Genomic DNA, 72,089 nt, shown 5'->3' with positions numbered 1-72,089 from the left:
CCGGGCTTCTTTCCTTCCTATATATTTCAGACTTTTCTTCCCCCCTGATAACTGAACTGATGAACTTCCAGCCGTTACACAAAGAACATGAAATCCTCAGACTTTTCACATGCAAATTGGGTATAATGGCCAATTCTTATGGGAGAGGCAATGAATTTCAGTTGGAAATGGAGCACCTTACTTTGTAGTCATTGAATCCCAGTGATTGAGTTCCCTCAATTGCATTAACAAAATAAATGGGTCTTTGATTCCCAGTACTATGGCAACTGGTTGGGATAAGATCAAAAGTCGCCATGATTCAGTGACTTTTTGGAACACACAGTACTCTGAGTCTAGGTAAAAAAAATACTTAATACCTGGCTTGTGTTACCTAGCTTCTTCTTAGTTGTTATTCTATATGTTGCTGATTATATTACACTGCAAAATAGTCATTCCTTTTTTATTTTTACTACTACTTGCAGCTTAATTTTTGGCATTTTAGACTGAAGCAAATGAAAAGGAGATTAAATCTATAGGCCCCATTGTTGAGTCGCATTGTCTTCTCTCCAGCACAGTTGCAGATCCAAATTTGGGTCAGGAATATCTTGGCGCTGTCTGCCTTCCAAAAGACTTGTGGGAAGTTTGTGAAACTTGCGGGAGGCAGAGCCTCCCTTCTTTTTCTGGTGACCCACTTTGTCTGCCCATAAGAACAACATGGAAAGAAGACAACCAGGTAGAAACCTCCAACCTCCTTTGGTTGCAAGACTAGGGTGATAAGGAAATACAGAATACAAAGTTAGGAGGCTAGGGTGGCTTATTTTTTAAGGAAGAAGAAAGCTAGAGGAAAAAAACTTGGTAGAGTGCCCTTGTTGCAAATAAACAAGCAGTACTAATTTAGGTTACAGCATTTTATGTGTGTACCATTCTTTTTAATTATAGTCATTCTGCTCTGTATGTTTTGAGACAATACCCTTAGCATGCGATTTGTTTATATATATTTACTAAATTGTTGTTGTTGTTCAGCTGTTTTTTAGTTGTGTCTGACTCTTCGTGACCCCATTTGATATTTTCTTGGCAAAGATACTGGAGTGGTTTGCCATTTCCTTCTCCAATTTATTACATATATACATAGATATATGTGTATAAATATATATATATTAGACATAAATATAAACATATTTATATTTAATGCATTTAAACTTTGTGTTTAAATGTGTATGTACATATTTTCTAAATTTATATTTACACAAATAAATATATATGTTTTTAATGTGTTGATGAACTGAATGGGTTAATGAATTTTTGAGTCCTGGCTAGTTAGACCATGGTGCTGAGTAGTTCGACGATCATGCTGCTCACTTAGCTTCCCAGAGTGAAACTGTCTCTTCCACAATCATGGTTTGTACCAGCCAGATGGATCTTGGGGCTAGTCACAATATTAGCTAATATATTTCTTTGGTAATCACCAAGATTACTGTGCACTCCCTTCACAGCGCCCCTGAGATATAGATCATCTAAATATTAAAATTCCCATTTTACAGATGAGGAAACTGAGAATGAGAAAATTTAAGTGACTTGCTGATGGTTTCATTGCTAATTGTCAGAGCCAGAATATTAACCTTGATCTGGCTTTACTCCCAATTCCATGCTCATTCTGTTATACCAAGAAAGCCTAAGATAGAAGTGTGTAGATTTCTTATCAGAAAATCATTATCACTACTGCAAAAGTACCACAAGCATCATTCCCACTGACATTAATAGTAATGTCATTTTGCACATTTATTTTGCAGTCAACACGGCAAAAAGAGAAATGGACACTTAGCAATTAGCCTATGTATTTGATTTGTATATACCGGCAAAGGACTCAGCAGAATCTATTTAAGATTAAGAAAGGACAGGGAGGGGGCAGCTAGGTGGCTCAGTGGATAGAGCACCAGCCCTGGATTCAGGAGGACCTGAGTTCAAATCCGGCCTCAGACATTTAACACTTACTGGCTGTGTGACCCTGGGCAAGTCACTTAACCCCAATTGCCTCCCTAAAAAAAAAAAGAAAAAGAAAAAGAAAGGACAGGGAATTGAAGACCTTGGCTCCTAATCTTGCTTAGGCTACCTAGGATTTATGTGACCATGGGCAAGTTCTTTATCTGTAAAATGGTGGTAGAGGAGGAGGGAGAGATGATGACCTCATTGGGATCTTCCAGTTCTAAATCTATGATCTTACAATAAAATTATTAGCACACAGACAATATATCTGCAGTTTTCTTATCAAGTACTTCTATTTCCCTTCATCTATTTCAGTACATTTCCGGACAATTGGCACAAGGGAGACTTTAGGATGTAATGAAGAGAGTTGGAGACTGGTAGGACTGCAACTTATTGGTTGTATGACGATGGGCTTAACATTCCTGAGTTTCGGTTTCCCCATCTGTGAAATGGGTATACCTTTAGTACTGACATCAGGGGATTATTTCAAGATTCAAATGAGATAATGTAGAGAAAGATCTTGGCAAACTTTAAAGCACCACAAATATTTTAATTATTCAGAACATATAAAACATGCTTTTTCAATTTTATCATATAAACCCATTTGTTATAGTTGCAGTTTATGTTCCTCTGCAAAAATGTAAATTCTAACAAAAGTATTATCATTTGACTAGCGATAGATGTATCTATGTATGTATATATCTCTCCACAAATCTATCTACGTGGACGTAAGTATTGTACAGTACATGTACCAATGGTATTTGGATGAAGGTCACTTAATTGTCCTTTGAGGTCTCTGAAAATGGAGATAACACAGAAAACTATGAACAGAGAATGTATTACCATGATCTCGATGTATTACAATGACTACTGTTGCCTACTGAGAAACTAAGTGATATTCCTCGGCAAGAGGGAAAAGAGAGTGACAGATAGTTAAGCAGGATATAAGAAAAGGACAACTGGCAAATTCTACCAAGGATCATCAGAGTTAGATAATAGAAGATGATGATTTAGATGGAGGAATTGTGTATTGGTAACCACTGGAGGGTCAAGGAAGTCAATTGAGTCCAGTCTGGCTCCCTTCAGAGAGAGAAGGAGAGGACTGAGTCAAGAAACAGCCCCTTTAAAGCCAAGTACTCCAATTGTGGAGGTTCGTGGGGAATGGAGAGCAGCCATAAAGCCTGGAGATGCTGGTCAGCCTGGGCCACCCAAGAACTCAGAAGAACACAGCAGAAGTTCTAGGCATTGAATGTCATGTCCCAAAGACATTCCCCAAAAAAGAAAAAGACCTATTTGTACAAAAATATTTTTAGCAGCTCTTTTTGTGGTGGCTAAGAGTTGGAAATCAAAGGAGTGCCCATCCATTGGGGAATGGCTAAAGAAGCTGTGGCATATGATGGTGATGGAATATTATTGAGCTATAAGAAATGACAAGCAGGATGATTTCAGAGAGGCCTGGAAAGTCTTGTATGAACTGATATATGTACAAAATAGATATCAGAGGGGCAGCTAGGTGGCGCAGTGGATAGAGCACCAGCCCTGGAGTCAGGAGTACCTGAGTTCAAATCCGGCCTCAGACACTTAACACTTACTAGCTGTGTGACCCTGGGCAAGTCACTTAACCCCAATTGCCTCGCTGAAAAAAAACCAAAACAAACAAACAAAAAAATAGATATCAGGATAGGACAGTTATTGGTTTCTGCTACTGCACACACACACAAATACTTAAAACACTAAAAACGTATAAGTACACATGAACAAATACCTAAAGCACAATACAACAAACTATTACACACCTATTATACTCTCCCAGGAGATAAAGATAACTTTCGGGGTGCTACTGAAGAGATATTACCTATACCTTAGCTCTGTACTAGCTGAGCAGCTCACCAGATCTTTCTTTAGGTTCAAGATGATCTTGGAGTGGTCATTTCCTCTTGGACTCTCAAACTCAGTAGGACTGAAAAGATACATTTCTCAGGGTCATTTGCTCAGTGACCCGGGTTTAAGGAAGGAAGCCTGAAACAGAAGAGGCAGCCAACAATTTGAGTTCTGGTCTCAGGCTCAGGTAGGCAAGCACAAGTTCTTATTGCACTATACGTGAGCTGCTGACACAATGAGCAGTCATGGAGACATGCAAGGATTGATCAGGAGTCATTGCAACATCTCATCACCAATAAAATACTGTCTTTCAGCAAGAGGCCAATGCTCATGTCCATGCCCATGGAGACAGAGTATGAGCTCCATGGGATCCCCCTGCCCTGCCCTGCCCTGTACAGAGCTCCCAGTAAAATATTTGTTGTTCCTGACAAATCAGCTGGGGTGTTTTGGTACAACATTTGCCCATATCCCCAACATATTTCTAAATTCTCATAGGTCACCACCTACTTGGTACTTGTAAAGGCAAGGTCCCCAGCCAAAATAATTAGGAATAAATATAAAAATAAACAACTAGCAGTAAAAAATAAAGGAAAGAAAAAAATAAGTTTCCCCTCACTAGAAGGAAAGTCTAATTTCAATTGATTCCCTAGAATATGTAGGGGTCTCCCATAAGGGACTGGGGACTTGGGATTAATGGGAAAACTCCAGGTGAAAATCAAATTTTTCAGGGTAAGAATTCCTCTAATGGGTCTCTTCAGCGCATAAGGCAACCCATACATTTCTGCTATGGATCTCCTGCCAATGTATAGGGAAGTCCAAATGGAAATCTGGGCAAAATCTCTCTGGGGATTCCTGGAGAGACATAACACATAGGGTAGACCCCTTTAGTGGATTGCTTGAAAAACCACAAGGCATTCCAAATCAAGGTCCAGACTCATCCAATAATAGGATAGCCGGCTAAGTCAACAAGAAAACCAATAGAGATGAGCCCTAAACTCATATGGGACTCTCAAAATGGATTATTCACTTGATATCGATAGGAATCAACCCCCTGAATTCAAGAAAAGTCCCTAGATGTGATTTGTGGCCCGAGAGGCTCCTTCCCATAGTGATATTTTGTTCTGGATTCACCTAGAATCTGTATTCATCTTGGGGGCATTTGACCCCAAAGAAGGAAATTTTCTTGTACTCCCTGGTTCATTATTTTCTCTTTCCCCTCCCTAGCACACCCTCATACTCCAGAATAGAACTCCAAGGAAAAATTTCCAAACAAAAGCACAAATATGGCTCATATCTAAGGTTGTCCCCAAATTGATTCTTCATTTGTTGAGATAACACAAACTCTTGGATCCTCAGGTGTCTCTGTGACTGTGGGTTGTGTCTGAGAATTGGTCACTAAACATCATAGATGACTCTCCCATGAGAAATCCCCAGAGAAATACCCCTCCCCTCCCTGGTAGAAGTTTAGGGAAAAGCTTCAAGGCCTCAGATCTGGCCCATGAAAGAAAAGAAGGGTGGAGTCTTTCTATAATTTTTAAAGCCTACAAAGACCTACCAGGAGCTCTGTATCTTGAAGCACCTGAGGCCAAAGACTAATGAAATTTTTTTTGGGGGGGGGGGCAATGAGGGTTAAGTGACTTGCCCAGGGTCACACAGCTAGTAAGTGTCAAGTGTTTGAGGCCAGATTTGAACTCAGGTCCTCCTGAATCCAGGGCTGGTGCTTTATCTACTGTGCCACCTAGCTGCCCTGGAGAAGTGAATTTTTTTGGAAGGGCCCTCGTTTGCAAGCTATTAAACTAATTTGTGGACTAGAAGAACCAAGAGGTGTGCTAAAAATGAATTTACTAGGCATCTCCTTGCTGTGAGGTGGTTACCACAACAATGTGAATGTAGTCAAAAGTCATTTTAAATTTATGGAATAAAACAAGCATTTCCATAACATGTTATAATAAAAAAGATGACTGTGCATGAAACTGCAAATCTATTCTATATAACTTGCTATTCCTTTTAAATATATAATAAAGTGGGGGCAGCTAACACACATGTGTGTATGTATATATATATGTATATATACATATGTAAAATTATTCCATATATCCATTTATTAAGTGCTTACTATGTGCTAGGCACTGTGACTAGGGACACAAAGAAAGGCAAAAAACCCAGTTTCTGCCCTCAAGAAGCTCACATTCTAATGAGGAAAGGAAGAAAATAAGCCAGGCATTGTGTCAAGCGCTTTTACAAATATCTTATTTTATCTTTACAACAACCCCGAGAGGAAATGCTATTATTTTCCTCACTTTAGAGTTGAGGAAACTGAGACAGCAAGGGGTTAAGTAACATGCCCAAGGTCACATAGCCAGTAAATGTCTGAGGCTGGATTTGAGACTCAGATTGTCTTGATGCCCGTCCCAGCACTCTATCCACAATGCCACCTAGACTCATGCCCAATTCTACCAGTTTCTCAGTTAGACTCATCTATAAAATGTAACCTCTTTGAGGATAGGACCTGTATTCTATTCATATTTGTACCTCCAGTGTCTATCATAATGCCTGAAACATAGCAGTTTAATAAATGCTTGTTAATTGAATTGATTGATGTAGACTTCACCAATCCTCAGCCGTTAGTAACTGACAGAAAGCAGTAGACATTTTGATAAAAACCACCGTGTGGGTTGTGGCTTTATATGGTCTAAGGTCTCCTGAGGTGGATGTTGGGAAGGGGGAGGGTTTTGAGCAGCTGTGCAAAGAGGAACAGAAAGAAACTTCTGCCTGTTAAAAGAAAATGGCTCCTTTGCTTCAGGATTCAGGTTCACTTCCCCTACATCAAACCAGGCAGGGACTGCCCCACCAAAGCCAGAACTTCTTGGGTACTCTTCCTGTTTTCTTCTCTGAAGGCAGAAATGGAACCTTGGGATTACTTCAGTAATCAAGACTTGGAAGAACAAAAAGCCAGATCATAATTGTTTCATTTTAGAGTCTCCAAAGACTTTCCTCACAACAGCAAGATGAGTTAGGTAGCTCCTTGACTGATTAACTGAGTTTTACAGATGTGAAAGCAAAGGTTCAGGTCGAATGACATGTGGGAGGTTCTCTGGTCTTGTAACTCCAAGCCCACACATCTTCCTTCCACCTCTGATTTGTTAGGTGGAGAAAGTCATTACCCCATCTTAACTCTCAAAGCTTTGGCTGATACACAGTGTTGAAGGAGAATGATTCCTGGTCAGGAGGTACAAGTAGTTGGAAGTTCTGTGCTTCTCATGGTCCAGGGAAGTCAGTGCTAGTCCACCATGCGATAGAGAACAAGACTGGGTATGTCCTATTCTTCAACTAAGGTAGAAAGAGAATGCTAAAATAGGCTGCGTAAGCATTAGTGGCCAGGGGGACACTGTCTTCTGGGTCAGAAAGTCATTGAATGCAGAGATTGCTGTCACGCAGAAGATCAGCTGCCATTTATAGCTTCCTTCTTTCCTTTTATCTATACATCTTTCAGTTTCCATTGTTTCAGATCTAACTCATTAGAAGGCAGCTCTGTAAGGTCTGGATTGATGGCAATGGGATATTTAGGTGTAGGGTAGCTATGTGGCACAGTGGATAGAACACTGGGCTGGGAATTAGGAAGATTTATCTTCATGAGTTCAAATCCAGTTTCAGACACTTTACTAGCTGTATGACCCTGGGCAAGTCACTTCACCCTGTTGGCCTCAGTTCCCTCATCTGTAAAATGAGCTGGAGAAGGAAATGGAAAACCACTCCAGTATCTCTGCCAAGAAAGCCCCAAGTGGGGTCTCAAAGAGTTGAACATGACTGAACAAGATGTAGTTACTCTTAGCTCCTGTCACAAGACCCTTTACTGGATCAGTCCCTGACCTCAGGAAGCTTACAGTGAAATAGTGAAATAAAACCTAGGAACAAATCAAGATGTAGCCAGAACCTTCACCCCCAGCATGGTCCTCTGAAAGTTCCATGCCATTTGCAATGAATTCCAGCCAGATCTTACCACAATGAATCACATGAAATCATAGCCTATAGGACATTCAATCAAAACAAGATCAGGAGAGAAATCAAGGACATTGAATTAAACTGCAAGATTCTTGGCACCCATTCCAAATGTTTCCTGGGAGTTTTAGCTTGCACCTCAATCAATCTCTAGATCCCCAGAGTCTAGCAGAGGCAAGACTCATAACTCAGGGAGAGTTTGTCAGGTACTTTCTTCTTGGGGTCCTCACCTTCCTTTCCATTCACTCCACCACGCAGCCCTCCTTCTTATAGAGAAATGCCTTTTCTTTCTGCCACCCTCTGACAGGATCATTGCCCCTTCTCCCCTCTTTCTCTTGTGGCGCTGAGCACCATAAACCAGGGACCTACCCTGTCAAGTAGGAACCGCAGGGCATCTCTCCCCATAGCTACCATATACCTCCCTAGTTAATCCCTGTCATTCTCCCTAGTCCCTTCCTTGTTCTTCACAAGACTTTCCTTAGAGCTTTTCAATACATCCTGTGTTCAGAGGTTCCTCATTCATGCACAGTCTTCTGTGGATGTAGTTCCAAAGAAAATAGAGGCCTCATATTGTTCCCTTACCAATACAATATAAATATGAATACGAGAGGTAAAGAGGGCAGTAAGAATTAAGCAGAGGAAACAATGAATTACTTTCAGTTAGGAGAATAAAGGAAGGTTTCAGGAAGGTGAGGTGACCTTGAAGACTAAAGGGGGTTAGGGGAAAGGAAAGGGAATTGAGCATTTATTAAGCACCTACTATGTGCCAGGCATTGTTCCAAGCGCTTTACAAACATCATCTCTTTTGATTGTAAATTCTTTGAGGGCAGGGACTGTCTTTTGCCTCTTTTTGTATCCCTGGGGTTTAGCACAGTCCCTGGTACATCTTATGAACTTAACAAATACATCTTAAATGGAATCGATTGGACAGGATTTCAACAGGGAGAGATATGAGAAGGCATGCCCGGCACAGAGAAACGCTTGGGCAAAGGCATACAGGCTGTGTTCACGTATCTGAATTGGAGTAGGATAAGACATGGTGAGAAAAATATATTGGTCATGAGAGACTGTAGGGGCAAGTGAATGGAAGAGATTGGAGCACATGGGGAGGAAGTGGGGAAACAGTTGCTTTAAAAAAAAAAAACAGAAGAGAGCTGTATGTTAGGAAGATTAAGACGGCACTAGAATCTGAAAGACTTATTAGGAGTTTCTTACAATCGTTCGGTAAGAGGTGGAGCCAAAGTCAGAGAAAAATGAGAAGAATTAAAAAGCCGATGAAGTTAAGAAAGCAGAACTAAGACTTTAAGATGCCCCCAATTCTCAATCTATGATCTAGGATGACAACATATGCCTCACCTTGAGGAATTATGTTCAAGGTAGGATACAGCACCCACTCCCTTATCCAGTAAGGGGCCACTCTGCTCTGGACCCATGTGTGTGGTCCAGACTAGGGTCAGTCTTGAGGAAATCTGGCCTCTAATGATAGTGTGCCTAAGCTCCCTTTTCTCACACACTTCAGTTCATTAAAATCTTCAGCCTAGTGTTCCAGGGGCAAATCACATAAGGCTCAGATTTAAATTCACTTCTCTGGTATCTCCAAAAAGGGAGACGAAAAACTATACAATGTACAATATGAATCAGGTATGGGATGGGTATTTATGTCCTGCACACAAAAGGAATGTTAAACGCTGAATCTTTAAGAGCACACTTTTGACAAAAACGACCTTAAAACAGGATTTGAGGGAACAGCTAGGTGGTGCAGTGGATAAAGCCTGGGCCCTGGATTCAGGAGGACCCGAGTTCAAATCTGGCCTCAAGACACTTGACACTAGCTGTGTGACCCTGGGCAAGTCACTGGCAACTCTCCGAGACTAAAAATTGCAGATAGGTATCAGCACCTGGGAGGTGCCATTCCTTATGGTACTGAAATCCTAGGTCCAGTCTCTGTCTCTACCAAAGGGAAAAGTCCTGGCAGTGCTGGGCCATCACATGAGCAGAAGCAGCCAGGGAGTTCATCATGTCCCAGAAGCTCAAATGTTGAGTCATTAAGTCTCTGGTGGGAAGTTTCCAAGGGAGCACTGGACGTATATTCCCTGAGATGGCCCCTGTGATCAATTCAATCTCTGCTACATATATAGTCACTCCAGTAGGGTAAACAAAAACACCCAGAGGCGGCTGAACTTTGATGAATTGTAATGACCAGTTCTAGTCCTGGAGACCAGATAATGAAATGCACTTGCCTTCTCTCATTGTGAAGGTGGAGGAATTACTTAAGGGGGATGTTGCATTCGCCATCAGATGGAGTCACTGTGTGGGCTGATTTTGTCTAACTAGTTTTTCTGTGTTACAAGAACCAATTCAATGTTGGCGTACATAAGGAAATAATCATTCAAGGCTTTTTTTAAAAAGCAGCAACGTGACTTTTTTTTTTTTTTAAAGAGAAAGACCTAGAAGGGGTGAAGAGCAACAATGGGAATAATTATTTAAAAAAAGGAGGGGAGGAAAAATTTAAAAAAAATTAAAGTAACCAACCTTTCAAAAAATAAAAGTAAAAAAAGGAGGGGAGGAGGAATTTTCTGAGGCAGAAGCAGTAGGATTTATCAAATGATTAGATGGGAACTGGAGAGAGAGAATGGAAAGGGAAGGCATAAAAATGACTTCAAGGTAATGAACCTGAGTGACTGGCAATTAACAGAAATATCAAAGTCAGAAGGAGTGGATTTGGGGGAAATGGGTAATGAATGACTTCAGATTTAGATGCCTTGCCTCTGAAAAACAAACAGGGTATTCACCTCGCTCTGGCCAGTCTCAGTTTTACAATGGAAACAGCAAGGTCATTTCTGATGATGAGAAGACCCGTTGGGATGCTGGGAAGAGTGGGACAAGTTTCAATCAGTGAAGGGGGAGATTGAAATAAGGAGTCAGAAAAGCATGTAAGGGTTGTGGGGAGGCACCGATTTTCTTTATGTTTTATGAATTTATGATGGAATCAAGGAACTGCCCTGTGTCTTTCTTCAGGGGATACAGTGGAAAGTCAAGGGGGCAAGTAATTCTTGGGGTGCTATTAATATTGATTGTTTTTGTTTTGTTTTGTTTTGGTGGGGCAATGAGGGTTAAGTGACTTGCCCAGGGTCACACAGCTAGTAAGTGTCAAGTGTCTATGGCCGGATTTGAACTCAGGTACTCCTGAATCTAGGGCCAGTGCTTTATCCACTGCGCCACCTAGATGCCCCCCGGGGTGCTATTAATATTGAGAATACCTTTGAATTGGCTGGCGAGGTCTAGGGTGGATAGGGTGGCAAATAAGCTTAGGAAAGAAAGGTTCTAGGCATTGGAAGTTCTGAGAGAGAGCCAACTTCAAGAAGAATGAGGGAGTGGTGTGAGTGGAGGGAAAGGAAATGGTGGTTTGACAAACGTGTGTGCCTTTCTATATTTGTCTCTTCCTTTCAGACATTATTTCTCCTTTTTTCTTATTTATGGCACACTGTAACTTTTACATTTCCTCTCAATATCTCTCTTCTGTTTTCTACATTTTTCCTCCTTTTCCTTTGTTTAGATCACTCTCAAAACATCTTTCCCCATTCCCTCGTTCCTTCTTTATCTGTGATCCACATTCTTCTCATCCAGTTTCCTTGTTTTTTCTGAATGTTCTACCCACACCCACTGTCTTCTATTCTGTAGACCTGGGGTTCTTAACCAGAAGTCAGTGCTTAGATTTCAGTGAGTCCTAAAAATCATTGCTATTTTTACTAACCTCCAACTGAAGTTTAGCATTTTCCTTAATGATGATTTAAAATATATAATTAGTATAATTTTAGTTTCATACCTCATTCTGAGGAGAGATCCATAGGTTTCACCAAACTCCCTGTCACTGGTTCCTGATGACACTACAAAGATTAAGAACTCCTCCAGTAGACCCTGAGTTGGTTCTTTCTTGGAATCTGGTTCTTTCTTTTTTTGTTGTTTTTCAGGTCATCCCATGGTCTAGGTTGTATTTATTTGTCAGGACAGAGTTTCAGCAAAAAATGACGTAAAGTCTAATTGTTCCAGTATTTAAAAGGATGAAACAAAAATTATGTACAATTACTGTTGCCTATAAATTAAATGGCTCATGGGGAATGCCTTTTTTGTTGTTGTTGTTGTACATTCAAAGCCCAGTTCAAAGTAGCAGGGAGATGATGGAGGACAAGGACAGCACTAGCTGTTAGCTCCTTGCACACTCCTCCCCCAGTAGGCTTTGTTCTCTCTGGCAGCTTCTGTCTGTCTGCTCAAGAGGAGAAGGTGCTCAGAGATCTATTTCTAAAATTCTTTAGCTGCTTGAGCGAGGAGGGAAAAAAAAGCCTCTTGTTGCCTGAGACTTAGAGATGTATGTGTGTGTGTACGCATGCATTCCCATATTTAGCAAAATATAAAAGTCCACTGGAATATATGCATGCATGTATGTATGTATACGCACGCACATATTTAGCAAAATATAAAAGTCCACCGGAATATATGCATGCATGCATGTATGTATATACACTCACGTATTTAGCAAAATAGAAGACCCCCAAATCTTTATCTGTATTTGTGTGTATGGATCAGAACTGAAAATGTGTTTTTTTTCGGGGGGAGGGGGAGCTGGTAAGGGGAAATGGGGGCTGGTTATACAATCTGCCGTTTCCCCAGTTGCATAATTCTTAAAGCAACCCGTGCGAAAGTTTTTTTTGCCTTAGGCCCCTCTGCCACCTCCTTTGTGTGGTGCCGTGGGAGAGAGGTGTTGCCTTGTCAAAGTCACCCTAATTATAATAAAGACAACACGGTAATTCAGGGGTGACCCATGGCCACAGGCTTCTGGGCGTCCTCCCAGGGAGGCCCTCCCATCGTAGCATCGCTGTAGGTGCTTGCATAGCCCCGCATGCAGCACAGACAGGTAAGGGGAGGGGGGCGGGTTCCCCGGCCTGAGAATTTTAAAAATCTAGCTCGGATCTAGGGGCCCTACGTTCGGAACCAATCTAGGAAATACTTTTGTGCCACCAGGCTTTTGCAAACCTGGCCGGCCGGGCTCTCGGGAAGCAAGAAGCCAGGATGGAATTCTCCCAGGACAGGTGGGGGTGGGGGAGAATAGGTAATGGAGCGATGAAAAATGCATGCATTTGAGCATGCGTACTCCAAACAATAGAGTTGCTAAGGCCCGAAGGCAGATAGAGACCTTGGGTACGGAGAGAGCCAATCCAAGAACTCAAACCCGTCTCTTCTCCACCAATCCAGAATCAGAGTTGCAGCAAGCAATCACCGCTCCGTTTACCCAACGCTAACCAATCAGAGGGCAGGCCACTTTGGGCGGACTTTTCAAAAACAGTGAAAACAAAACAAATCAGGGATCTTTAAAGGTCGTGATTCGTCTGAAGGCTCATCTCCTTCCGCCAACCCCATTTCCCCTCCCCGCCCCTGTCGGCCCCCAAGGCCCCGCAGACGATAGATTCCAGTGTCCCGACGCCCCGAGACAGAACCCGGCCCCTCCAAGTAGAATTTTTTCAATGGGGTGGGCTCTGTGGAGCCGGTTCTCACGGGAGGGTGAGCGATTGTAGAGAGGAACTCTTTTTTTCTCTCGGGCTCGCCCGGATCCCTCCGCGGGTCACGTGCCCCTCCCCCTCGGGGGCGTTGGGAGCTCAAAACAAAAACAAGGGGCGAGCTCGCGCTTCCTTCCGCGGCGGCGGCGGCGGCGGCGGAGGCCGAAGTGCGGTGGGGGAGGCCGAAGGGCTGCGGGCCGGCGGGGGGGCGTCGGGACGGGGAAGGACTGCTGCGATGAGGCCGGTGCAGTGAGGCCGGCGCTGTGAGGCCGGCGGCGGCGGCGGCGGCGGAGGGGACGCTGGGCCGCGGGTGGATGAGGGCCCCGGGGGGTCGCTGACCCGCAGGGTCCCGCAGACGGAGCAGCTGGTCGCGGAGGCCCGTCCCCATCCCCGCGCTCTCCTGGCCGGGGCGCCACGGGGACGGGAGCGGGAACCCCGGCGCGGTGAGTGGGCGGCCGCCGGGGCTTCCTTTGTTCCCCGGGGCCGGGGCGCCCCGCTCCTGCTGCCCCCGGAGCCGGCGCTGCCCCCGGCCTTTCTTTGTCCCCCTCCCCGGCGCTGAGCACTGTGCCTGGCACACAGTAGGCGCCTACTTCAGGCTTGGTGACACCCGCTTACGGCCCGGGCCCGCCGCCCCTTCCCCCCATTCCTGTCGCGGGAGGGAGGGAGAGGGAGGCGGGAGGGGGGCGTGTCCGGGGTGGGGTGCGGGAGGGGCGGGGGGGGGGGCTGGCTCGCCAGATGCCCCCTGCTGGGAGGCCGCGGAGCCCCCGGAGGGCCCGTCTGATCTCTGCCTCTCCTTGGGCCGCAGATGAAGGACTTGGGAGCCGAGGAGCTGGCCGGTCGGGAGGGGGTCCAGCTCTTCCGGCTGCTGAACCTCTACCTGGAGCAGGAGCAGAGATTCCAGCCCCGGGAGAAGGGGCTGAGCCTGATCGAAGCGGCCTCCGAGGTGAGGGGGAGGGGCGCCCGGGCTGGTGGACCCCCCCCCCAAGCAAACCTCCCGAGAGAGAGCCAGAGCCCCGTGCACCGGGAAGGCCCCCCCCCCGGGGTGGGCACCCCAAGTTTGTCCCCAGCACCCCGGGGCCGCTCCTCGCCGCCGGGTCTGCAGAGTCCCCGCTCACCAGGCCTGGCCTGGAGAGCTTTCTAGGAAAGAGGTTGAATGGGCCGAAGTCCCCGGGCTGCGTGAGCCACTCAGGACCTCGGGGACCATTAACTAAAGTCACTGACGCTGGACATTTATTAGGCGCCTGCTGTGTGCGAGCGCTGGAGAAAGGGAGCTCACGGGCTGATGGGGGGGGGGGGCATGCACGAAACTGTCCAGATAAGATATAGACAGGATAATGGGGCGGGGGGAGAGGGGGAGCGGCAGAGGGACGGGACTAAGGTTGAAAGAATGCTGGCAGACGTAGGGCTGGAGCCAAGATTCAAGGGAGGAAGTGTGCCCATCCTGCATAAAAAAGGGGGGGGTCTTTAAGGTCCCTTAGAATTCTACATCCTGTCGTCTTGCACTGTGGTGGCAGTTGCTCTGTATTAACACGCCAATTTGATGGCACGCTTTGTTTGGAAGATCTGCTAAACCTTTGTGCCATTGAGCAGCAATATGCATTAATAACTCAAACGGGTTTTATTAGAATGTGCATTAGTGATTGGGAAAGTTTGGTTTTGATTTGTCTCAGTTCCCTTTTAAGATAATGGAAGTGTTGCTGTTTGCTTAAATAATCCCATGTTTCCCAGAGTTCTTTTCAACATAAAGAGAGTTTGTCATCCTTTCATTTTTAATCACTTAAGAGCTTTAACCTTGGTTACAAGGAAGTTTTTTTTTTTTTTTAAATACTTTCATCTTTATTGTAGAATGACAACACTTTGTGTCCGAGATTGAGAAATGTTAAGGTGGAAGATCTTAGGAGTTTAGCCAACTTTTTTGGATCACGAACTGAAACATTTGTCCTGGCTGTCAACATTTTGGATCGATTCCTGGCTCTTATGAAGGTACCGACTTACCGGAGCAGAAGTACCCCCTCTGTGGGTTTGTTTTCAGTAGGATGTTGTGGTGTTTAAGACCAGCACAAGTCGATTCAAACTTTCCCCCACACAATGAGGCGTACTCAGTCAGACTATAGTCAGTCACTTATTCAAAATGATTTAACTACCTAGGTGAGGTAGAGAGTTAAAAAACAAACAAACAAACCCAAATAGACTACTCATTTTCTAGCCAGGATAGCTCAAGTTGGGGATGAAGAGGAGAGAAGGAAAGACTATGGATTAATTTTTTAAAATGGTTGAGGCTGGTGAGGATTCTTTTAATTTGTAATGAGATGGTCAAACAACAAAAATGCCCATGTGCAGAAGTTTTTAAAGTTCATAAATTTAACACCTAAACTTAGATTGTATTTGGGATTCTAGTACTTAGGGTATATAATTGCTAAACCAGAGTGAAGTGTTCAGAATGTATTTGATAATTCTGTAGAAATTCAGTGTTGACTGAACTTCCTTCCCCCCATACGTAAACATATCCAGTACATCCAACCAGTCAATCATTTTTAAGCCCCTACAGTGTACCTGGAACTGGGCATGCAAATACAATGAACGAAACCGTCCTGACCCTTAGAGCTTTCATTCCAATCCGGGAGACAGGTACATATGTAGGTAAAGAGAGTAATTTTATACACGGGTGTAACTGGGGAGAGCAGGAAAGGCTGAATGTAGAAGGTTCTGCTTAATCTGGTTTACAGACAGAAGGATTCTCTGTGATGAGGAAGATGTGCATGCTGGGTTGTTGAGCCAGTGCCAAGACACAGATAGGAGACTTGAGTGGTGTGTGTATGGGGAGTGGAGGAGAGAGAAGGTCAGTTTGACTGGACTACAAAGGGGGGAGGAGAATAATGTCTACGAGCCTGGAAAGATAAGCTGGGACCAGGCTGGAGAAGCTAAATAGAGAGTTCACATTTTATCCTAGAGGCCATAGGAAACCCCTGAAGTTGGAGTTGGGGAGTGATGTGGTCAGATCTTGGCTTTCAGAAAATTACTTTGTGTTGTGTATAGGATGGCCTGGAGTGGGAAGAGACCGGAGTGCAATTAGGAGACTGTTGGAATAATCTAGGCAAGGTGACAAGGCTTGCTTGAGCTAAAGTGGTGACTGGAATAATGCCTGTATTTTCCCTGGAGTCTGTTCTACTTACGATGAGAGCAGAGAGATAGAAGTGCAGTGTTGTTATACTTGAAGTGGTACAAAACTGGTCATGATATTCGAGTTTCCAAAATTTAATTGGGCTTCCATGGCGATGGTGACAGGGGTGCTAAGAATCAAACAGTTCTTAAACCACCAGTGAACTTTAATTTAACTGAAGGTCCTCTTAAGTGTGAAGTCCTCATCCAGTAACAATTACTGGATATATTACTGGAGGAGCTGAATTATATCACTATTGCTATAAGAAGAAAGAAGGCCCTAATGTTTATTGACTGAACTTGCAGGTGAATCGGATAGCTCGCGATCCTTCACAATAACTAGCAAAGATAGTTTATAGTAATAGTAAGGAAGAGAATTGGCTGAAAGGGTTTTTTCATATGCACAGAGGTTAAAAAAATATTGTGGGGCAGCTAGATGGTGCAGTGGATAGAGCACTGGCCCTGAATTCGGGAGTATCTGAGTTCAAATCCGGCCTCAGACACTTACTACTTACTAGTTGTGTGACCCTGGGCAAGTCGCTTAACCCCAATTGCCTCACTAAAAAAAAAAAAATTGCATAGGACATTTGGTCACTCTGTATTACAGTACTAAATAAGCAATTACAAAAAGACCGGCATGAATATAAATGCAGCTTACATATCAGCAATGGTTGCTGAGGACAGAGTAGAAGAGAACCTCTATAAGAACTTGATAAGATTTTCCAGATCAATTCTGTTAATTTTGCTACATGGAGACTTCAGTGCAGAGATGGGAAAAAGGTGGAGATGGTGAGAAATATTTGGGGGAATATGGTTCAGGAGAAAGATGGGAAGGGGGCCAAAGATTTGTAGATTATACAGAAGCCTCATGTCTCGGTTTGAAATACTTCCTTTGAAAAAAAGGGAGAGAATGGGAAGCTCTGGACATGGAATGCACCAAGTAATCACAAATAATGAAACCAATACATTTTAAGAGGGAGGAAAAGACGTATCATTGAAATAAGAGTTATCCCTGAGCTGGCTGTTTGTATGCAGTCAGACCATGAAGTCATCGGAGCTAAGATCCAGATTTCTTTAAAAAGGAGAGAGAGAATGAGAAAAGGAGGGCTATGTCTGTGTGGCGCGCACTGTGTGTACACGGACACATGTAGGTTAAAAATTTTAACTGCATTATTTGAACAAATTGTTGAAAACAAAATTGGTAATGGAAACAAGTGACATTGATACAGACTATAACGAAACCAAAATGTAAACTATTATAATGAACTGCCACAACAAGGAGGCAGGAATAGCTGAGAAAGAACCTGATGCATCAAGCCTTTGAGGGGAAAGATGGCGACACTGACTGAATCAGAACTTGCTTGCCCAGGAAGGGAGACAGACCGAGCAGCAGAAGTGAAGTCAGGTCAAGGAGAGCAGTCATCTCAGAAGCATTCAAGGCTGCAGTGACAGGACCACCAACAAAAGCACTCCGAATAAGCAGCACAGACACACTGACTCCACATAGTCCCCAAGGTAGCTCATGGAAGAGCCGGGGGAAAGAGCGCTGAGTTCAAATCCTGGCTCTGACACTTACTATGTGTCTTTGGCAAGTCACACACTTACCCTCTCGGGGCCTCAGTTTTGTTGCGTGTTTTTCCCCTCTCCATTGGCAAAATAAGGGTCCCTTCCAGCTTTAAATCTATGGGTTTATAAAATAGCACTAAGAGAATAAAGATGGGAAGAGAGGATGGGGCTGAGGGGGCGAGGAGACAAGAGGAGAGTTGTGCTTGAGGCTGTATAGTTTTGAAAGCATTGAAAGTAGTGATAAATTGTCTTGGAGAAACATACCAAGGCTTGTGTGTAGGGGGCGGGGAATTCAGGCCTTATTAATCTTGGGGGAAAAAATAACCCAAGAGAACATCAATACCTACCAGTCCATATGCCTGATCTCCCATCTATATAAAGGCTTTAAGAGTAATCTTTCTAGGAACTGGGGACATTGTCGATAAAGGCCATTCATTAGTAGTGAGCAATTATCAATGATAGATCACGTCTTTACCATTTGACTATAAATTGGAGAAAGTATGTATAAAATTGTGATCCCATCGTGCTTATATTTGATTGATTAAAAAAAATAAAGGAGCATTTGACTTAGTAGAGGAAAGTGATTCCCCACAGGCTCTTCTCAGTGCCTCCAATCCATGTATTAAGATCATTGAGGATTCCGTAGAAGACACGACAGAAGTAATCCTTCCTGTCTGATGAATTGCCAATCCCAAACAGCAGGAATGGCATAGAACAATCACACACACACACACACACACACACACACACGCATAGAACAATCACACACACACACACACATACACACACACACACTTCACCACTGTGATGGAGGAGATTGAGCAAAAGCTCCAGGTCAAGTTGGGATATGCCTGTGGTGGTGAAGACCTCTAGGTATTCCTGTTTGTAGATGACATCATACCGATTATATCAAGCCAGAGAACACTACAGAGCTTCTGGAAGACCTGTAATTAATTACTTAAAGGAGTTTTGCTTGTCTATCCACACAAGAAAGACCAAGTGGATGAAGAATTCTTATTTTCTAGATTTTAGCATGCATTTAGATAGGAAATAAATATATATTCTATATAGAGAACTTATCCAACTACATGGATATCTGGGGCAGACAAGTATGAATGGACAACAGACGTGGCCTACAGTTGAAAAGGAAGAGAGCAAGCAGACTGGATTGCTTTCTGAAAATTGCAAAGCTCTTTTACTGACCTCAGGCTTCCTATGAAACCAAAGGCCCATGTTGTCATTACTAACACTTTACTGATGCTGCAGTATGGTGGTGACATGTGGTACACCACTGACTGAAGAGGGAAAGGTCATTTACACACAGAGGGGCTCCTGGTGGGTTTGACCAAACGCTAACAATAACCAGGGTGGGACTTCAGAGAAGAACAAGAGTAAAGGATGTTATCGAGGAATTGTATAACAAGACAGAAGATGGGCTAGTCCCATGGCAAATGCAGGGGGTTCCAGGGGGACATGGAGAAAGGCCTACAGCACGGGGTGTTGGGTAAACTCTGTAGCAAACTGTGGGAGAATATGGACAAGAGTTACACAGGCTGGGCAGACAGGAATGTTGGAATCTGATCCATTGGAGTAACTGGAAAACCGAAACTAGAAGTTTGACCAGCTATTAAAGAACTTTGGATAGTTCTGACTTGAGATAGAAAGTGAAGAGCCCGTGACTTGTCTTCAGTGTTTGTTTCAAGAGCATAGTGACTGGGGGCAGCTAGGTGGCGCAGTGGATAAAGCACCAGCCTGGGATTCAGGAGGACCTGAGTTCAAATCCAGCCTCAAACACTTGACACTTACTAGCTGTGTGACCCTGGGCAAGTCACTTAACCCTCATTGCCCTGCAAAAATGAAAAACAAACAAAAAACAACAACATCAAGAGCATAGTGACCAAGAACTCCGTCTGTTTCCACGGCTGCTGAGGGCTGAGAAGGAAAGGTCTCCCAGGGCCTCTTGTTTGTTTTACAAGTGTTTGGTTCTCTTTTCCTCCTCCTGTCCTATCTCCTTTGGGGTGCATTGACACAACCTGGGGTCATGGCTTCTCTTCCCATCCCCTGCACACGCACATTTGAAGACAGCTAGCTAAGCAGATAAAAATGAGGAAGTGTTGCTTTGAGCTCTACAGCAATTGTGGTTTCAGTGTTGAAGTGTTTGCTGTATTGGGACATTGTTTGACATTGATAGCAGTCTTGGAGAAACTGAAGTATGGAAGACAGTGTAATTCTTGCTGTCAGAAGTACAGTTATCCAAGCAAATATTTTCAATTTGATCATTACTGACCATTATTCAGAACACTTTTAAAAAGTGGGACAGCTGCTTTTAAAAAATTTTATAATTTAAACTTATTGTTGCTTAAGATGCCCATTCTCTGGGAGGAATTTGGAAGTATTCTTTTTTTTTTTTAAAGGATGAGCTGTAGAATCCTTGTAGCAAGCTTCTTTTGTATCTGGACACTTTGATAGGTTTGCCTGTTTTGATACCTACTGATAGAGAAGAGCTTTTTGGGGTGGCAATATATAAATATTATTAGTGCAAAATCTGAGTTGATAAGTAGTCATCTGGCCTTCACTTAATGATTTCAAATGAGAGGGAACCCACAGTTTTCCCAGGAAGTGTTTGAATGTTTCTGTGCATCAAGCTGAAACCTGCCTTTCTTAAGTGATAGGGCCTTGTCCTTTCTCGTATGTGGGATTTGGGATTAGGAAGGCCTAGGTTCTCGTTCCAGCTCCCTCACTCAGAGGCTTCACACCACGGAAAAGTCACACGACCTCTGTGACTTACAGTTTGATCCTCCGTAAAATCTACCTTCCTCCTTGACTGGTAAAACTCAAATGCAGTCATGCGTGTAAAATGCTATAAAATGTGCTGTCAGCTGTCGTTCTCTTTTTAAAAATCATTTGCTACATTGAGAGTCTAAGGACATCTTTGTTCTTCAGGTGAAGCCCAAACATTTGTCTTGCATTGGAGTCTGTTGTTTTCTTCTGGCTGCTAGAATAATTGAAGAGGAATGCAATATTCCATCAACCCATGATGTCATCAGAATTAGTCAGTGCAAATGCACTGCTTCCGACATAAAACGGATGGAAAAGATTATTTCTGAAAAGTTGCACTATGAATTAGAAGCTACTACTGCCTTAAACTTTTTGCACTTATACCACACTATCGTACTTCGTCATACTTCAGAAAGGTGAGCGCTGCTCAATGTCACATCTCATAATTACAGCATCATTGGCCAACTTGGCGCTTAATGTATGCACTTTGTAAAATTAAGTCCAGTTCTGATGCTTCCCCTTAAATAGCTCTAAATTTTAAAAGTATATCTTGAGAGTATTTATAATCTTAATCTGAGCCATCATTATGGATCAGTGTAAAACTTCTTTCCTTTGTTATGTTTCATAGGAAAGAAGTATTGAGCCTTGATAAATTGGAGGCTCAGCTAAAAGCTTGCAACTGCCGACTAACTTTTTCAAAAGCAAAAGTAAGTATCTTTAAAAGAAATTTAGTAACAGCATAATTATGAGATTTTGATGAATATACTGAGGAAATTCACACACACCACTCTTTTTTTTTTTTTTTGCACAGCCGTCTGTATTAGCTTTGTGCCTTCTCAATCTAGAAGTGGAAACTTTGAAATCTATTGAATTATTGGAAATTCTTCTTCTTGTTCAAAAGCATTCCAAGGTAAACTATTCTGTATTATAGGGAGTTTTACTTTTAAAAGTCACACATAGGAAACCAAAACATGGGGATGAATGCTTACAAACAGAGTTCCTGTGTTTACTGGGATGTTCTTGGATCTCCAGTGTATCTGCACGTAGGGAGACTGTAGTTCTCCTCTGCCCCACCCTGGTCAGACCCCATCTGGGGCATTATTTTGTGTAGCCCTGGATGTTGGAAGGGGTGGAGGCAAAAGGAGGCAGCCAGAGGGCTGGGGGACTGGAAACCTGGCAGTGTGAGGATCAGGTGAAGAAACTAGGGACAGACAGAAGAGATGTGGGAGTGGGGCAGATGTGGGCTTCCTACACATCTGTACACACATATACATTCCTGTTGCATGGCTTCATGGGTGTGCTTGTCTGCCCTGTTAGAGACTTGTGGAGGGGGTGCCAGGCCTGAGGTCAAGAATAAGAACGATAGCCACGGGAACAGGAAGCTACCATTTCTAAAGCACTGCTCTGTGCAGGGCCCTGTGCCAAGGGCCGGACAATTATTACCTCATTGATTGTCGCAGCAGTCGTGGGAGGTAGAGCTGCTGTTGTTCTCCTCACTTGACAAGTGAGGAGACTGTCAGGTAATTCTAGCTGTGTGACCCTGGGCAAGTCCTTTAATCCACTTGCCTCAGTTTCCCCATATGTAAAATGGGGATAACAGCCCTGTCTACTGGTGTGGTTGAGGATCAAACGAGCTAAATAACCAAAGCTCTTAGCACGGTGCCTGGCCCACAGAAAGCACTATATAAATTTGGCTATCATCATTATTGTTATTAAATTAAGTAATATTTATAAAGTGTGTAGCAAAGCTTAAAAAGTGCTATATAGGGGGCAGCTAGGTGGCACAGTGGATAGAGCACCGGCCCTGGAATCAGGAGTACCTGAGTTCAAATCTGGCTTCAGACACTTAACACACACTTACTAGCTGTGTGACCCTGGGCAAGTCACTTAACCCCAATTGCCTCACTAAAAAAAAAAAAAAAGTGCTATATAAATGCTAGCTATTAGAATTCTTTTCTAGCTCTTCTTTGTGGAATGACTGAAAGTCTTTGTGGTAACGGGACCATAGTGTTGTCAAGGGAACTTAAAGGACTAGAGGTCTTCCTTAAAAGCAAGTGATATTCTCTATTGTTTGGGGAAATAACTCCTTTCTGAGAAATCTCTTAAGTCCTAAAAGGAATTTAAGAAATATCTTAGCAAATTTTCATCTACTTAATATATTCAAAGCTAGAATTCGACTTAGTAAACATTTCTTAACCACCTACGATGTGCTAGGCACCTACAAGAGGCAAAAAGCAGTCCCTGCTCTCAAGGAGCTCACAGTCTAATGGGGGAGACAAGGTGAAAACAAGTGTGTGGATAAAAAAGCTTTCAGAGTACGTAGTATAATTTCAGGGGATTGCTCAGGATTGACACTAAGTGTCCTCAGTAAATCTTGGATCACTCACCTGGGCATTTTGCTCTCTGGAGCCTGATTCAGACTGTTGTTTAAAGATTGTGTGTGTCTTCTCATTTTCTGAAATGAATAAAGTTGTCTTTTCAGATTAATGACGCTGATTTCTCTTACTGGAGGGAGTTAGTTTCAAAATGCTTAGCAGAGTACTCTTCTCCCGAGTGCTGCAAACCCGACCACAAGAAGCTCGTGTGGATTGTGTCACGACGCACGGCTCAGAATCTTCACAACAGCTATTACAGTGTCCCGGAGCTGCCCACGATTCCAGAGGGGGGCTGTTTTGAGGAGAGTCAGAGGTGAGCCCGCTGCCTGTGAGGAAAGGCCTGTCTCTGACATTTCTTTTTGCTGTTTGACATGGTGGTAGCAGAACATTGGGGCTATCTCGTCTGATTTCTTCATTTGACAGATGAGGAGACAGGCTCGGCAATGAAGTGACTCACTGGAGGTTAAACAGCTGTGTGTGTAATCCGGTTGTGGAGATGTTTTTTCCTAGGAGTGCTGAGAGGAAAGAAAATTTGAATTCTTTTGCTTCTGTCTGTGCAGCTTATGTCATCACACACCCTTGAAAGTGTTTTATTGAAAACAAAATCAGGCAGATTTAGAGGGAAAAACAGGCATTTGTGGAGGATGCACCTAGTGTGACTTCCCATTCTTTTTAGCTTCATATTTCCCCTGGAACTTTGATAGGATAACATTGTTGAGTTTTTGGAGAAATACCAAACCAGCTGATTGCTAACCCTAGAAAAGGAGAACTTATTCCGTGTTGGAAGTGCTGATTAGCTTTGGCTTAACTGTGTAATAACTTGAGTTTGTGCTTTTCAGAAATGTAAAATTCTGGTTAATTACTGAAACGGCTACTGTATTTGTTGTGCAGACCCTCATCAGGAAAGGGAAATGAACGTTCACATGCATCAGAACCTTGGCAATCTGCTTGGCCAAAGCCATCCACAATGTAGAGTTTTTCCTCATCAGCAAAACCAAAAAAAGAACAAACATTTTTCTTTAATGGTTTCATAGTGGTAGTTTAGAGATTCTACCCTCAAAATATTTTATAGCTAACAGAAACAATTTGAAAAATCCATGAGGATTTTTTTTTCCCTTTTTTAGTGAGGCAATGGGGGTTAAGTGACTTGCCCAGGGTCACACAGCTAGTAATAAGTGTTAAGTGTCTGCGGTCGGATCTGAACTCAGGTCCTCCTGAATCCAGGGCCCGGTGCTCTATCCACTGCGCCACCTAGCTGCCCCCTATGAGGATTTTTAAAAAATGATTTAACTGGGGCAGCTAGGTGGCGCAGTGGATAGAGCACCAGCCCTGGAATCAGGAGTACCTGAGTCCGGCCTCAGACACTTAACGCTAGCTGTGTGACCCTGGGCAAGTCACTTAACCCCAATTGCCTCACTAAAAAAAAAGAAAAAGATTTAACTTTCAGTACCTAGCATGGTATACTGTAGCTCTGAAGTCAAGTCTCTGGAGGATGACCATAAATCCAATTTATTTTCCTTTGTAGACCATGATTTATTTTGCATATTTGACTCATTTGTTGCTATTTATGTATAAAACGAGGGGGTTTGATCTACGATGATCTCTAAGGTTCCTTCCAGTTGTAGACATTTTATGAGACTGAAAATACATTTCAAGGATGATGCATTTATCTTCTGCTTGAGTATTATAAAAGATACAATTATGTGAAATCAGAAGACTATCTTTACTTTGATTGTAATTAATAATCCAGATGCCAAGCAGTATAGTATACTATTTGTTTGGAGTTGTGAATAGAGCACTAGACTTAAAAATGCACAAGTCTTGAGTTTAAAGCCTGCCTTGGATACTTCCTAGGGCCGTGGCTAAATGACTTAACCTCTCTCGGCCTCAGTTTTTCATCTGTAAAATGGAGATAAGAGTAGGGCCTTCCTCTCAGGGTAGTTGTGAGCACCAAAGGAGAACATATCTGTAGTCTGTAGGGTGCTTTGTAAACTTTAAAGTGCTGTATAAATATATCGTGTTTTCTAATTGGATGGAAAGAGTGGGTGTTGGTAGAGGCCTTGGTATTAACTGTCTCTGGAGCAGCAGCTTGCTCACCAGTGAGTAATTCTGGCACGCAGGCTCCCTCTTGAAAGTAAAGAGAACCGAGAGGTTCTCATTTGGGTCCAGAAGAGTTTACATTGGGAAGCCTTTGGAGGTTTAAAAAGAAAAGTGCCTCACTCTTTGACCTTGTGATTTCAAGATTACATTTGAAGTGGTTCCATAAAGTTTTCAAGTGTATCGTAAATAAGATGGTTCTTTTTGCTCCTTTTCAGTGAGGACTCTTGTGAAGATATGAGTTGTGGAGAAGAAAGTCTGAGCAGCTCTCCTCCCAGCGATCGAGAATGCACCTTCTTTTTTGATTTCAAGGTGGCACAAGCCCTGTGCTTCCAATCTTAGAAATCTCGTTGTACGAAGTACAAGTTGGGAGTCCGCCTACAGGTTTCTAAGCAATAAAGAGGGGATAGTCTTCCCCTCCCCTTATCTTTCAGGAAGGAGTTGCATGGACTGGATCCACCTGCTTTCTGTTCATTATTCAGATCAGATCTGGCCTATTTTCATATTTAATTCTAAGCCATTAAATGGGTTTATGCTTCTTAGACAAGTAGTGAAAATACTTAGGATGGCACTTTTTTCTTCTGAATAGTCATGTGTTTGGTTGTTTTTTAGCTGGGGGGGGTTAGGGGAGGGATAATGAAAACCTTGAATTTACTACTTTTCAGAGGGTTTTTTTTTTTAGATAAATGCAGTCTAGCTATATATGGGTCTTTTACAGCTTCACAGAAAATCTTCAGGTATTGTCATTTAAACATTGGGAGTGTGCCTATGCTCTCTTGGCAGGGACAGCGGATAGCCCTTGTAACAGTTTCACAAATGTGTCTTCCGTCATGGAGGGTACTTTCAAACATGTCAGGATATCTTTTTAAAAATTGAATGTAATATCCAATACAGACCCAGCAAAACTTAAACATGTAGTCGTCTTGCTCGTGTGCATTTTAATATTTAGTGTCTTAGTTGAATTTGACATATTAGCTACATAAATAATTGACAAGCTAAGCTTGGCAAGTATTGGCATTCTTTTTAAGTCTAAGTGTTTTAGCCCTTTATTTTAGTGTTTAATAAAATCTGTAATCAAAACGAGTTTTGCATGCATATGTATAAAAGCTCTTAGTGCTGGATAAGGTTATTACGTAGAACTAACTGGGTAAATGTGGAATTGATAAATGTGGATGTGACAACAAACACCTGGTTTTGTTGCATTAAAAAAAATCACATATTGGTATGATTACATTGTACGCCAAGAATACAGGAAGTCAATAGAATGTAATTCACATTTCAAGAATAACGGTATTAGAGTGGGTGGGGGGCCAAGGCTGAAATACGAAGTAAAAAGATGTCTGTAGTCATGTGTGTGAGTAAATGTCTGTGCTTTGGTACAGCGGTAAGAATGGTGATGTGCGAACTGATAAACTTTGTACACTTTGGGTTTTGTACAAAGAAGTGTATTTTTAAAAAGTTTACAAAATGTACATAAAAATGTAAATCTTAAAAAAATGTACATAAAAAGGACTGTATTTTTTTACATCGTGTAACTGTAGACATTGCATGTAGATATAATTTATTGTGTATTCTGTATCATAGAAACTGTATATTGATGACTCGCTTTGTTTCTTTTCTACTTAAGTCAGCATCTGATGGATGTTTTTCCAAAAGTAGAGTTAGAGGGGATCTGAGGGATTACCACTCAGAATAAAGGAAAAGTTAATGAAGCATCACTAATTGTATTTGTCTCATTTATGAAGCTCGTTAATAAACAAGGATCCAATCCTTTCTCCCCCCACCCCCAATTTAAGAAAGCTTATTGTGAAACTCAAGAATTAGTTTAATCATGTTTGACTAGAGTTGGCATCGTTAACTTCTCTTCCTAATTTGACTCCCATTTGTCTTCACAGGCTGATGGCACGTTTTCCTTTATTACATGTTTTTTGTCTTACAGATGGTCTTTTTGCTAGCCCCCATACATTTTTGTCTCCTACCTCCATGCCTTTGCCTAGGCTGTTCCCCATGTGTGGGGTGGCACAGTGCACAGCACAGAATACTGGGCCTGGGGTCAGAAAGACCTGAGTTCAAATCCAACCTCAGACACTAGGTAATTCATCCTGGGCAAGTCTGCACTTAACCTCTACCTCAGTTTCCTCAGCTCTAAAGTGGGAATGGTAATACCACCTACCTCCCTAAAAGATGTACATACCTAAAAAATCCACCTGAAGGTGGATAAAACAGGGAGATGAGTTCCCTCAGATTAGTTATTTCTCTGATGTGAGAAGGCTGCGGAAGAGGGTGACATTTGTAAAAGAGTTGAGCCTGGTGGACTGGATTTATGACCAACCTCTAACTCCCTAAGACCCACCTGCTTTGGCTGTAATTAGGCCCTGTCTTTTGGATAAAGCCCCATCCAGGGCTATGCTAGAGGCGGCTCTAACCAGCTTTCAAGAGCTGATTGTTAACATTTTTAGGGTGAGTGTTTTGCAATTGCTAAAAATCAAGGCTTTTTTATTGTTTTATTGATTGTCTAGACTTAAAAACAAATGTGTGCATAGATTGTTTTTGTTTTTTTTCCCCAGAGAACCCAGTTGTTAAACATTGACCAGCACACCCCCTTGTTGCTCAATAATAATTGCCTGAGCTCATCAGGAATGCAGAAGGCTAAATAACAGTAATGACAATAATGAGGATAATTAGCATTCATATAGCATTTTAGGGTTTAAAATTTTACATCTGTTATCTTGTTTGAGCCTCAAAACATTCCTCACTGGGTTATCTCTATGGACCTTTCTTTCCAGAGCCCACACAGGCCTGGGAAGATGAACTGGTGAAGTCTGATAGGAATTGGGATAGCCCCAGGGGCCGTCGTTCATTCAAATAAGGGCACCTGGGATGATGGGAGGAGGCCCAGGGTTCACTACAGTGTTAGGTGTGGGGAGGAAGATGATACTGGGTTTTTTTGGTTGTTGTTTTTAGCAGGGCAATGAGGGTTAAGTGACTTGCCCAGGGTCACACACAGCTAGTAAGTATCAAGTGTCTGAGGCTGAATTTGAACTCAGGTCCTCCTGAATCCAGGGCCGGTGCTTTATCCACTGCACCACCTAGCTGCCCCCATGATATTGTTTTCCATAAGAAACTACCAACCCGGGGCAGCTAGGTGGAGCAGTGGATAGAGCACCAGCCCTGGAGTCAGGAGTACCTGAGTTCAAATCCGGCCTCAGACACTTAACACTTACTAGCTGTGTGACCCTGGGCAAGTCACTTAACCCCAATTGCCTCACTTAAAAAAAAAAAAAAAGAAACTACCCACCCCCTACTGCCTATTGTTATATCTTCTGGAGCTATATCTACACAAGCAAAACTGAACTCGGTATCTTCCCAGCAGCCCTCTACAACCTACCCTCTTTCTAATTTCCATCACTATTGAGGGCACCACCTCGCTTCCCATCACCCAGGCACACAGTCTAGATGTCACCCTCAATACCTCATCTCTCACACACGCATACCCGTTCTTGTCCAGTCTCGTCACTTCTGCCTGGATAACATATTTCTAATATGCCCTCTTTTTCCTCTCCCAACGCATAAAGCTCCTTGAGAGCATTTTTTGACCTTCTTTGTATCCCCAGCACTTAGCACAGTGTCTGACACACAGTAGTAAATAATAATAAATGCTTATAGTTGACTTGGAAAACCCATATTCCCCTCTTGTGTCCCCCCTTAGCTCCCATTTACCAAGTCATTTATAAGTCTACTTCTTTAGAATGGTTCCCAGAACAGGCTATCTTGTTGGAAGACTTAGACCATCTGCCAATTTTTTCTCCTGGGTCCTTGTGTTTTATTTTGAAGTTTCTGTTGCTTAGGACCAGCCTAAATGGAACTTTTGTCAGGTGCCATTGGGTGGTCCAAAATGACTTCTGGAGCTGCCACGGCACTTTTGAAAAACAAATACTTGTCTGTTATTAGTCCCTGGTTCACCTGGGGGAAGGTGAAGGGGAGCTTCGGGAAGAGTTGCCCATTATGAGTTACAGACTAGATAGAGGGGGTTTCCACTGTTATGTGAAAATAGATATTCAAGATTCCACTCACCTGAGCCCCTCAGGCCTTCATGAACAAGTTGTGACTTGCAGGACGCTGACTTGCAAGCTTTGCCTCCTCTGTGAGCCCAGTGGGTTCCTGCCTACGAGGATCAGGTCTTGGGAACACCGTTTTGCTTAGTTCACCGGGTGGCTCTGTTGATTAGGAGAGAGAGATCTCAGGAGACGTTCCTTGGTGTGTGGAACGGCCTTCGGGGATGGCTAAGACGAGGGTTTTATTTAGACTGTTGGGCACCAGCCGCATGTTGGGCTGAGTTGTCTGGGGAGTGAGGAGAACAGAAGTGGACAATTAAAGGCTCTCCACTTTGTGGTCAGGACTAATGAGTGTGAGTGCTCATCAGAGACATCCTGCCTGCTGTGATGAACTTAATAAATCAGGTTAACAAGAGCATCTGAGATGGGGGACTAGGTCAGTCATCAACTGGGACATGAGGGCTGTGATAATTTGTTGTGTCAACTGGAACGTCCTCCTTGGAAACATTGGTATGGCGTTCTCGACCTACTTCTGACGGGCAAATAGATCGTCCTTCTTCCCCTAGCTCAGGACACATGGAGTCAGCCACTAGTGGCAACCATTGGTGAGTGCCTCCCAGGGCCTCCAGCCTGGCCATCTTTCACTGCCCTCTGGGTTCAGCTTTTGACTCTCAGGACTTTATTACCACTCTCCCATCCCTCTTCATTTTTTCAGCTCCCTTTTTTGTGTTGCTTCCTCCATTTGAACATAATCTCCTTGAGGGTAGGAACTGTCTTTCTTTTTTTTTGCGGGGCAATTGGGGTTAAGTGACTTGCCCAGGGTCACACAGCTAGTAAGTGTCAAATGTCTGAGGCCAGATTTGAACTCAGGTACTCCTGAATCCAAGGCAGGTGCTCTATCCACTGTGCCACCTAGCTGCCCCCTCTTTTTGCTTATATTTGTATCTCTAGCACTTAAAACAGTGCCTGGCATACAGTAAACATTAAAAACAATGTTTTAGAGGCAAACAGGGGTAAGTGACTTGCTCAGGGTCACACAGTAAGTGTCAAGTGTCTGAGGTCAGATTTGAATTCAGGTCCTCCTGAATCCAGGGCCAGTGCTTTATCCTTTGTGGCACCTAGCTGCCCCAAGAAAGGGAATTCTTTAGCTTAGCTGGTAATCATCTTGAATCCCTACAATAGGGTGAAGGCGACTCTTCAACCCCCACAGGAAAAAAGCTTCTTAGTTTTTGTTGTTGTTGAGTCATTTTTTTTTTCAGTTGTGTCCAACACTTCGTAAGCATCAATACTTGGTATTATAGGACTTCAAGAAAAGGGCAGGTTTTTGGATGGTGGAATAGGGAAGAGTGGGTTGGCAATATGGGGTGAATCCCACATCAAGCAAGACTCCAGGAAGGTTCACATGCAAAAAGCCTTTGGCCTGTGAACTATCTTAATATAGGTGACCCATATCTCTGTGGCCGACCTGACACTCGACATTGCTCCTGGTCATTGTGGTTTTTTGTTTTGTTTTGTTTTGACATCAGACCTACTTGGAGCTGTCTCTGATATTACTTCCACCGTATTTTTAAGAAGACTGTATTGTTGTATATTTAAAATTATTTATATACAAGAGTCAGTGTGGTATAGTCAATAGAGAGGTGCTCTCAAAGCCAAGAGGACCCATCTCTGATACACACTGACCCTGTGACCTTGGATAGCTCTGGTGTCTGTCTCCGTGCTCTTCACAAACACAAGGCCATCCTGAGTGTCAGTTGGGAATCATTTAACAAAAGAAATAAAATGTAGGTAATGTTAACATGTGACTTCCTAAGTCAACATTCAGTTGGCAGGAATCCTTATATTAACAACTCCGCAGGCAATTTACACAAAATAACAGAAGGTGCTAGCCTTCTTAAGCAAGAATTCCCCACCCTCACCAGGAAGTTCTCCATATCAGTAAAATCATAGGTCAACTCTTTATTCCTATTATTTGGAGTTCCTCTTTCAGTACTGTTCAAGTCAGAATTGTTTTAATATTATCTCAGTGGTGGAAGATCCCTAGAAAATTTGGGGGGGATTTGCCATCAAGAAGTAGGATGTGGTAGCAATGGGACTTATTTTATATTGGATGGGTTCATTTCCTTTTTTTTTTTGTGAGGCAATTGGGGTTAAGTGACTTGCCCAGGGTCACAAAGCTAGTGTCAAGTGTCTGAGGCCGGATTTGAACTCAGGTCCTCCTGAATCCAGGACCGGTGCTCTATCCACTGTGCCACCTAGCTGTCCCCATTTCTTTCTTTCTTTCTTTTTTTTTTTTGGTGAAGCAACTGGGGTTAAGTGACTTGCCCAGGATCACAAAGCTAGTAAGTGTCAAGTGCCTGAGGCCAGGTTTGAACTCAGGTCCTCCTGAATCCAAGGTTGGTGTCCCCATTTCCTTTTAAGGAGACAGGAAGTTTGTTCTTGGTGTCAACCATTGGTTTGCTTCCCTTGCAGCCGGAGGTATAAAAATCCAAGTCTATGGGAAGTTGTCAGAAGTTTAGTGGAATCCCCAATGCATGTGTAAATGTGTTTCTGACCTAGTGTGGATGGTTGTCAATGGTGGAGATAGGTAGAGGTGCCATTTTCTCTGAAGCATTATCTTTGTTCACCGGAGGCATTGTCTTCTTTTTATCCTTTATTACCAGCATCATTTTTTTTTTTGGTGGGGCAATGGGGGTTAAGTGACTTGCCCAAGGTCACACAGCTAGTAAGTGTCAAGTATCTGAGGCTGGATTTGAACTCAGGTCCTCCTGAATCCAGGGCCGGTGCTTTATCACCTAGCCGCCCCCACCAGCATAGTTTTTATTGAATTTTATGGTCCATGAGTTTCTGATTGCACTCTAACCTGAGTCTGAATCACTGGACCGATCTGAGTTTGTTGTGGCCCAGAGTATGTGATTTATGTATGTAGGCAAAAGCCTTCAGAGGTGTTAGCATTGGGAGGGGTATAGAATCCTGAGCAGAAAGCGAGGTTGTCCACGCCCACTGACCAGGAAGTTTCCTTCCAAGAGAAGACAGACTTGAAAATGAGGGTACTGGTTCCTTATTGTTTAACTAGGAGTGTCTCTCCTCTCTGTTCTTCTTTCTTTATTCTAAAGAATTTAGCATTCAGCCTGGGAATCTCCAGCTGGAGACAAGTGAGATAGATCTCAGAGCCAAATCTCTCAATGAAACAAAACTCTACTCTGTACATAAGGGGGGAAAAACACTTGCACGCTATTTTCCCCACCTGAAGGTAAGAGTTTCTGCCTTTTTCAAGAGTCCCAGTAGAAAAAAATCCTATGGTCTTTCTTTTTTTGGTGAGGCAACTAGGGTCAAGTGACTTGCCCAGGGTCACACAGCTAGTAAGTGTCAAGTGTCTGAGGTCGGATTTGAACTCAGGTCCTCCTGAATCCAGGACCCATGCTCTATCCACTGCGCCACCTAGCTGCCCCTATGGTCTTTCAAATAAAAGAACATGGCTGCCCTTCCCTTGATAAAGAGACAAGCCAAGGATTTCAGTGGAGTCAGTGGTTGGAGGCAACAGGGAGGAGGGGGAAGGGAACAAGCCTTTATTAGGCACCTTCTGTGTGCCAACTAGTGTGCTGAGAGCTTTACAACCCTGGAAGGAAGGTGCTATTATTTCTCTCATTTTACGGATGAGGACACTGAAGCAGACAAAGGCTAGTCACACAGCTAGTAAGTGCCTGAGGGCAGATTTGAATCCAGGGTCCTCTTAACTGTGGGTTCAATGCTCTATCCACTGTACCAGCCAGCTCCCTCAGGAGCAGAGTAACATCTATTGGGGAAAATGAGAGTCAGACTGAGTGGCATGGTGGAACAATAGCGTCTGGTAGAGACCGCAAGACCAGTTTGACAACATTCAGCTGAGCAGTGTCGGATGGAGATTATGAGACTGGGGACTCCTGGGGAGCTGTTTTCTGGGGGGACCCTCCCCGTGAGTTGGGAGGTTGCCAGCTTGGCCTCGGGGACATGATTTCTCTTCTGACTGCAGGAGCACTTCAAGGTAATATATCGTCATAAAGTGTTTCTATTTGTGTTAGTAGGGGGAATTACTCACACTGATAAAAATCAAGGGTTTTGGAAACATTCGAGTCTCATAAATGTTATCACGGAATCAGATTCCTAGAGAAGCAGCTGTTATGTGGTTGTTAGGGAGCCGGGGGACCTCAAGGTGTGGGTCCCTGCCTCTGACCCGTGGGGATGGCATGACCCTGGATGTGTCTATCAACTTTTTAGCAGCCCAGGCAGCTTCCTATGATGAAGTGGCAGAGACAATACTGATCTGGAAGGAATTCGATCATTAGAAAAGAACCTTCCTAGATCATTAAGCCCAACCTTCTGCCTGATGCAAGAATTCCCTCCATGATGGCCTTGAGAAAGAGTCATAGAGCCTGTGTTTGAAGACCTGGGTTACCCTCTAAAGCAGGGTAACATCAACTTTGGCCATGCAACTTCCATCAGAACCACAGTGCCAGCAATGCTCGAGCTGGTGGGACTATGGGAATAATCTGATTTAAACCCTCTTGTTTTTTAATTAAAGGAACCGAAGCTCAGAGAGAATACTTGCTGAAATGGTAGAACCAGGACCAGAACCCTAATCTCCCTAGTTCTTGTTCAAGGACTTCTGGTAGTTGGCTGCAAACACTTTGATATGGCAGCCAAGATTGGTCATGTCATCTTAAGCTGTGTGATTGGGTCCTGGCTTCCAGGAATAGGGAGGTGATAGTCTTGACTGTACCCTTCCCTTGTCAGACCTCACCTGGAGGACTGTGTTCAGTTGTGGGTGCCATAGTTTAAGAAAGACATTGATTAGCTGGAGAGAAGCCAGAGGAGGCAACCAAGATGGCAGAGCCTTGAATCCTCAGTTGAAGGAATTGGCCGTGTTTTTGACTGGGGAAGAAGAGAATCATGGGGAACACAATAGCTGTCTTTAAGTATGTGGAAGGAGGGACTAAATTTGTTCCAATTGGCTGCACCCAGAGGGCTGAGGCTGGAACAAAGAAGTAGTCATTGAAAAGAGGCCAACTTTCTGACAATTAGAGGTGTCTGTAACAGAGGCTGGGCTCCTCCCCCTCCTTGGAAGTCTTCAAGCATAGGGTGGATGACCACTTGCTGGGTATCTTACGGTGGGAATTCCTTTTGGGTATAGGGTGGACTAGATGACCCCTACAACCCTTCCTAACTTAAATTCTGTGATTCTAAGAGGGTTTGATCATCAGAGCATGCTGCCTCATTGAGTATTTAAATTATGTGTACTCCACACCTCTTATTTCTATTTTCCTGATTTAATGGAAGGACCAGCCAATGAGGTTACCACCCTTAGAGCACACTCAATTCTGTCCTTTTTGTTGTACAGAGCATGTGCAATATTCATTTTGTAAAAGCTAATTGCTAAAACAAAACAAAACAAAACTAATTGCTGCCCACAAGTTGATTAATATTGGTAAGAAGACACCAGATGGAGTTCTTTAATGGTAGTTTTAGAATCCTCAGTCCTTCAGGATTGTCCCATGACCCTTAAATGGATCCCACTAGTGGGAGTGGGAGTTAGGCAAGTAGCACCGAGTGGGGTGCTGCATGACTGTAGCCTTACAGCACTTTCCAATTCTATACTTTATTTCTACCTGTATGACTAAACTCACAGCCAGCAAGAGTCGTGCAACAAAAATTACCATTTGCCTGTTCTGTTAAATGTCATCATCTAACCAACAGGCAAATTCAGGAAATGGGTTTGAATGACCTCCCAAGTGGGTCTGACTGTTTTTCTCATGAAAACATTCTTACCACGTTGGGGGAGGGGAGAAAGAATGGTCAATAACACCTGGGTGGAGCTTGGTCTCTGGAGTTTGAAAGTTGAGCCTTAAGGAAGTGCTAAGAGTTATCACTGGAGTTAACCCTTTCCCCTGTTTGTCATTTCAGACCTTTGCAACCTGACCCCTTCCTACCTGACTCCCTACTCAGGCAGTCTTCTTCAAGAGGATTTTCCGTGTTCCTCCCACCACTAATGCCTTCTGTCTGAAATGACCAAGATTGTAACCTCCTTGAGGGCAGGAACCACATTTTTGCTCTTCTTTGTATTTCTTGTGCTTAGCATAGTGTCTGGCACCTTGTATATGCTTAAAAAATGCTTGTTGACCGACTTATTGATGAGCTAGCAAAAGGTAGCCAGAGTGTCCCTCAGGCTAATACTAAATCTCTCCTTTTAACTCCTGGGTCTGTGGCAGAGACTAAGGTCCATCTAAGACAACCATCTGACTTAACCGCAAATGAATCTGAGTCAGAAGGAAAGGTAAGTGAAGATGAAAAAAAGGTCATTGTTTTCTGCATTTTCCCCTTAGTATTTTTTTTGGGGGGGGGGGAAATGGGGGTAAAGTGACTTGCCTAGGGTCACACAGCTAGTAAGTGTTAAGTATCTGAGGCCAGATTTGAACTCAGGTACTCCTGAATCCAGGGCTGGTACTTTATCCACTGCGTCACCTAGCTGCCCCCTCCCCTTAGTATTTCTGTTAACAGTTGCCCCACCTAGTTTGGGTGTTATATTTTGGTCATTGAAAAACCTTGTCATCTTATATTTGTATTCTTCATACTTATTATTATTAAAACGTCATGATATACTGTGCTGACATTGATGGAAAATACATCCTTCAGCAAAGCAGCTCAAAACCTATCTACCTACCTTGTGTAACTGTTGTTCATATCCTCCCATGAATTCACCTTTCAGGGAATGGGACACAAAGTTCTGTGAGATCTTGGTATGATTTTATATAAATATATTACAGTTTATAGTGTGACTATTCTCCAGTCACTGGGCATATAATTTGTTTCTGATTTGTTGATCTTACAAATAAAAGAGCTATGAATATTTTTTGTGCAGGTAGGTCCTCTTTTTCCTCTTTTATGATATTTTTAGGATAAAATCATAGTGGCAGACTCACTGGGTAAAAGATAAGATCAGTTTTATGATTCTTATTGTGGATTGCCAAATTGCCCTGAAAAAATTCACGAGTCTCTAGTTTCAATAATGACAAATTACTAAAATGTCTATATCCTCACAGACCTGTAAAGATTGAATTTTATCTTTTTGGGGGTATTTTTGCCATTTCAGTGAGTGTAAGGCAATATAATGAGGTTTCCTTAATTTGCATTTCTCTGATTATCAGGAAATCTGAACTTCCTTTCCCTGTGATCATTAATGATTTTAATTCTTCCTTTCAAAATTATATTTTCATGTCACTTGACTTAATTGGTGAATGTGTATTAATATTAACATGTGTATCAGTTTCTAATTTTTTTTTTTTTTAGTGAGGCAATGGGAGTTAAGTGACTTGCCCAGGGTCACACAGCTAGTAAGTGTTAAGTGTCTGAGGTCGGATTTGAACTCAGGTACTCCTGAATCCAAGGCCGGTGCTCTATCCACTGCACCACCTAGCTGCCCCTAATTCTTTTTTCTAGACCTTCTTATAATACATTTACTGTGGATATTTTTTCTCAATCTCCTTTTCTTTTGATTTTAGAGATCCTGCTTTTTGTTGTATAATGTCCTTTTGTATTTGTATAGTCAAGTTATTTGTTTTATGTATGTATAAATGCACGTTTGTATGTATGTACACAACTATATGTGTACATATATAGTTGAATATAGTTATATAACCAAGTTCATTGATTTTATTTTCAATATTTTGTTTCATGTGTTTGATAAAAAAAATTTCTCTCTCCATAGATGAAAGTTACATTTCTCTTTTTAAAAACAATTTGATTTGTCAATATAAATTTCTTTATATCAACAAAAACTTCTAGTGTGTTTTCAGGGTTCAGCATGAATAAACTTCATTTAAGTAGGGATGGTGTCTTTTTTATTTATTTATTCATTCATTCATTTACTCATTTATTTATTTATTTAGGTGGGCAATGAGGGTTAAGTGACTCGCCCAGGGTCACACAGCTAATGTCAAGTGTCTGAGGTTGGATTTGAACTTAGGTCCTCCTGAATCCAGGGCCGGTGCTTTATCCACTGCGCCACCTAGCTGCCCCAAGGGATGGTGTCTTTTAATTAGAAATGTAATGGGGGAAGCTTTAGTTTTTTTCTCCTCCACCTCAGTTGATGGAGTCACCGGATGTAATTACAAGTGTTAATGTGGTGATGAGACATTAGCACCTTGTGATTCCTTTCTAGAAGTGTAAACCTCTCTGTTTGAGTCAGAAAAGAGCAATCAATGTCAATAGAGGAACAATGATGGGACACACCCCCCACTCAAAAGTCAGAATTGGGGAAGACTCAGTTTTTCACTTCTTGATGGGGGGAAGAGAATTTTCTCTTCTCCTATCCCCAACACTGGCCATAGTATATTGCAACTACTCACCCAGAAGGAAATCCCCTATCTAGTAGCAATCGAAGTCAATTTGAGAGAGTTTGAGGTAAAGTTGAGTGAGATATATACTAGAGACATAGATACAGACAGGCATTCACTTTCATTTGGGAGCAGCTATAAAGAGTGAAACAAAAGAGACACAAAATGAGGCCACAGACTCATAAGAGCATTGAACTGTTTGAGGAACAGGGACCTCAGCTGAACCACAAGCCTCCTGAAGATGCTGTTTTGGGGAGAAATCTTCAGGAGTACTCCATGACAAAAGAAAGGACTTTGAGACCCTGTAGGACCGGAGGAACAGCCTTGCACACACGTTTTCAACAAGTGTGCTTCACTATCATTATACACTAAGTTTATGCCCACAGATGCTATATATAGAAGTAGGAGTGATATTCCCCACCCCATCCCCAAGTTAATGGGGGGAATATTTTGAAGCTACTGTTACTAACAGCTAATTGTGTCCGACTATTAATAGGAAACATGCTAGTGGGGGCTCATGAGTTATATAGTGTTAGAATTGCCAATCCAAGGGGCAGGTAGGTGGCACAGTGGATAAAACACTGGCCCTGGATTCAGGAGGACCTGAGTTCAAATCCGACCTCAGACACTTGACACTTACTAGCTGTGTGACCCTGGGCAAGTCAACCCCAATTGCCTCGCAAAAAAAAAGTACAAGAAAAAAGAAAAAAAGAATAACCAATCCACAGGGTACTCTAGAAAGTGGAAGTGTCAGTTGCATTCCAGTGACCCAACCTGAAAGTGCAACCAGAATAGTAACCCCAAAGGAGTAGTAGAGAATAGCATTTTAGAGAGAGAGCAGACCTTGGAGATAATGTAGTCTGATCCTTGCTCTCCATTTTATAGCTGCCACTGAAGCTCAAAGAGTGATTTGTCTAAAGTCACATAGTCTGGAGCACAAGTCAACTCTCTTCTTCATTTTTTTTTATTCCATTGAAATTGGTCTCTAGAAGATCATCAGTGATCTCACTACCAAATTCTCATTACTCTTTAGTTCTTTGTAGCATTTGACACTGTTAACCAACCACCCTTAACCTAGCTTTATGCAGATTTGCATACTTTTCTGCGGATTATTATCCTTCCGCACCTTTATGCAGATGACTCCTAAATTTATAGCTTCATCCCTAATTCACCTTCCAAGCTTTACTCTCATATTTCCAACCATTTTTAGGCCACCTAAATTCCCTGCTAGTGACCAATAAATACATCAACAAAAATTTATTGAGCACCTACTGTGTGCCTAGTACTGTGCTAACTCCTGGACATAGAAAGAAAGGCAAAAACACTTCCTGACCTCAAGGAGCTCACGGTGTAATGCTGGTATATCAAGCTCAACATGTCCAAAGTTGAACTCATCTTCCTGCCCAAATTGGGCTCTATTCTTAGTTTTCCTATATGTTGTTGTTGTTTTTTTGTTTTTTTGCAGGGCAATGAGAGTTAAGTGACTTGCCCAGGGTCACACAGCTAGTAAGGATCAAGTGTCTGAGCCTGGATTTAAACTCAGGTTTTCCTGAATTCAGGGCTGGTGCTTTATCCACTGCACCACCTAGCTGACCCCACTTCTACCCTTTCAATGTTCTTATATCTTACTCCCTGACACATACTCTTCAACCTCCATCCCTCAGCTCTAGGCATTTTCTTTGGATGTTCCCCATGCCTGGATTGCTCTCCTTCCTCTATTCCCACTACTGACCTCCTTAGCTTCCTTGAAGCCCCCATGAAAATTGGAACTTCTATAGGAAACCTTCTCTAATCCATTTTAATTCCAGTACTGTCCCTCTGTTAATTATTTTCTATTTATCCTGTATATGGCTTGATTTGTATATATTTGTTTGCATATTGATACGATAAGTTCTTTGAGGGCAGAAACTGTCTTTTGACTCTTTCTATCCCCAGAACTTAGCACAGTGCCTAGCACAATAAATGTTTATTGATCCATTGATTTTTATTCTTCATTGGTTACACGTGAGACTGGACATGCCCCAGTTCATTACACGATAAATAAATATTCATTGAATACTGATTCTTGGCTAATTCTTTTTCAAATATACTATACTACCTTCTTTATACCACAAATATTCATCTTCTGTATTTTCTTTCCATTGGATTATGATTTTTTAAAATGTAAATGGGGTTATACAGAATATACAGAGATTATCTTCCTGATTCTGGTATACCATATACATGACTCAGAACTGGGTGGAAGAGGTGGTAGAGTTGTACTTTGATTTTATATATATATATATATATATATATATATATATATATATATATATTTTTTTTTTTTTTTTTTTATATTTTCGGGGGGGGGGCAATGAGGGTTAAGTGACTTGCCCAGAGTCACACAGCTAGTAAGTGTCAAGTGTCTGAGGCTGGATTTGAACTCAGGTCCTCCTGAATCCAAGGTCAGTGCTTTATCCACTGCAGCACCTAGCTGCCCCATAGAGTTATACTTTGAGATGACAAATATTATCTAACCATTGATTGCTGCTCCAATATCAATCACTTAGAAAACACCCATAAAATCTCCTAGTTTCAGTTTCTCTAACAGTTTGTTCAGTTACATCTTTTCCCTTTTGTTTATTTTTCTGTTAGACTTGTCCAAAGCTGAAAGAAGGATATTGAAATCTCCTGTGTATGTATTCTTATAGCTCAGTTAATGTTTTCTTTATTAATTTTGATGCTAATGCATTTGAAGCATATGCTTATTTATGATATTAGTTTGTTGTCTGTGGTTCCTTTTAGAATAATGTGGCTTCTTTGTTTATGCCTTTTTGGTTTTTGAATGTTGGTTTTTGCTTTGTCAGATATCATGATTACAACTCCCACTTTTGGGGATTTTCTTGATGCATAGTAAAAAAAAATTACATCCCCTTAGTTTTATTTTGTACCTGTCTTTTTAAATGTGTTTTTGGTCAGATTGTAACGTGTTTTTTCCTATACAATTAATTACTGATGGATTCATAGGAGAATCCTATCAAATTAAAAAAACAATTAGCAGCAATTCTTCACAAATTCTTCTCAAAAATTGAGAAAGAAAGCACCCTATCAGAATCATTTTCTGAAACAAATATAGTCCTACAAGATAAACTAGAGAAAGATTAGACACAGAAGGAGAGCTATAGACAAATATCATTAATGAGTATTAACTCAAAAATTTTAAACAAAACTCTATAAAGCATACTTCAGTGATTTGTCCAATAAATCAATTTATACACTATGACCAAATTGGACTTATATCAGGGATGCAAAGATGGCTCAACATTAGAAAAACAATCATAATTTAATAATCATTTAATGTTAAAAACCAAAACATCCCAAACCACATGACCATCTCACTAGATACAGAAAAAGCCTTTGACAAAGTACAACACTTTTATGTTAAAAACCCTACAAAGTATAGGTATAAAGGGATTCTTTAAAATATCATAAAAAGCATCTCTCTAAAACTAATTGCAAGCATCATATGCAATGAGGATATATTAGAACCTTTTCTATTAAACATGGGAGTGAAGCAAAGATATCCATTTTCCCCACTATTATTTGCTATATTTCTGGAAAATTTTGCAACAGCAATAAGATAAGGGAAAGGAATTAAAGGCATAAAGACAGGAAAAGAGATAAAACTATCCCTATTTGATGATGATATGATAGTATACTTGAAAAATCCTAGGGAATCAGCAAAAAAGAAAAAAGAAATCTCATTAAGACAATTAATAGCTTCTGCAAAATTCCAGGCCACAAAACAAACCCTGAAAAATCTATAGCATTTACCCTTTGAACTAAAGACTTCATTGCTGGGCCTAAATCCCAAGGAAGCAACAGATAAGAGGAAAGTTCCCTATACATCAAAATATTTATGGTAGCACTTTTTATATGCTGCGGGGGAGGGGGGGAAGGAGAAAGGATACTGCAGATAACTATGATGATAGAATAAATAGAAAACATCAATAAAAACATGAAAAACAACACTCTAGGACTTGTAACAAATCACCATCTCTTGAGGGAGAGGTGGTGAGGGAAAGAAAAGGCCTGAGAAAAGGCCATGAGGTTTTGATTCTTAAGAAATTATTGGTAACTTTGGAGAGAGCAGTTTTAATTGAATGATGAGGTGAGAAGTTGTACAGCAAAGCATTAAGAAGAGATAGAGGGGCAGCTAGGTGGCGCAGTGGATAGAGCACCGACCCTGGATTCAGGAGGATCTGAGTTCAAATCCGGCCTCAGACACTTGACACTTACTAGTTGTGTGACCCTGGGCAAGTCACTTAACCCCCATTGCCCCACAAAACAAACAAACAAGAAAAGATAGAAAAGAAAGGAAGCAGAACAGTAGCAGTAGTAGTAGTAGCAGCAGTAGTAATAGTAGTGGTAGCAGTAGTAGTAATAGTAGCTGTAACAGTAATGGTAGTAGTAGCAGCAGCAGTAGTAATAGTAGTAGTAGCAGCAGCAGTAGTAATAGTAGCAGCAGTGGTAGTAATAGTAGCAGTAGTACTAGTAGGAGGGGGAGGAGGAGCAGTAGTATTAGCAGCAGTAGTAATAGAAGTAGTAGTAGCAATAGTAGTAGCAGTAGCAGCAGCAGTAATTGTTGTTGTTTGTCCTTTTTTCTTGTTTTTGTTTGTTTTTGTTTTTTTAGCGAGGCAATTGGGGTTAAGTGACTTGCCCAGGGTCACACAGCTAGTAAGTGTCAAGTGTCTGAGGCCAGATTTGAACTCAGGTCCTCCTGAATCCAGGGCTGGTGCTCTATCCACTATGCCATCTAGCTGCCCCCCTTGGCCTTTCTAAGTTAATGTTTTCCCTAGGCCTCAGTTTGTCTGAGGCAATGCCCATTTAATGACTAAGGGCAGGGTGATGGTAAAAGGGCTTAGCACAGTGCTTGGCACACAGTAGGTACTAATAAATGTTTATTGATTGACTGATCTGAACCCATAACAGCTGATGAGATTGCCAAGTGAGAAGTGGAGGTATCTAAGACCCCCTAGAGGATTGTGGCCATAAAAGAGAGGTGAGATGTAGGATAATAAAAAGAAGGGATTATGGATCAAGTGAGGGTTTCCTGAGAAAGAATGTCCACACAGCACTCACAGTTACAGGGATTTTCAGAAGGGGCAGCTGGTGCTCTCTCTCTTCCCACCCATTCTCGACTTCTCTGCCATCAGGGAAAAGAAGATTCTCACATTGTGCCAACCTTTTGAGTGCTCATTCAGTTACAGCTGAATTGAAAGGCTTTTCATCACCACATAGTAAACTAACTAGAGACAATGATGGGATAATTCTATACGTTCTGAATTGGGGAAAGGGCCCCTCCATCTCTTACCTGCTTGGAAGCAGGTCCATCAGGTTACTAACTGGCCACACCTCTGTCATATGCAGATAAAGATATTAAAGTCCATCTAGGGGACAGCTAAGTGGCAAAGTGGATAGAGCACCGGCCCTAGATTCAGGAGGACCCAAGTTCAAATCTGGCCTCAGACACAACACTTACTAGCTGTTTGACCCTGGGCAAGTCACTTAACCCTCATTGCCCTGCAAAAACAAAACAAAAAAGAAAAAAGAAAAACATAAAAACCAAACCAAACCAAACAAAAAAAACCAAAGTCCATTGAGGCTGACTTGCCTAGGGGCTCACCTAGCTAGTGTCTCAGACCAGATTCAGCCTGGGTCTTCCTGTCTGTGGGGCCAGCACTGCATCTCAGATGATGCTGGGATGTCTGCACAACCAGGGGAAAGTACAGTATCACCAAGATCATGAATAATTGCAGTTTATCTCCAGGAGGAGATGTAAAAAGACACATGAAAGGGTAGATAGAGAACTGGGTTTGGGGTTGACTCCTGCCTTTGACACTTACTAGCCTTGGAGTTTTGGGAAAGTCATTTAATATGTGATCTTTAGTTTCCTCATCCAGAAAATGGGGATAATAATACCTTTAGGTATTAGATAAGATAACGGATATAAACTTTAAGGCACCATAGAAGGGTTAGCAAGGTGATGCAGGAGATTGCTGGGCCTGGAATCAGAAAGACCTGAGTTCTAATCCTGCCTCAGAGACATTTTAGCTGTGTGACTCTGGGTAAATCATCTAACTTCTGTCTGCCTACAATATAATTCCTGCCTCTCTGGGTTGTTGTGAGGACCAAATGAAATATTTGTAAAGTGCTTAGTGTGGAGTATGGCATACAGTAGACATTTAATAATTGCTTGTTTGTTTTCTCCCATCTATCATTATTACTTGGGATCAGAGGGCTGAGAGAACAACATCCTCCCATTATTATATAACTGCTCATTAGCATAAAATTATTAACTGCTACTTGGAAAGCAAAGAACTGAGTTCTCAGAGAAGGGGATGTAGTGAGTTAGTCAAAAGCATTTATTAAGCACTTACTATGTACCCGGCACTGGGGATAGAATGAAAACATTGTCCCTGCCCTCAAGGGTCTCATAATCTTATAGGGGAGACAACCTATAGATAATCAGTGTACATCCAAGCTACATTCAGAGAAGATGGGAGATAATTGCAGGGGGACCAGAAAAGGTCTAAAGAAGGTAGGATCTGAGGTGGGTCTTGAAGGGAAGTCAGGAGGTGGAGGTGATGAGAAATCAAATTCCAGACATGGGAGATAGCCAGTGAGAAAGCTTGGCCAGGTAAATTTTGAAGGTGAGGAATAAGAAAAAATTGGGAGTATAGAATGCAGTTGGACATAACAATAATGGAATGTTCGGCAGTGTAAGGACACCAGGTACCTGAGGAACTCAGAGGTGATAATTAAAAACAGGGTGTGGTGGTGTGTGGTGTGGTGTAGTATGTGTGTGTGTGTGTGTGTGTGTGTGTGTGTGTGTGTGTGTGTGTGTGTGTAGTTTGGATAAAGATCATAAGGAACAAAATGGACTGTTTGATTTTCTTGATTGTCCTCCCCTCTGCTAACTTCTCAATGGAATACTGAAATTACCAGAAAAAGGAAGGGGAGGGAAGAGGAGCCTGGGGTCTGGGTAGTCCATAAGTACTATCCTCAGGAGAATGGAGAAGTAGGAGCTGAGTGGTGAGAGGAAGACTGCTGGTGGTGATGCTCCTCAGCAGCTCTGGCCATTGTAGGAACAGCTGTTAAAGGGAGAGGGACTTGGCTCTACCAGCATTTCCCTTGGAACATTTAAGTGGCCTCCTGCAAGGCTGTTGGTAGAGAAAGAAACTGATATTTTGGGGGCTTGGAAGGGATATTTGTTCAGTTTCAGGAGGGAGAGAGACTGGGAGGCCGTGTATTGTTCTTGGGTCTCCTCCCCTCACTGGGTCGTTGCTGAGAGTGGAGAAAGATTTTGGATTCTCCACTCGGTCTGGGCCAAGAGCCATCAGACAGCCTGGTACCTACTTCCCAGGGCTGTTATGAGGATGCAATGAGATCATTTTTGTAAAGCTCTGGGAACAGGGCTGGCATAGAGTAGGCACTTCATAAGTGCTCTTGTCCTCCTTCCTTTCCCTAGGGTCTTGATAAAAGACCTGGCCCACTGAACTGGACCCAGTGGGCCCACTCCCAGGTTCTGTCCCCAGAGCCAGATGTCACCAGCAGCAGGAGTGTTGGACTTAAGTGATGTGAGCAACTTAATAACTAAAACAATTCAGGGGCAGCTAGGTGGCACAGTGGATAGAGCACTGGCCCTGGATTCAGGAGGACCTGAGTTCAAATCCGACCTCAGACACTTAACAATTACTAGCTGTGTGACCCTGGGCAAGTCACTTAACCCCAATTGCCTCACACACACAAAAAGAAAAAGAAAAAGAAAAAAATAACTAGAACAATTCAGGCAGAGAGAACAGCATTAGCAAAGGCTTTGATGTGGGAATGTTGGGAGGATACTTGGAGGATGGCAGGAAGACGAGCCTCCCTGGGGTCGAGGGACAGTGAAAAAATTATTCTTGTGCAGGGACTTGGGAGAGACGAGGTTGGAAAGAGAGGTGTGGATAACCTGGACCAAAAGTTTGGACTTGATCCTATAGACCAATGGTCACATACCAAAGTACAGCATATGGCATTCCAGAGGATATGCAAGATGATATACTGGGGTAATTAAGGCAGTAAGATAGTACCCAGTGTATAGAATGCCAGTCTGGAGTCAGGAAGACTCAGCTTCCTGAGTTCAAATCTGGTCTCAGACACTTACTAGCTGTGTGACCCTGGGCAAGTCACTTCACCCTGTTTGCCTCAGTTTCCTCTTCTGTTAAATGAGCTGGAGAAGAAAATGGCAAACCACTTTTGTATCCTTGCCAAGAAAGCCCAAAATGGGGTCATGGAGAGCCAGACACAACTGAACAACAGCAACAAACTAAAACATCTAATGTTTATTTTTTAATCTAAAAGAAAAAATTAAATTTTACTGATATTGAATATAGGGACTGACCTTGATACCTTCACTTGACCCATATGTAAGGTGGTCATGCCATGCATCTCCCATGGCAGGTGAGGCATTCTAGGGGAAGAGTCCCACAAGATGGAGGGGCTGACAGGGGCACCATCACTTGGTTATTTACTTTCAGTTTATTTGGATGTATTTTAGCTTATACATGTCTGGTTTAATGGACTTAGGGTTTATATATCTAGGGGTTTTTTTGTTTTGCTTTTGGTTTGGGGTTTTTCGGTGAGGCAGTTGGGGTTAAGTGACTTGCCCAGGGTCACACAGCTAGTAAGTGTCAAATGTCTGAGGCTGGATTTGAACTCAGGTCCTCCCAACTATAGGCCCGGTGCTCTATCCACTGCTCCACCTAGCTGCCCCTATATCATCTAATTTTAAACAGATGTACTTTCACAAATGGACAAGTGTCTTAAAAAGATTCCTGTTATCAAAGATAATGTAAGTATTGAAGGCACAAAGGAACAAAAATATGGCAGAGCTGAGGGCAGCTGGGTGGTGCAGTGGATAGAGCACCAGCCCTGGATTCGGGAGCACCTGAGTTCAAATCTGGCCTCAGACACTTTACACTTACTAGCTGTGTGACCCTGGGAAAGTCACTTATCCCCAATTGCCTCACCAAAAAAAAATATGGCAGAGCTGACCCTTCCCCAAACATCAGTCCCATGACAACGAGGGGCAGCTATGTGGTGCAGTGGATAGAGTACTGGCCCTGAAGTTGGGAGAACCTGAGTTCAAATCTCACCTCAGACACTTACTAGCTATTTGATCCTGGGCAAGCCACTTAACCCTGATTGCCTTAAAACATTGGGTGTGCATCTCTAGTAGTGCTTATGTGTATCTTGCCACTGGACCCAGATGGCTCTGGAGGAATGAGGTTGGTGACCCTGCACAGCCCTCTGTCACTTAAATCCAATTCACTGCAAGTCATGACATTACCTCCCAATGTCATGGTTCTCTTCTGAAATGAAGGACAAACAACAACTATACATGACAAGGTAAAAACAAGGTAGACCTAATGAGGTCTGACAAGAAGATGTCCAAAAAAATTAGATGATTTGAAATATGGATTTATATTAATGGTCATTAATTATGAAACTTGACCTAAGTGTCACACCTTGAGATATTAGCTAATGATGGTATGAAGCCATCTCCCTTAACAAGACATTACTGATGTCATTTTACATTACCTTGCATTTTATGCTTAAAACAGCATAAATGTGTCACCTATATAAGAGAGGAAGCATGACAGAGTGGATTAGGGAATTCTCCCCAGAATCAGAAAGCCTCCTCTGACACATATTGGTCGCATGACTCTGGGCAAATCCCTTAGCCTCTCAGTAATTCTCCAAGACTATAAAATGTAGAGGAGGTGCCGACCTTCTTCTAGAGGAGGCAGAGAGGTGGCACAGTGGATAGAGAACTAGAGGGAGTCAGGAATACTTGAGTTCAAATCCAGACTCAGACACTTGACACTTACTAGCTGTGTGACCTTGGGCAAGTCACTTAACCCTCATTGCCCCCCCCCCCATACACACACGAAAAATGTATATTTGCAAGAAAAACTAATTATCATCAGGAAAGATAGAAATTTACCTGCCCCATTTCAACAAAGACCATTGTGTTGTTGGTTAATGTGTTTGAAAAAAGTACTATCATGATTAAGTGAGAATAGGTAATAACGCTCTTCTTCCATTTGGATCTATGTATATTGGTGAGATTTATGAATTTTTCAGCTATGTTGTTTGATCATTCCAGTTATACCTAACTCTGTAACCCCATTTGGGGTTTTATTGGCTAAGATACTGGAGAGGTATCTTCTCCAGATCATTTTACAGATGAGGAAACTGAGGCAAACAAGGTGAAGTGACTTTCTCAGGGTCACACAGCTAGGAAGTATCTGAGGTCAGATTTGAACTCAGGAAGATGAGTCTTCCTGACTTTAAGCCCAGTGCTCCATCCATTGCATCACCTAGCTGGTTCAGCCTCTTTTGTCTAAGATAATCATGAAAACCAGTTACTGAAATAAATAGAACTTTGAACCAGACCTTTGAATCACTTCATCACAAAGTGTTAAACCAAGATTTTTTTTTTAAAAAGCATATTCAATCACAATGCTCTCGCTAAAACAATTACTATTTTGTTTTTGTTTTTGCAGGGCAGAGAGAGTAAGACATTCTCAAAATGACAATAGTGAAAGAATCCAGTGGCAAAAAACCTTCCCAAAACCATGCTCAGTGACTGAAGAACTTCTTGTCATGGATGATGTCCCTGGAGAAGAAATCTTCTTCTTCTTCCTCTCATTCTTCCTCACTGATGTGAAAGAATCACTTCTTTTGTGAGGCTTCTGGATCGGAAGACCCGCCTGCAGAGAGATTGAGTCAATATGACCTACTGCCAGCAGAGCAGCATGGGACCTCATTTCACATATGGGCTACTCAGGAAGTGCTGTGGGTTTTCAAAACTGTCCCTCTGGCTGGCATTCAGAGGAGAAAATGTAAAAAGTAGAATTGTAGAGAGACCAGAGACAGTTCAGAATGGAGGTAAAAAATCAAGGATTGTGAGGATTTTAGAACGTTAGAAGTAGACGGTACTTTAGAAATGATATGCCCAAAGCTGATGATGAATCAAGGAGTGAGATGGTAGGGAGGAAGAAGAGAACAGAGCCTGGGCTTTTTGAATAAAGAAAATAATAATAGCTAGCATCCATATGGTACTTTAAAGTTTGTGAGATGATTATTGTCTCAATTTATTCTCACAATAAACCTGCAAGGCAGGTGCTATTATAAACCCCATTTTACTGTGAGATTAAAATTGGATATTAGATCATAAATCTCCCCTACTTAACCTAAAAAAACTCAAAAACTGGAGTCTCTCCATTATCTAACCGACTGTTAAAACTTTTTACCACATTCCCCCCTGTGTTGTCATTTTCAAGTGGAGAGATTAAAATTGGATATTAGATCATAAATCTCCCCTACTTAACCTAAAAAAACTCAAAAACTGGCGTCTCTCCATTATCTAACCGACTGTTAAAACTTTTTACCACATTACAGATAAGGAAACTGAGGGAGAGAGGTTAAGTGACTTGCCCAGGGTCACCCATCTAGTAAGTGTCAGGTCTCCCTGACTCCAAATCCACCGTACCAGTTAGCTGCCTGATAAATGAAGCTTATTTATGTTTCTGTCCTTTTCAAAACATCATAATAACTTCAAAAAGGAGATCTCTGTTGTACACTTATGGGAAGGGATATTAACCTGCAGTCTGTGAACTTGTCTTTAAAAACTATTTGATAACTATGTTTCAAAATAATTTGTTCCCTTTGTAATTCTATTTTATTATATATTCTTTTTATATCTGTTTCTAAATTTACTTACATGTATGTTTTGTCATATGTATTTTATATATTCTATTTATGTTTCTAAATTTATTTACATATTTTGTTGTATGTATTTTATAATATATTCTATTTATGTTTCAAAACAGTTATATTTATATATTTTGTTATGTGTATTTTATAAATTCAATTTCTATGTTTCTACATTTATGTATTTTGTTATGGGTATTTTATATATTCTATTCATAGATGTGTCTAAATGTATTTACACTTATACATTTTGTCATATGTATTTTATATATTCTATTTTAGTATCTATTCTATTTATATGTTTATAAATTTATTTACATTTATAGATTTTGTTATATGTATTTTATATATTCTATTTATATATGTTTCTATATTTATTTATATTTATAAATATTTTGTCATCTGTATTTTATATATATTCTACTTTATTATATATATTTAAAGACATCCTATGAAAAGGTGCATAGACTTTACCAGCTTGTCAAAGGCATCCATGAGACAAAAAGGTTAAGATATCCCAGGATTTTTTTTTGCTTTCTTTGATACCCATTGTTAATAGATGTGACATTGTCACCAAAATAGACAGAAGAGGAGGGGGCTGACAGGTGGGAGGAGAGCCCAGAAAGAGTAGAGTCACACACACACACAAAAGAAAAACCAAGAAAGCCTTTCTCAGAGAAGTTGATCGATTATGTGTCAAATGCTGAATAGAAGTCAGGAAAGATAGGAAAAGGCCATTTAGAACTGCCAATTCAGAAATCTGGAGAGATGGGAACTTTGGAGAGATCAGTTTCAGCTGAATGGTGAGGTCCAAAACCAATTTCAGGGAGTTTAGAAGAGAGTGAGGGGAGGGAAAGTAGATATATTTACTTCTTCAAGTTTGGCTGAAGGATATGGGATAATAGTTGGTGAGCATTATAGGTTCTAGTGAGGTGTTTTGTTCTCTTTTGTTTTGGGGTGAGGGACTCTTTGGACATATTTGTAGGCAATAGGGAAGGATCCAGGAGAGAAAGACTGAAGATAACCTAGTGGGAATGATGTTGGTGGCAATCTATTGGCGAAGACAGGAGGAGATGGCATTAAGGATATGTGTAGAGGGATTGGCCTTGGCAAGAAGGACTACATTTTCATCGGAGACTGGAGAAAAGGAAATAGAGGGCAATAATGTAAAAGGGATATGAAATGAGAAAAAAGGGAGAAGAAGGAGGTCTGGCCAATGACAAAAATAATAATTATAATGATGATGATCATTGGCAAAGTTCTTTGCCTATGTTGTCTCCTTTGATCCTCATAACCACTCTGTGAGGTGGATGCTATGATAATCATCCCCATTTGCAGATGAGGACCTGAGAGATGCAAAGTGACTGGTTAGTCAATATTTGAGGCACTCTTAAGTCCAGCACTCTATCTCCTGACCCAACTGTCTCTGGAACTCTTTTTTTTTTTTTAAATGAAGTGAGGCAAGTTCCTTAACTGGCAGGGTTGGGGGGAAAGGATGCCAGGGGAGACTTTAGGAGAGAAGAGTAACTTTGGAACTGTTGAAGAGGTGAATGGCAGAAGTAACTTGATTAGAGAAGACCAGGATTGCCTTTTGGCAGTGAGGACCCCGTTGGGAAGTTATAGCATAAACTGTAGTGGACTCAACACAGTTTAGTGATTTTTCTCCTGTTCAATAGCATTTGAAATAATTTAAAATAAACAAACAAGAGTTCCATCAAATTCCTTTTATGAGACAAATGGTGATGATACCCAAATCAGGAAGAGCCAAAACAGAGAAAGAAAATTATAGACCAATATCCCTGATGAATATTGGTGCAAAAATTTTAAATAAAATACTAGCAAAAAGATTACAGAAATATATCAAAAAGATCATACACTATGACTAGGTGGGATTTATACCAGGAATGCAAGGCTGGTTCAATATTAGGAAAACTATCAGCATAACTGACCATATCAATAGAAAAACCAACATAAATCACATGATTATCTCAATAGACACAGAAAAGGCCTTTGACAAATTACAGCACCCATTCTTATTAAAAACACTAGAGAGCATAGAAATAAATGGAGCTTACCTTAAAATGATAAGTAATATTTACCTAAAATAATCAGCAAGCATTATCTGTAATAGGGATAACCTAAAAACCTTCCCAGTACAATCAGGGGTGAATCAAAGATGCCCATTATCACCTCTATTATTTAATATTGTACTAGAAATGTTAGCTATAGCGATAAGAGAAGAAAAAGAAATTAGAGGAATTAGAATAGGTAATGAGGAAACAAAACTATCACTCTTTGCAGATGATATGATATACTTAAAAATCCTAGAGAATCAACTAAAAAATTACCTGAAATTATTAACAACTTTAGCAAAGTTGCAGGATACAAAATAAATCCACATAAATCATCAGTATTTCTATATATTACCAACAAAGAACAACAACAGATAGAGAAATTCCATTTAAAATAACTGTGGACAATGTAAAATACTTGGGAGTCTATCTGCCAAGACAAACCCAGGAACTATATGACTAGAATTATAAAATACTTTTCACACAAATAAGGTCAGATCTAAACAATTGGAAAAATACTAATTGTTCATGGGTAGGCAAAGCCAATATAATAAAAATGACAATGATAACTTATTTATTTAGTATTGTACCAAACTATCAAAAAATATTTTATAGATCTAGAAAAAATAATAACAGTTCATCTGGAAAAACAAAAGCTCAAGGATACCAAGAACTAATGAAAAAAATACAAAAGAGGGTAGTTTAGGAGTACCAGATCTCAAACTGTATTATAAAGCAGTAATAATAAAAATAAATAGATAAACAAATAAATGAATGGATGGATGAGTGAATGAATATATAAATAAATGAATAATTAAATAATTTTTAAAATAAAGCAGTAATAACCAAAACAATCTGGTACTGGCTAAGAAATAGAGAGGTAGATCAGTGGAATATAATAGGTACAAATTAAACTATAGTAAATGACTATAGTAATTTATTATATGATAAACCCAAAGACCCAAGCTTTTGAAACAAGAACTCATCACTTGATAAAAACTGCTGGGAAAACTAGAAAACAGTATGGCAGAAACTAAGTATAGACCAACATTTCACACCATATACTAAAATAAAGTCAAAATGGGTACCTGATTTACACATAAATGGTGAAACCACAATCAAATTAAGAAAGTAAGGAATAGTTTATCTGTCAAATTTATGGAAAGAGTAAGAATTTAGAACCAAAGAAGATGTAGAAAGGATTTACAAATGTAAAATAGATAATTTTGATTATATAAAATTTTAAAAATTTTGCATAAACAAAACTAATGTAACCAAGATTATAAGGGAAGCAGAATACTGGGAAAGAATTTTTGAAACAAGTATCTCTGATAAAAGCCTCATATCTCAAATATATAGAGAACTGAGTCAAATTTATCAAAATACAAGGCATTCCCCAATTGATAAATGATCAGGCAGTTTTCAGATGAAAAAAATGCTCTAGATCACTATTAATCAGAGAAATGTAAATTAAAACAACTCTAAGGCATCACCTCACACCTATCAGAGTGACAAATATAACAAAAAAGGACAATACTGGATATTGGAGGGGATGTGGGAAAACTGGGATGCTAACCCACTGTTGGAGTTGTGAAAAGATTCAACCATTCTGGAGAGAGCAATTTGGAATTTTGTCCAAAGGACTATAAAACTGTGCACACCCTTTGATCCAGCAATACCACTGCTAGGTTTATATCCCAAAGACATCCGCAAAAATATTTATAGCAACTATTTTTGTGGTGGCTAAGAATTGGAAATCAAAGGATTGCCCATCATTTGAGGAATGACCAAATAAGCCGTCATATATAATTGTAATAGAATACTATTATGCTGTAAGAAATAACAAGCAGGATGATTTCAGAAAGGCCTGGAAAGGCTTGTATGAACTGATGTATATTGAAGTGAGCAGAACCAAGAGGACAATTGTGCACAGTGAAAGTGAAAGTTTGATGAAGAACTGTGAATTACTTAACTATTCTCAGCTATACATTGATCCAAGATGGTCCCAAAGGGCTGACGATGAATTATCTACCTCCAAAAAAAGAACTGATATTAATTGAACACAGACTGAAGCATGCTATTTTTCACTCTTTCATTTTTTCTTTTATTTAAGTTTTCTTATACAAAATGACTAATATGGTAATGTTTTACATGATTGCACATGTATAACCCATATCTGTTTGCTTACCTCCTTAGGGAGAGGGGAGGGAGGGAAGGAGGGATAAAATTTGGAACTCAAAACTTTAAATAAAGGAGTATTTACTGAGGAAAAAATCAAATAAAACAATAAAAATTTAAAACACAAGTACTGACAAATATGTTTTGGGGAGAGGTTTTGTTTTTAATGTGTTTCATGTTTCTGTGAGGCACGTGTCCATATTGAAAGAGACAAACATCTAGTTGTTGCCTCAGCCTTCCCATGACTTGCTCTGTTCCTGACTCCAGGCACAGTGGAAAGAGGACTGGATTCCCATCTTAGCTCTTCTAGGCTAAGTTATTTTACCTCCTGGGGTCTGAGCTTTCTCATCTTCAAAATAAAACGGTTGGAATGGTTGGTCCCCAAACTGTTTTACATCGCAAAATCAAAGGGAGCTGTCATCTCCGACCTTTTGCCCATTGTCAAAACAGTCTTTCTCTGCTTCTAGCAAAGCCCTTGGATCTTTGATTATTCCAGAAAGTTTGGTTTGACTCCAGGGCCTCCAATTTCCAATATCCTCTCAATCAAGAGTTGAGAGAATATCCCATGGACCTGTTAATTGACTCCCATTCATCCAACAGCCCCAGAAACTTCCTGGGAATGAGAATTTGGCACTTTTCCTCATTGATCTGACAAAGGTTAACTTCAATGACCTTAAGAATAAAGTATAAGGCCACCCTTTGGGAGATCTATCTGCCTGAGAATGCTTTTTAGTTGTAGCTTTTGTAGTTATTTTCAGTTTCTCAAAAACCAACCAAACAAAGAGGATTTGGCAGGGATGTTGAAGGCCCTACTAAGCTGCATATTTTAAATAATTTTTTGTGAACCATGAGACCTACTACTGTAAGATGTATTTTGAAACAAATGAAGTTGGGGCAGCTAGGTGGCACAGTGGATAAAGCACTGGTCCTGGATTCAGAAGGACCTGACTTCAAATCTGGCCTCAGACACTAGCTTGTGACCTTGGGCAAGTCACTTAACCCTCACTGCCCCGCAAAAAGAAAGAAAGAAAGAAATGAGGTAAAGCCATTAATATGGATTTGTATAGATATATTAGTCAACTAACATTTTAATTAGCATTTATTAAGTGCCTACTATGTGCTAGAGGAGACCTAGGTGGTACAGTGGATAGTGCAGTGGGCATGGAATCAGGAAGACTCATCTTCATGAATTCAAATCCAGCTTCAGACACTCTTTGGCTGTGTGACCCTGGGCAAGTCACTTCACCCTATTGGCCTCAGTTTTCTCATCTGTAAAATGAGCTGGAGAAGGAAATGGCAAACCACTCTTGTATCTTAGTCAATAAAACCCCAAATGGAGCCACCAAGAAGAAGGACATTATTGAAAAATGACTCAACAATAACTCAGTGCTAGGCACTATGCTAAGTGCTCAGGATACAAAGCTTTGATCTCAGAGAGTTCACACTGCCTTTCTTATTACATATATGCAATGATATGGCAATATGTCTTAGATTAATTCAAATATAAGATGTAATAATAGCAACAGCCAAGCTTCTGGGGGCCACCCACCTACTCAGAGCTCTTCCTTCTCGATTTGTTTGGTTACCAGGTGACTTTTGCCATCTGTTCTTCCTGTCGATGTTGGATTTTTGAACTCTGGTAGTCTCAGGGAAGAGGTACTTAAATTCTACTCATGGAAATACCAGGCAGGGAGAAAATAATTAGCCTTTTGAATTTGTCCTAGGCAGGGCTTGAGATGGGAGAAGAGGAAATGAATCTGTTCTTAACAATTCTGATAATATCCTACCTTATTTTCTCTAACCTATGCTTCAATAGGAGGTAAAGGGGAGGGGAGTTCAAAAGAAGGAAGAAGAATGGGGACAAGGGGGAGGTTCTCGTTTCTCAATGACTCATTGGCAGCAGAGAAGAATTAAAGATGCAGAAAGAAATCTTGAGTATCCTTTCTGTATCAAGCCCTAAGCCACCAAAGGGGTTTGCATTAACTCATATATGATATAGCCTTGTGGTTTATAGGGTCCCAAATTGATGAAAGAGGGGCACCAAGGTGGTTCAGTGGAAAGAACCAGGCTGAGCCTGAATTCAGGAAGACTCATCTTCCTGAGTTCAAATCCAGCCTCAAACACTTATTAGCTGTGTGACCCTGGGCAAGTCACTTTACCCTGTTTGCCTCAGTTTCTTCATCTGTAAAGAGGGCTGGAGAAGGAGATGGCAAACCACTCCAGTATCTTTACTAAGAAGACCCCAAATGGGGTTGATATGGGTCTGGAGGGTAACTCTCCATGAGAAGCTAAAGTAAAAGATGGACACACCTAAGAAGTAAGGGAGATAAACCCATTAGACATGGCTGCTGCCTGAGCAGTGCCAGGGGACAGAGATAACTCTAGAAGTTGGGACCACCACCCCTCCATTGTCAGGTGGCTGGTCACCCCACCCACCCTCTATAAAAGCTTTTGGCCTCCCCTCCACTGTGGGGAGGAAAAAGGATGTCTGTCTCTAAGCCATTTCCTCCCCAAGAGGGAAGTCTTCCCTCTCGGTCACCATTACTCTAATTGGATTGTGTGTGAGAGGTGTAATTCTTTAAAGAGGAATACCTAAGGATGACCCATAACACCTATTTCCCTGTGACAGGGTCATGAAGAATCCAACATGACTGAAATGACTGAACAGCAAATACTGGTGAAAGGACAAATAAGTAGGAGGAATCTTCATGTTTTTCTAAACCAGTGAAGGACACCTTAGCTGCTTGGATCATCCCAGTGCTGTGCAACACCGACTTCATTGGGAAGGGAAGAGAATAGGCATTTGTATAGTACCTACTATATGCTGCTCTCTGTGCTAAGCACTTTATAATTATAATCTCATTTGATCCTATCTGGGAGGTAGGTGTTATAATTATCACCATTTTACATTAAGGAAATTGAGGTTAAGTGACTTGCCCAAGGTCAAGCAGCTAGTAAATTTCTGAGATCTGGATTTGAACTCAGGTCTTCCTGACTCTAGGTTCAGTATTCCTGTCCCCTGTTCCATTCTACCTGCTTATTAGTGCTCTGGTCATTGGGAGCAGCTGGACTAGAAGCCAGGGACAGCAGCCAAATCACCAAGCTGGTGAGTGAGCCTGGGACAAACTCTAGTAGCCACCATTGTATAACAATTACATTATTGTTTATCTCTTTGATTCTCATAATAGCCCTAAGAGGTAGGCATTACAGGTTCTATTATCCTATGTGAGTCAAGGAAGCTGACTTTTGGAGAAGTTAAATGGCTAGCCCACAGGCTAACAAATGACTTACCCAAGAAGGTGGAATGAATATTTGGTTGCGCCATTGATAAATGACAGGTGGGGTTTTTGGTTTTGGGTCCTTGCACAACCATCCATTCTGCCTCAGCCTTAATGTTCTTGTATTGACAATGGTTGTAGACAAAGGAGCAGAAGAGATCTTTGTAGAGTGCTCATGTTGACATCCATTTCTAGGTTATAGTGAATGAAGAACAGCAAAATATTTCCAAATAAAACCTGTTTTGGAATGGGAAGGTCGTAATTGATGTCAAGCAAACATGGCTGTGTGGGATTCACTAGGCAATGCTATGGTGAAAATTACCAGGTTGGTCCCAAACAGCAATAGACACCTGCATTCTTAAAACCTCAGTGTTAGAACCAGAATGAACTTTGAAGATATTATAGTCTAATCCCACCCCATATTTGGTAGATGAGGAAACAACAACTACTAAATATTAAAGGAATGATGTAAGGTCTTATCTCAAGTCAAGTCTCAAAAGTGACTAAAAAAACGTATTCGTGTTTTTACATCACTTTCATTTCTGAAGATAGCCTGTACTCTCCCACCTCCCCAAAGCTTCCCTTTTAACACATATTTTTAAAACATGAGAAAAAGCAACACATTTAAATCAATCTTGTCTGACAAGGGTATGCCATATTCCGTACCCATAGTTCTCCACTTGTACTAGGAGGGGAAGTGTAATTTCTCAACTCTTCGATGGCACATGGTAACACTTTGCACTTTATTAATGCTTAATCATTATAATTACACAGTGTTCAGTTTGGAGTTTGTTGTTGTTGTTCTTATCCTGTATATTGTTGTTATCACTTCGGGTATAATTTCCCTGGTTCTGTTTACCTCATTGTGGATCTGTGTATGTGTGAGATTCTCTGAATTCTTCATGCTCATTATTATTTCTTACAGGGCAGTAATGATTCTATTGCATTCATGTATCACAATTTGATTAGACATTTCCAAATTGATGAGTAAATACAAATGTTAAGGCAAAGAGTGGGACCCACTTCAGGTCTGGGATTTGGAAATTTTCCCTTTCAGTATCTTGTTTAGACTGCTCAACAACAACAACGATAATAATAATAGAAACAACAACAATAACAAGAAGATTAGAACTCTGGAGCCAGAAGGGACCACAGAAACTATCCACTCCAATCTTCTCATTTTACAGATGAAGAACCTGAGGTGAGGAAACTGGAGATTAAATGCTTTGCCCATAGTCACAGTAGTAATGTAGTAAGCCTCAGAGACAGAATTTGAACTCAGATTCTCCACCCCCAGAGCCAATGCTATTTTTTTTTTTTTGGTGAGGCAATTGGGGTTAAGTGACTTGCCTAGGGTCACACAGCTAGTAAGTGTCAAGTGTCTGAGCTCGGATTTGAACTCAGGTCCTCCTGACTCCAGGGCCAGTGCTCTATCCACTATGCCGCCTAGCTGCCCCTGACAATGCTCTTTTTACATTATACCACACTACCTCAGAAGATGTACCAAAATTTCCCCTGTCATGCTTCAAACCCAGACCACTTAGGGGAAAGCCAGGAACCTTAACTCCTGGACCATATGAGATACTCAACCGATATTTTGCAGAGAGTTCTCCCTCTCACTTTGTGTGCAGCCCTGTATGTGGAACATTCAGGATTTGACAGAGCCCAGAAGTGAGACCCAAAATAGTAGTAGAATGGTGCTGAGTTGAAGGTCAGACTTGGAGCCTGCTAGGGACATGACAGCAGTACATGCAGCTCCTTCCTAGGGCTGGCTGATCAATAAAGGAGTCCTGCTCTGTTGATAGCTTAACCAAGGTTGCCACTGAGGCAGTCAGACAGCTGATATACCCCACCCTGACCTGAGATCACCTGGATCCAGGGGTGTGCTGGAGCCAGTTAGAACTTGCTTCTAAAAGCTGATTGTTAAATTTTCTGGGTGAGCGTTTATACTACAAACCAGGACTTGCTTAAAAAAATATCTCGATTGTCTAGACTTATGGAAGTAATGGAGAAAATATTAATAATACAAATTAAAGCTCAAAGTGCATGATATCCCTCCACCCCCACCCGAGAGCTGGTTGTTGAACATTTACCAGCACACCACTCCCTGGATCCCAAGTTCCTTTGTCATGAGTTCTTGTTCCAGAATCCTCCCTGTTTGTCTAGAGAGTCAAGGTTTATTACTTTGTTTATTCAATTTGGCAATCAAAGATCTCAGGGAGCTAGCTAGCTCCTTCGTTTTCCAGGTGAGTGATCAGAGACTCATAGAAATTAGGTGATTTCCAAAAGGTCACACAGCCAGTAACCATCTGAAGCTGGATTTGAAGTCATGGGTTCTTTGATTTTCTAAGTCAAGTCCTTTCCTCACTTCCAGCCACTAACTGTCTTGGCAGCCACAACTATTGAAGACCCAGAAAAGAAAGTTCTTTGGCACTGTTGAATGCTTCAACATCAGAAATAGATATGATTTTATCAATAAAAATGACAGGAATAAAAATCACTACCATCTTCTTTGGCTCTGCATCCTAAGGAGTCCAAGTCTTACCATTTGCCCTTTGACTGAAATCTCTTGCAGGTGCTGCAGGGAATTCCTGTCAGAATGTGAGCTCCTTGCGAGCCTAAATTGTTATTGTTTTGTCCCAGCACTTAACATCATGCTTGGGACATAGTATTGCTGTTGTTTGTCCTTTGTTTTCAAAGAGGACCAATGACATTACAAGAAAGTGCATTCGGAGCCATCTCCAGTCATTTTGATCTATATCTTGCCACTGGACCCAGTTGGTTCTGGAGGAGAGAGTGAGGCTGGTGACCTTGCACAAGCCCTCCCTCACTTAAATCCAATTCATTTCCAAGTCAAGACATCCCCCTCCTGGTGTCATTGGAACTCTTTGAGAATGAAGGACAAACAATCTTGACTCGTGTGTGAATTGGATTTAAGTGAGGCAGAGTGGCACAAAGTCACCCGCCTCACTCTTTCTTCCAGAGTCATCAAATTCCAGTGGCAAGACAAAAGTCAAGATGACTGGCAACGGCCCCAGGCTGAAATGGATCACTTTGGTGCCTTTGATGTCTGATCAAGCTCTAAGCATCCAATTGTTCTCACCCACCCATTCTGTCAGGGGAAGTCCACGTGCTTGGGGTAGACACCCCTCTGACTCACTGATGGGTCTGAGGCTTGTCAGTTACCCTCAACCTGGTTCAGTCCATCTGCCAAGACCGTTTTACCAGGGTGTGGTCACTGCATGTGCTACAGCTGCTTGGAGCCACAAGTGAGAGTTGCATGTCAGTTGGACACCAAAGGTGGATTGAGCAGCCCTAGAAAGGGCTTGGCAAAGTCCTCATACCAGACATGTCAGTCCTCCCCGAACACCCCTTGGTATCTGGTAAACATTTAATAAATGTGTATTCCTTCATTTGTCTGCATTTCAGCCTCTAAGGGCCACTTCCAAAAGCAGCTTGTCTCTAAGGAAAGGGCTTTTTTTTGAGTCAAAGGAATCCTTTTGGGTTAGCAAACAGAAAAGTGCCTCCTTAATGCACTCCAATGTCCTGAAACTTCTTGTTTGGTCTGGAACCCAGTGGGGAAGCGGGTGGGTGAGTAATTCTTACCCTAGTTCCAAAGAGTCAGAAGGTCCACAGGTATCAGTCGATAATTAAAGATAAAGCCAAAGATGACTCAAGAGTCAGGTTGCTGACTTATTGTCAGGATATGGATCAGCAGGGGGCACGTGGGGGAAAAGGGGAGAGATTAAAGGCAGATAAGCCAATCCAGGTGTGCTGAATAAACCTTACAAAGTGTTTGCCTCCTGACTTCGGAAGGAAATGAGTCAGTCAGCTCCTTGGAAGACAGTAGCACTTAAACAGTCAAAGTATTAACCCAACAAACTCAGTACTGGAGCAGGTGCTAAGTAAGTTTAGAACATGGTTGGACCGTGGTGTTGGATAACAAGCAAATGGAGCTTGTGCCAGATGATTTGTCCATTCAGTCCAATCTCATAGATCACAATTGGAAATGGCTCTTAGCCTCCTCCCTGGTTCAAAAGTAAATTATTATCCTGAGCACAGGCTAAATTGACCTATAGGGACCAGGCGGGGAGTGTTCCCCCAGAGCTTCCTGGGGACTCACACGTGTGATTCAGCACTTGCTGATAGTGGACGTGACAAACTTCTGGCTGTTCCTGTGAATGTGGTAACCCAGTGTGGAAGGGACATGGTGTTTTAGTATGACTTGGAAAACTGAGTAGTCCTTTGCTCTTCTCCTTGCCTTATGGCAATGACATTGGAATGGAATGCTCTGTCATTTAGAAGGAGAGACAGTTTCTGGCTAACCCTCTCTTCAGGTGGCATGATGTCATTGTGAGACTTTCAGTGAGGGGTGATACTCCACCCAAATATCATGTCTACCTTGTTTCTGAGGCAGCTAGCTCAGGGGAATTTAGTTAGGTGAGCATGTTCCTGGGCCCCGGATGCCTTTTCTGTTTTTTGTGTTTGTTCTTTTATGATTTGAGGTGAATGTGTACCTCAGGCTTGGAGGTGGCCGTGTGGATTCAGGAGATCCAGAAATCCTGGCTCCTTCTGGTCAGAGCTAAATGATAGTAAGAGAAGGGATCTTGATAATGACTGCAGCAAACTTGTCTAGGATGGCCACTGACAAGAAGAGTGGGGCAAGCCTGCCTGTTTTATTAGCAGACATATACCAGGGTTGTTTGAACTCTGCAGAGCTGATATGAAATATAAATGCATCATCAGCAAAACCACAAACATATGTTTTAAGTATCATCCTAGGAATGGATATAAACGTCATTATCATTGCCTGCTTGTTTAATTTGTGAGACTGTCAATTCATACTTCTGAAAATATTTTGTTTTAGCATTCCTGTGTGTAGGAAATAAATACCTTTCCTAGACCCAATTCATACTGTGCATTGGGTGCCTTTCTACTCTTCCTTTTTTTTTTTTTTTTGAGAAAATCTAGTATCTAAAGTTGTTCTAATCACATCCCCCTAGAGTACTGCAAGTCAGGATTGAATGAGCCAAAGTGTATGAGAAAAGGGAGGCTAGACCCAGTCTCATTAGAGGTCAGCCTCCCCCAAGATGGAATTCAATTTGTCCTACATGCCTGGATCCCCAGCCTTTGTGAGTCCAGCACTTCTTTCACAATGAGATGTATGATAGAAAGCTTTGGGTAATTATTATGAAATTGCATTTACTCAAGGAGGGCAGTGTGATCCAGTGGAAAGAACATTGAATTTGGACCTGGATTTGAATCCTAGCTTTGCCACTTACTATCTGGGTACTTACTACCTTACTGCTTACTCTTTTGGTCTTAATTTTGTTATCTATAAAATGCAGATAACAGCACCTCACAGGGTTCTTGTGAGGATCAAATGAGATGGTGTATATGTTTTTTCTTTTTTCGATGAGGCAATGGGGGTTAAATGACTTGCCCAGGGTCACACAGCTAGTAAGTATCAAGTGTCTGAGACTGGATTTGAACTCAGGTCCTTTGAATCCAGGGCCAGTGCTTTATCCACTGTGCCACCTAGCTGCTCCGCCCCCCCCCCCATGGTGTATATAAAAGTGCTTTGCAAACCTTAAACCTATAGGGGTTGTTGTTCTTGTTTTTCTTATTAATCATCATCATTGTTATTGTTACCTGGGTAGTCTTAGAAAAATTACTCCTCATCTATAAAATGAGGGGATTGTATTAGGTAACCTCTAATCTCTCATTTAACTATTAATCTGTGATCCTATTATTATGTGCCATTAATATTAATTTTTACAGTCTTCAGGGGCTGTTTACGCATTTGGGATCTTATAGTACAATGCATGGGTCTGGACTAAACTTCTACTGGGTCCACTTCCAACACCAAAACTCTGCAATCATCTGAAATGTAGGAGGGAGAATTTAGAAACTTGGGGAAGTTTGACTATTTGGTCAAAGTTATATTAGCCTTTGACAAACAGGTATTATTACCTCATAGTTGATCATGTCTACAAGGTAGATTACCAATGGTGAGGGAGGGGCTGCTCTTGTGACTCCTGTCTGAAAACAAACGTCAATATTAGTCACACAGCTTATCCTCTTGGTGACCTTGGGAAATTGCTGCCTGGCTACCACTTTTGAATTTGTAAAGAGAAGCTGACTAAGGAATTGGGAAGTGATGTAAAGATGAGAGGGCTTGTCTTTTCCTTTTTATTTGAACAAAACCATTTTGTAAATACCAGCAACTGAAATTTCCCCTAGTATTTCCTCCTCACTGACTCTCAGGTGAGTGGGTGGTGCCAATATATTCCTGGTTTCATAATTAACCAAAGTGGGTTTTAATCCTTGGCTTTGCAATGCCCTCTGTTGGTAAGATAGGCTATTTGCTAACTTGTACATCAAGAATTCTGAATCTAGCATTTCAGTCTAGCAAATAAACCATGATAAATATAAATGTCATTGCCTCATATCTGGAACTATAGCCATACATTTCCTTTGTACGGAGTAGAGCAATTGAACTGAGACATTTTAATGATAAGTTTGCATTTCTTAGCTGTTTAGACTTATGATCTCTTGTTTTCTTTGGGTGGAGGATTGATATCGGGAGTAAAGTTTGGATTCTTGGTTTAGCACACTCTTTCCAATCTTCTAATGAGATAGAATTGTTTTCATGAAGGTAATGAAGCCTAGGGCTATCTTCAGTCTTCCGGACCTATGTCTTACCACTGGACCTGGAGGATAGAGTTCAGCTGATGATTTTGCATAGATCTGCCTCACTTGCAAGTCAAGACATCACTTTGCTGTTGTCATTGGTCCTCTTAGAGAATGAAGGATGAACAACAACAACATGTTATGCACTTATTAAGCCCTCGCTACGTGCCAAGTACTATGCTAAGTGCTTGGGATACAAAGAAAGGCAAAAACACAGTTCCTGTTCCCAAGTGGCTCCATCTCATTTGATCCTCACAAGAACCCTGTGAGGTGCTGTTATCTGCATTTTATAGATAACAAAATTAAGACCAAAAGAGTAAGCAGTAAGGTAGTAAGTACCCAGATAGTAAGTGGCAAAGCTAGGATTCAAATCCAGGTCCAAATTCAATGTTCTTTCCACTGGATCACACTGCCCTCCTTGAGTAAATGCAATTTCATAATAATTACCCAAAGCTTTCTATCATACATCTCATTGTGAAAGAAGTGCTGGACTCACAAAGGCTGGGGATCCAGGCATGTAGGACAAATTGAATTCCATCTTGGGGGAGGCTGACCTCTAATGAGACTGGGTCTAGCCTCCCTTTTCTCATACACTTTGGCTCATTCAATCCTGACTTGCAGTACTCTAGGGGGATGTGATTAGAACAACTTTAGATACTAGATTTTCTCAAAAAAAAAAAAAAAAAGGAAGAGTAGAAAGGCACCCAATGCACAGTATGAATTGGGTCTAGGAAAGGTATTTATTTCCTACACACAGGAATGCTAAAACAAAATATTTTCAGAAGTATGAATTGACAGTCTCACAAATTAAACAAGCAGGCAATGATAATGACGTTTATATCCATTCCTAGGATGATACTTAAAACATATGTTTGTGGTTTTGCTGATGATGCATTTATATTTCATATCAGCTCTGCAGAGTTCAAACAACCCTGGTATATGTCTGCTAATAAAACAGGCAGGCTTGCCCCACTCTTCTTGTCAGTGGCCATCCTAGACAAGTTTGCTGCAGTCATTATCAAGATCCCTTCTCTTACTATCATTTAGCTCTGACCAGAAGGAGCCAGGATTTCTGGATCTCCTGAATCCACAGGGCCTAAGTGTGTGTGTGTGGGGGGGGAGGTCATTGGGGTAAGCTTCCTGTAGAAGGTGAGGTTTTCAGCTGTGACTTGAAGAAATCCTGGAAGAGAAAGATAAAGGGGGGGGGCAAATTTCAGGTATGTGGAAATCCAGTGGAAATACATGGAAATATCATGTTTGAGGAATAGCAAAGAGGCCTTTGTCACTGGATCATAGAGTACACGGAGGGGAATAAGTTGTAAGAAGAACCCCAAAAGTAGGAAGGGACTGGGTTATGAAGCCAAACAGAGGATTTTTTTAAAGTGAGGCAATTGGGGTTAAGTGACTTGCCCAGGGTCACACAGCTAGTAAGTGTTAAGTGTCTGAGGCCAGATTTGAACTCAGGTCCTCCCGACTCCAGGTCCGGTGCTCTATCCACTGCACCACCTAGCTGCCCCCTCAAACAGAGGATTTTATATTTGATCCTAGAGGTAACAGGGATAATCAACCACTGGAATTTATTGAATGGAAGTGAAAGTGTTCAAAAAATTTACTATGGAGATACAAAGTCTACCTCTCATATGTGGACATTTGGGTTGCTGAAAGGAACAGAAAAAGAACTTGTTTTTTTCTAATAAGGAAGATTGGTAAAAATCAACTTGACAAGAAACACAGCCTCTCAGATAAAATGTAGAGGTGAGACACAGACTATTTTGAGCACCAGAGAGAGAAGTGCCCCTCCTATGGGTGAGTGTAGTGAGAAGAACTGTTTGGAGGAGAAAAAGACCTATTTGTACAAAAAGACCTATTTGTAGCAGTTCTTTTTGTGGTGGCTAAGAATTGGAAATCAATTGGGGAATGGCTAAATAAGCTGTAGTATATAATGGTGTTGGAATATTATTGTGCTATAACAAATGACAAACAGGACAATTTCAGAAATTGCTGGAAAGACTTATCTGAACTGACGATGTACTGTCATGACTAAGGTAAGGATGGCTGTAGAGAATTGGGATCTAGCAGTTCATTTGTGGGTGACTGTTTTTCCATATACACAGCAGAACACACAAGAGAATTGGTTATGAAACTGAATCTCCATTTCCTCCTCCTTGTTTTTATAAGCATATAATTTATAAATGTTTATAAATTATAGGATTATTATAAATTTATAGATTATAAAATTTCTATAAATTCAGAACATTGTCTTCAAAACTCTGCTGCTTGTCTGTGCTTCCTCCTGAACTTTCTGCTCTTCATTTTTTGTATTTTGTATTTTTTAATAATAATAAACATTTTATTTAAAGTTTTGAGTTCCAAATTCTATCCCTCCTTCCTTCCCTCCCCTACCTCCACCCTGAGGTGGTAAGCAATCAGATGTAGGTTATACATTATGTAAAACCAGTCATTTTGTGTAAGAAAGAAAACTTGACTAAAAGAAAAAAAATGAGAGAAAGGGGGAAAAAAGCATGCTTCAGTCTGTGTTTAATCAATATCAGTTATTTTTTTGGAGGTGGATAGTATATTTCATCATTAGTCCTTTGGGATTGTCTTGAATCATTCTATTACTGAGAATAGTTAAGTCATTCACAGTTCTTCATCATACAATATTGCTGTCACTGTGCACAATGTTCTCCCAGGTCTGCTCACTTCACTATACATCAGTTCCTATAAGTCTTTCCAGCCATTTCTGAAATTGTCCTGTTTGTCATTTGTTATTGCACAATAATATTCCATGACTATCATATACCACAATTTATTTAGCCAATCCCCAATCATCAGGCATTCCTTTGATTTCCAGTTCTTAGCCACCACAAAAAGAGCTGCTACAAATAGGTCTTTTTCTCTGTTGAGGGATGTCTTTGGGAGATAAACCTAGCTGTGGTATTGCTGGACCAAGGGTATTCACAGTTTGATAGCCCTTTGGGCATAGTTCCAAATTGCTCTCCAGAATGGTTGGATCAGTTCACAACTCTAACAACAGTGGATTAACGTCCCAGTTTTCCCACATCCCCTCCAACATCCAATATTTTTATTTTTGTCATATTAACCACTCTGATAGTTGTGTTTTCATTTTAAAATGATTTTACAGTTCTTTCCTCCCTTCATTCTCTCCCCTCCAACTTCTCCCCATATTGGAAATGGATATGGGGTGAGGGTGGGGAATCTCCTTGTAACAAATAAACATAGTCAAGCTAAACAAGTCTACATAGTGGCCATGTACAAAAATGCACATCTCTTTTTTTTTTTTTTTAAATATTTTTTATTTTATTAGTGAGACAACTGGGGTTAAGTGACTTGCTCAGGGTCACACAGCTAGTAAGTGTTAAGTGTTTGAGGCCAGATTTGAACTCAGGTACTCCTGACTCCAGGGCCAGTGTTCTATCCACTGCACCACCCAGCTGCCCCTAACATCTCTTTTTGTTTGTTTGTTTTTTTGGTAGGGCAATGAGGGTTTAGTGACTTGCCCAGAGTCACACAGCTAGTATGTGTGAAGTGTCTGAAGCCAGATTTGAACTCAGGTCCTCCTGAATCCAGGGCCGGTGTTCTATCCGCTGTGCCACCTAGCTGTCCCCCTTAAGTTTTTCAATGTTGTTTCCTTTATGATGTCCATGTATAAATTTTTCTCTTGGTTATACTCACTTCACTCTGCATCTGGGTAAGTTACTTATCCCGGTTTGCCTCAGTTTCCTCATCTATAAGATGAACTGGAGAAGGAAATGGCAAACCACTCACTCCAGTATCTTTGCCAAGAAAACCCCAAATGGAGTCATGAAGAGTTGGCCATGCCTGAAATAACCAAACAACAAATTTTCAAGGAGTCTGGCCAGGCTTCCTTTGGGTCACCTGCAAATGTGATTCTTCTAAAATTGTGTGTTTCCGTGATTTGCAGTCATAATACCATTGAGAGAACACTGGTTTTAAAAAGTGTGCTTTGGCAACAGTAAGCAGCTTTTAGTGTACAATCTGGAGCATCTTTGAGTCAGAGGGGAAAACAACTATCTCATGGGCATAGATTAGTCTTTACCTGAACCGCTGACTTCATTTAAAATGTATAAACATATTAGTTGAGTGCTTTTAAAAGTATGCATGATGAAAAAAACTTTAAGCTTTTTATGAAACACTGGACTTTATTCAAAATATTTTTAAAGTAATAAACATTTTTATTTATAGTTTTGAGATTCAATTTTTATCCCTTCTCTCCCTCCCCTCGCCCTCCCTGAGGCAGTAAGCCATCAGATAAGTGCCCAGGAAGCATACATGTTTCTTCTCCATGTATTTCTCTATTTAACCATATTTTTGTTAATGGTGACATTCTAGTGTTGGATATTTTTGGACATTCAATTATTATTTTTAAATGCCTTATATTCAGTATGGTTCCTTGAAGAATCAGCTTCTCCTACCTTTACCTCCTCATAAGAAGGAAGAAGAAACAAAAACTTGAAAGAGTTGGGCAATTAATGGCAGCTGTTCTGTATCCTGTGAGATTTAAAATTGGATACAAGAGCATTAAACTCCCCTTTAACCTTTCCCTTATATATATCTCCCAGACCAGTAAGAGAAAGAAGCCTCTGAGCTTTAGTTAGAGATGGATTACTTGGCTTTTATTGTTTGGGAATTAATTAGCCAACAAACAAGGTGATGTTGATTAGAGAAATAGGAAAGTAGAAATACAAATAAATAGTCTTAGATCTAAACTTAGTCTATATTCCATATAGAACTCACCAAAAACCCAAGGCCACCTCTGAGGCTGAGAACCGCGTCAAGCACATGCTATTATGGAGGACCAGGCCGATCACCAAGGACCACGCTGTTGAACTTGAGTCAGCATGTCTGTGTGTGTGTGTGTGTGTGTGTGTGTGTGCAGAGCAAACGAGCAATCGAGGAGAGAAAAAGCACCACTTCCATTCTCTCCTTGCCTTTAAGCTCGCACCCTGGAAGTGGAGTGCTTAGCAGATGCACGGATGGTTCGTCATGGTCTCCTTCCCGAAAGGGTGGTCCTTCAAAAACTGGCGTCCTTCAGTTATCACTAACCAACTGTTAAAAGCTTTCACTTTTTACCACAGTCCCAACATGGAAGCAAGGGTGAGGAGGAAAAGGGAGATGTCTGTGTGAGGTTTTACATTGCCTTACTAACCTGTCTTAGCAGTTTCCTCAGCATTTAATAAATCTGATCATTCTCTAAGAGGAGTAGAAACCCACCAAAGTCTCAGAGGAAGGAGCAAGGCAAAGACCAGATGTGGTGTTCAACGCTGCTTACTGATATGGATCCAAAATGGAGAAGGATGTCTCTATTGCGCTCTCTCTCTCTCTCTCTCTCTCTCTCTCTCTCTCTCTCTCTCTCTCTCTCTCTCTTCTCTCTTCTTTCATCTCTCATCTCTCTCCCTCCCCATGTCTCTCTCTCTCTCTCCCCCGTCTCTCTCTCTCTTTCTGTCTCTCTCTCCTTCCTCCCTCCCTCCCCCTTTCTCTGTCTTTTCCTCTCTTTTTTTCTCTCTCCTCTTTCCTCTTCTTTTCCTCTCTCTCCTCCCTCTTTTCCTCTCTCTCCTTTTCTCTCTCTCCTTTCCTTTCTCCCCTTTGCCTCCTCTCCTCTCTCTCCTGTTCTCTCCTCCTCTTCTCTCTTTTACTCCCTCTCCTCTTCTCTCTCTTTTCTACCTTTTGCCCTAAGCTTTATCTTTCTTATAATTCATATTTATATAATTACACATTTACAAATAATTATACATAGATAATAGTTATGTATTTATATAATTTGTTCCTCTTAGAATTTTTCCTTAAGAGTTCCAATTTAAATTCTAATTTCAATTTCATTTTGAAAGCCTTTTCTTTCATTTCTTCCAAGCACTTTTAGAGTCCTATGGCCAAGTCGATCTTTTTCTCTAAGACTTTATTTGTACTTCTTGTGGAGTTACTCTTTTCTTTATGGTTAACCCCTTAGATTTCTCTTAACTCATGGATAACTTCATTGTTTGTTTGTTTTTATTCTATTTGTTCATCTCTCCTGCCTTAGTTTCTCTATTAAGACTTTGTGTTAGGGTCAGGCTCTGTCACTCTTCAATGGAGTAAGAAGGCCCTGTTTGGTTGTCCCTCATCTATGGTCAGGATGCTTTTGCCACTGCACCCCTGGATGAGATGACACTGCCCTTCTTCCTTTCCTTGTGGATGTTCCTCTCATTGTGGGTGTTGATTTTAGCCCATCTCCCCCTCCTCCTCCTTACAAATTCCCCAGCCACTAGTGGGTTTCATCCCCTGCTGAGACCATACCAGAAACTATCCAGATGTTGGAGATACTATGGGTTTCAGGCCTTTTTTAGGACCCCTAGCATGTACTATTGTTGATGGAATCTTAAATGTGCATAATTTACATTTTAAAAACCCTAGACTGAAGTGGGAAGCACTTGAACCAAGGTAGGGGCAGGTTTTCCTATATCACTTGCTGTACCTGTCAGTACCACTTAAACTCTCTTTATACATGAGGATCAAAAATTTTAGCTTTATAGCCCAAATCAGAAACTGAGCTTCTAAATAGGGGACGGGGCAAGATTAACAGTTCCTTATCTAAACATGCTCCCAGGGTCAGTTTGGAACCACAAAATGACTGTTAGTGTTTGTGTTGGGGCTTTTTAAACTTGGAGTAAGAAAAAGAAAAAAAATGGCTAAATATCTACAGACCCTGGATTTTTTAAGGGGCTGATGAACAAACTACAGAAAAATTCCTTAATAACTGAAAGTTAACCAGTTCAATATTCTCCCTATTTGTCTACTTGCATGCCAAGAAAACCCCAAATGGGGTCACAAAGAAGAGGTGGATGGGACTGAAAGAACTGAACAAAGAAACTCCTTTCAAATATTGACCTGAAGGGGGAAGGGCAGTCTGCCCGTAAGCTCCTTGAAGGTAAGTATTATTTTACTTCTTTTTGTAACCTTAGCACTTAGCATAAAGCCTGACATATAGTAGGCAGCTTTATAAATGTTTTGATTGATTGATTGATTGTCTCTTCCAGATTTATCTACTAATCAACCCCTCAGTAATAAAACTCACTTGCAATACATGGAACTTTTTTCCCCCTAGAACTGGCCTTGTCTCAAGAACCACTGCATCTTCTCCAAGAATGGTCATTATTAGTATACTAAAAGGCTCAAAGGCAACTTTAAAAGCAACTTCCTGAACTGAAGACCTACTGAAAATTTTCCCTAAAGTCCCACCAAGAACCTGAAGCAAAGCCTTTCCAATTTTTTTTTCCTTCAGGGGGTCAAACCTAGATTTTCCTGAAGGTAAGAACAGAACCAACCGAAGATAAGTCCATCTAAGCTACTCCATGCTAACATCCCAAGGGACCACTTTGTCTTCAATGCTCAACCCCTTACCTCCCAAATTTGTTAGAACCATTGTGCCCTTTAAAACCTTGTGATATCTTCGCCACCAGAATCATTAGGAGTATTACTTCAGCAACAAATTAAGGAGAATAACTTACCCATAACCTCAGTAGCCAGTAACATGTGCTCTTTTAGGCAATGGATGGCAGAATACTTAGTTGGCTAAACCCTATTGAATAAACAGAGAAAATTCTAGGAGAGAGACAGAGAGAGAGAAAGGTTTAATGAATAACAGAGTGGTAAATAGAAATGTTTTGCACTCAGGACAGGTAGCTAGAGGCAAGAACAGTTCACCTGGTACATGGATGGGGACAGAGGAGGAAGTATACTTTGAGGCAAAACAAGTTTTCTATTCTGCTGAAGGGAATATGATGGGGCAGGGAAAGAATTCACTTGGAACAGAGGAAGTGGCCAAAGAAAGCAAGTTTTTGCATGTTTTACGTCATAGGTCAATTCTCTTAATTTTTGGTGCCTTAGGGGAAAGTCCTGCTTGCCCTCATCCTAGTTATGGCTCTGAGAACTAGTAAGCCCAAGAATGGACTTCTGAGGAAGCATCTAATTCAGTGTAAAAATACAAATTTAGGCAAAACATCTGTAAATTGCAGATAAAATTATCATCAGTAATCTTTTAGATAAGACCAGCATTCCTGAAAATAAGAGTTCAATTGGCCCCTGGGCCTGGTGAGACCAAATTTGATCCAAGGGCACACAGGCCTCCAAATTCCCAACCAAACAGAGATAAATTGTCTGGGGGCATTCCATTGACCATTAGAACATCATTATTGCTCTTCCTGTTGATTAGAGCACCATGATAGTAAAAATAAAAGACTTCTCTTTCTTCTGTT

At 41.3% G+C, this 72,089-nt stretch overlaps 1 protein-coding gene across 1 annotated transcript; it reads left to right on the top strand.

The window, feature by feature from the left end:
* The first annotated feature begins 13,591 nt into the window (after window positions 1-13,591).
* Window positions 13,592-27,087, top strand: CCNG2 (cyclin G2). Its single transcript, XM_043972000.1, has 8 exons — window positions 13,592-13,837; window positions 14,200-14,337; window positions 15,240-15,377; window positions 21,063-21,313; window positions 21,526-21,604; window positions 21,709-21,807; window positions 23,380-23,585; window positions 25,588-27,087. The coding sequence occupies exons 2-8, from the start codon at window positions 14,200-14,202 to the stop codon at window positions 25,709-25,711; spliced, it is 1,035 nt and encodes a 344-aa protein (XP_043827935.1). The 5' UTR covers window positions 13,592-13,837; the 3' UTR covers window positions 25,712-27,087.
* Window positions 27,088-72,089: the final 45,002 nt, after the last annotated feature.

The sequence above is a fragment of the Dromiciops gliroides genome, chromosome 6, assembly GCF_019393635.1.
Source record: "Dromiciops gliroides isolate mDroGli1 chromosome 6, mDroGli1.pri, whole genome shotgun sequence".
In the NCBI taxonomy this organism is placed as follows: Eukaryota; Metazoa; Chordata; class Mammalia; order Microbiotheria; family Microbiotheriidae; genus Dromiciops; species Dromiciops gliroides.
This window is presented reverse-complemented; position numbering and strand designations above follow the sequence as displayed.

Excerpts from the sequence above, each read along its gene's own strand:
- CCNG2 (XM_043972000.1), top strand. The coding sequence starts at position 14,200 with ATGAAGGACTTGGGAGCCGAGGAGCTGGCCGGTCGGGAGGGGGTCCAG. Across the intron at positions 15,378-21,062 it reads GATTCCTGGCTCTTATGAAG|GTGAAGCCCAAACATTTGTC; the intron begins GTACCGACTTAC and ends TTTGTTCTTCAG. Across the intron at positions 21,314-21,525 it reads CTTCGTCATACTTCAGAAAG|GAAAGAAGTATTGAGCCTTG; the intron begins GTGAGCGCTGCT and ends TATGTTTCATAG.